At 34.9% G+C, this 72,089-nt stretch overlaps 3 protein-coding genes and 1 non-coding gene across 4 annotated transcripts; all 4 read left to right on the forward strand.

The window, feature by feature from the left end:
- The first annotated feature begins 7,301 nt into the window (after nt 1-7,301).
- LOC139895095 (small nucleolar RNA R71) lies at nt 7,302-7,408 on the forward strand. The gene has a single exon (XR_011775562.1). It is a non-coding gene; the product is annotated as a small nucleolar RNA R71 (small nucleolar RNA).
- Nucleotides 7,409-17,001: 9,593 nt separating this feature from the next.
- LOC139887867 (uncharacterized) lies at nt 17,002-17,463 on the forward strand. Its single transcript, XM_071870917.1, has one exon. The coding sequence runs from the start codon at nt 17,002-17,004 to the stop codon at nt 17,461-17,463; it is 462 nt and encodes a 153-aa protein (XP_071727018.1).
- Nucleotides 17,464-26,786: 9,323 nt separating this feature from the next.
- LOC139887868 (uncharacterized) lies at nt 26,787-27,248 on the forward strand. The gene has a single exon (XM_071870918.1). The coding sequence runs from the start codon at nt 26,787-26,789 to the stop codon at nt 27,246-27,248; it is 462 nt and encodes a 153-aa protein (XP_071727019.1).
- Nucleotides 27,249-35,788: 8,540 nt separating this feature from the next.
- LOC139890868 (bifunctional riboflavin biosynthesis protein RIBA 1, chloroplastic-like) lies at nt 35,789-47,394 on the forward strand. The gene is made up of 7 exons (XM_071873795.1): nt 35,789-35,841; nt 44,604-44,913; nt 45,002-45,217; nt 45,639-45,961; nt 46,346-46,475; nt 46,623-46,919; nt 47,029-47,394. Exons 1-7 carry the CDS (start codon nt 35,789-35,791, stop codon nt 47,278-47,280), a joined length of 1,581 nt encoding a protein of 526 aa, XP_071729896.1. The 3' UTR covers nt 47,281-47,394.
- Nucleotides 47,395-72,089: the final 24,695 nt, after the last annotated feature.

Consider the following 72,089-nt stretch of genomic DNA (forward strand, 5'->3'; position numbering starts at 1 on the left):
GAAAACTTCCATGTATTCTTCTATCATTTCGTGAAAAATCGCCATCATACACCTTTGAAAGGTTGCAGGGGCGTTACAAAGTCCAAATGGCATGCGTTTGTAAGCAAAAGTACCATAAGGGCACGTGAATGTGGTTTTCTCTTGATCTTCGGGTGCTATTGGAATTTGAAAATATCCGGAAAATCCATCTAGAAAACAATAGTAACTATTTTCGGCTAATCTTTCCAACATTTGATCAATGAAAGGTAAGGGAAAGTGATCTTTTCTGGTGGCATCATTTAATTTTCTATAATCAATACACACACGTCATCCTGTTACAGTTCTAGTAGGAATAAGCTCATTTTTCTCATTTGTAATGACAGTCATGCCACCCTTCTTAGGCACGCATTGAACTGGGCTTACCCATGGACTATCAGAGATTGGATAAATTAAACCTGCATCTAGCAGTTTAATAATCTCTTTCTTAACTACATCTTGCATATTAGGATTTAGTCTTCGTTGGCGTTGCACATACGTTTTATGACCTTCTTCCATAAGGATTTTATGTGTGCAATACGAAGGACTTATTCCTTTAATATCATGAATCTTCCATGCAATGGCTGGTTTATGAGCTTTCAACACAGAAATGAGTTGTGATTTCTCATTTTCAGTAAGAGAAGACGATATTATTACAGGTAATTCAGATTCACCATGTAAATAAGCGTATTCCAAATGGTTTGGAAGTGGCTTTAACTCTAATTTCGGAGGTTCTTCTATCGATGATTTGTATCGATATCTGTCTTCTTCTTTTAGCATTTGAATTTCTTCTGTTGTTGGTTCATATCCATTAGCTATAAGTGTAGCTAACATTTCAGCTTCATCAATTGGTTCATTACCTTCTCCTAAAGAGCATTCTCCTGTTCCTTGTAATTCTGGAAATTCTTCTAATAATTCTGCATGTGCATCTATAGTTTGAATATAATAAAATGTATCATCTGCAGATTGTGGTTGTTGCATTGCTCTATCAACTAAAAAGGTAACACTCTCATCCTCTATACTTAGGGTCAGTTTCTTACCGAACACGTCTATCATTGCTTTAGCCGTGTTTAAGAATGGTCTTCCTAATATGAGATGAACTTGAGAATCTTCTTCCATGTCCAGAACAACAAAATCTACTGGAAATACTAAAGTACAAACTTTAACTAGCATGTTCTCCATTATCCCTCTAGGATATTTTATTGATCTATCGGCTAGTTGTATGCTTATTCTGGTTGGTTTCAATTCTCCAAGGTCTAGTTTAGTGTATAGTGAATATGGCATTAGATTTATACTAGCACCTAAGTCTGCCAATGCTTCTATTGAACTAAGACTACCCAGAAAACATGGAATTGTGAAACTTCCTGGATCAGATAATTTTTCTGGTATCTTATTCAACAGCACTGCTGAACAATTAGCATTCATAGTAATAGCCGAGAGTTCTTCCATTTTCTTTCTATTTGAGATTAGATCTTTCAAGAATTTAGCATATCTAGGCATTCCTGAAATCACATCAATGAAAGGAAGATTTACATTTATCTGTTTAAACATATCCAAGAATTTGGATTGCTCGGCTTCAAGTTTTTCTTTCTTCATTTTACTCGAATAAGGAAGTGGTGGTTGATATGGTTTAACATAAGGTTTATCCTTAGCTGTGTTATCTTCATTAATCTTTTCAACTACCGGTTCTTTTTCCTTATCTTGATCAGGTTGTGGTTCTTGTGGAGTAGGAATAGCTTCATCAGAAGTTACAGGTATTTCAGGTGGTTTAAGTGTTGTACCACTTCTTGTGGTAATAGCTTTAGCTGTTTCATTCCGGGGGTTAGCATTTGTATCACTAGGTAGACTTCCCGGTTTTCTTTCACCTATTAACCTTGCTAGGTTACTTACTTCTTGTTCCAGATTTTGAATAGAAGCTTGTTGATTTCTAAATGCTTGAGCATTTTGTTCATTGGTTTGTTTCTGAGAGGTGAAAAACTGCGTTTGAGTTTCAACTAGCTTCGTCATCATATCTTCTAAATTCGGCATTTTATCATCGGTTTGTTGTGGTGGTTTGTTTTGAAAATTTGGTCTTTGCTGATTGTAATTATTATTGGATACTTGTTGATTGCTAGGACCTTGTTGGTTGTTGTATGGAATATTTCGGTTATAATTCTGGTTTTGATTGTAAATCGGTCTTGGCGGCTGATAATTATTCTGATAATTATTTCCAGGCCTTTGGTTTATGTATGAAATATTCTCTCTTTGTTCCATTGTTAATTCAATACTGAGACAATCTTTTGTCAAATGTGGTCCTCCACACTGCTCACAACTAATTCGTATTGAGTGAATATCTTTAGTCATCTTTTCCATTCGTCTCTCCACAGCATCTATCTTTGCGGAAATGGAATCTAAGTCATGGCTAGAATCGGCTCTAGCTGCTTTAGATGATCTAATGATATCTTTTTCTTGGTGCCACTCATGTGAGTGGGAAGCAGTGTTATCAATAATTTTGTAAGCATCAGTTTCGGTTTTCTTCATAATAGAACCACCAGCTGCTATATCTATGTCTTTCCTTGTAGTGATGTCGCATCCTTGGTAGAATATTTGTACTATTTGACAGGTGTCTAAACCATGTTGCGGACATCCTCTTAACAACTTTCCATATCTTGTCCACGCCTCATATAGAGTTTCATTTGGTTTCTGTGTAAACGTAACAATTTCTGCTTGAAGTCTTACGGCTTTAGATGCAGGAAAGAATTGTTTAAGAAATTTGTCAACTAAAACATCCCATGTATCAATCGCCCCTTCAGGTAACGATTCCAATCAATCTTTGGCTTCTCCCTTTAAAGTCCAAGGAAATAACATGAGATATATCTGTTCATCCTCCACTTCTCGGATTTTAAATAGTGTGCAGATCCTATTAAAGGTACGTAGATGTTCATTTGGATCTTCCTTCGGCGCACCACTAAATTGGCATTGATTAGTCACCATGTGTAGAATTTGTCCTTTGATTTCATAATCTGGCGCATTAATGTCTGGATGAGTAATTGCGTGACCTTGGCCAGTGCGTTTAGCTCTCATTCGGTCTTCCATACTTAAAGGTTCCAGATTCTCCATAATTGAATTTGTTGAATCGGTATCACTAGATGATTCTGATTTAATGGTTCGTTCCTCAACAATCTCTGTTTGAATGATTGGTGGTTCCGGAGGAAAGTTTAGTGGTTCAGGATCTACGAACCGTTCCTGAATATTCTCCGGATTCTCAATTGTGAGGTTGGGTTCAAAAAATGGATTATCGGAAATTTGAACTGAAGTACTTGGTTGACTGGATGACGATTCTAAAGAAAAATCAACGGCGGTTATATTTGCTAAATGTCTTGATCTAGTTACAGGTGGTGAACGTACAAAAGGTGGTGATCGTCTTGCTCGGTGCATTCACTGAATATCCTATTAGTTTTAAAAAGGAAAGAAAAATTATAATAAGTTATCCAACCAATAGACTTTTCTGATTTTGCCCACGTTTCGAATAGCCAAAAGATGCAGCAGAGGGGCAGGATTCGTTTGGTCTCAATATAATTGAGGACTGTTTGGCTCCAATAACCCGGTCCACGTACAAATCCAACTATTACTACGAACCAGAAAATTTTGATGTCTATCAATTTAACCACTTAAAATAAATTTTTGTAATTTTAAGAAATTTAGATAAGAAGTAGAATAAAAATCTATGTCCTAAAACTAGAATAGCGAGAAATAAGAAAGAAAAAGAGTTCGTCGAAAAAGAAAAATCGAAAAAGAAAAATGGTTGAAAAATAAAAGGTGACTGAAAAATAAAAGAAACTTATAAAACTTAAAAATACTTGACTAACCTAACCTTATTACTACAACTAACTTAAAATTATAATCGCAAATTGAGATTACTAATTGGAATGATAATTGGTACATAGTAAAAGTCGTCTAAAAATATTAAAGCTTACAAGAAAAACTAAATCCCAAATGGAAATAACTTAAAAAAAGAAACTAAAACTTAAAAAGGCGTCGCAAAATTCTAAAGTACCTAAATCTTAGTCTAAAGAAAAAGCACTTAAGGAATTCTACGGCAAAGCCTAAAAATCTAGAAGTAAAAATAACTATGGCAAAAACTAAGTTTATAACTAAATATGAGCTAAAAATACAAAAGTTACGCTAAAACAATTAAAAAGGGACAAAATATAAAAATATACAAAAAGTTGTAAAAATTACAATTTTTATAAAAATATTAATTTTATATTATTTATTTATTAAAACTATTAATTTAATATTTTAATTAAACTAATTAAACAAAATAATAATAAAAACTAAAATTAATAATTAATTAAAAACTAATTAGGGTTTTATATTAATAATTATAATATAGTCCGTAATTAATGTGAAATTAGGGTTCTGTCAGCGTGTCAGAGCAGCTCCGCGAGTCGCGGTAATTAATGCAGAAAACCCCGCGAGTCGCGGGGTTCAGAAATTCAGATGACAGCTTATTAAATTCGACGCGTTTTTCTTTATTTATTTTTTTTTTATTTTCTGTTTTTAAATAAATAAAAGATATTTAAATAAAACTTATATTTTTATAAACTAAAATAAAAATAAAGAAACTTATAAAACTTAAATATTTAACAAAATCTTAAAAATACTTATATTTTTGTTTTTCTTTTTATATTTTTGAATAATTAAAACGTATTTTTACAAAAACGAATTTTAATAAAAGTTAACTAAAAATCTCTTTTTTTTTTTTTTAAATATTAGCGTTGCGCTTCCGGCGTTTAAGAGGATCCCCGGCAGCGGCGCCAAAAATACTTGATGTCAAAGCTAAGGTATACGAAATAGTATTATTTTTAGTGCGAAAATACTATTAAATACGATACAATTTTACACAAGATATTTATTTATTTATAGAATGGATATACTTAAACCTTGCTACAACACTTATAGGCAGTGTACCTAATCGTACAGTAGTGTAGTTTTTAGTAAGTCCGGTTCGTTCCACAGGGAATCTTTTTTTTAAACAAAGCTCAACGCTATATTAGTTTACTTTTATAAAAATACAAATATATATATAAGTAATATTATTATTATAAAGGGGGGTTTTTACCGTTTAATGACCGGTTTGTCGATTTTAAAACTTTAGTCGCAGTTAAAACCAAATGTAAAATATTAAATAAATAAAAGACTTAATTTAAAGCGTGAAGTAAATAACGATAAATGAAATTGCGAATAATAAAAGTGCGATAAAATAAACTTGCGATAATTAAAAAGTACGATAATTAAAAGTGCGATTAAATACAATAACAATAAAAATGCGATAATTAGAAGTGCAATTAAATATAAAATAAAGGAAATTAAATATGAAATAAAAGAATTATGCTTATTTAAACTTCCGTAATCATGATGTTTGACGTGTTGATTTTAGTTTTATGCCCATGGGTTAATTGTCCTTTGTCCTGGATTATTTAATATGTCCGTCTGGTTTTTGTCCATAACAGTCCATCAGTCATAAATATAAAGTGCGAGTGTCCTCGTCAAATTATCCTTATACCCGAAGTTAAATATTCCAACTAATTGGGGATTCGAATTGTAACAAGGTTTTAATACTTTGTTTAATGAATACACCAGGTTATCAACTGCGTGTAAACCAAGGTTTTACTACTTTGTTAGCAATTACACCAATTACCCTTGAATGTAATTTCACCCCTGTTTTAATTATTCTAGTGGCTATTAATCCATTCCCGTGTCCGGTTAAATGAACGATTATTCGTACATATAAATACCCCGCCCATCGTGTCCGATCGAGTGTATATGGTAATTTATAGGGACGCCCAATTGTAAATCTTTATATTAACATTAACAAACTTTCATTTAGTTAAACAAATATAAAGCCCATTAATAGCCCATAGTCTAATTTCCACAAGTGTCGTTCTTTTGTCCAAACCCCAATTATGGTACAAAGCCCAATTACCCAATTTTAGTAATTAGCCCAACATCATGATTACTTCGTTTTAAATAAGCATAATAATAACTTAGCTACGAGACATTAATGTAAAAAGGTTGAACATAACTTACAATGATTAAAAATAGCGTAGCGTTACACGGACAGAATTTCGACTTACACCCTTACAATATTCGCTAACATACCCTTATTATTAAAATTATAATTAAAATATAAATATAAATTATAAATATATATATATAATTTACGTATGATAAGAAGAAGAAAAAGATTGATATTTGCGATCAGAATTCGGTTGGCTTTATAGGCAGTTTTTCATTTTGGGGCTCCGTGACTCGCGGCCAATTTTGCCTTCAAACTCCGCGAGTCGCGGAGGTTACTTTTACAGCTCAGAGGAGTTTGGCTCTTTGTTTACCGACGGTTTATAATATATATATAATATATATATAATTAATATAATTAATTATATATTATATTATATTTATATACATAGTTAACTTGTAATTTTTAGTCCGTTGCGTCGAGCGTTAAGAGTTGACTCTGGTCCCGGTTTCGGATTTTCGAACGTCCTTGCGTACAATTTTATATTTTGTACTTTGCGTTTTGAATCTTGTACTCTTGTAATTTTGAGACGTTTCTTATCAATAATTGGAACCTCTTTGATTGTCTTTTGTTCTTTTGAGCTTTTTGGTCGTTTGCGTCTTCAATTCGTCGAATCTGTCTTTTGTCTTCACCTTTTATTATTTAAACGAATATCACTTGTAAATAGAACAATTGCAACTAAAAGCTTGTCTTTCTTGAGGAATAATGCTATGAAATATATGTTCGTTTTTAGCATTATCAGTTGTTGTATGGAACATTTCGGTTATAGTTCTGATTTTGATTGTAGATCGGTCTTGGCGGTTGATAATTATTCTGATAATTATTTCCAGGCATTTGGTTTATGTATGAAACATTCTCTCTTTGTTCCATTGTTAGTTCAATACAGAGACACTCTTTTGTTAAATGTGGTCCTCCACACTGCTCACAACTAATTCGTATTGAGTGGATATCTTTAGTCGTCTTTTCCATTCGTCTCTCGACAGCATCTATCTTTGCAGAAATGGAATGGAAGTCATGGCTAGAATCGGCTGTAGCTGCTTTAGATGATCTAACGATATCTTTTTCTTGGTGACACTCATGTGAGTGGGAAGCCGTGTTATCAATAATTTTGTAAGCGTCAGTTGCGGTTTTCTTCATAATGGAACCACCAGCTGCTATATCGATGTCTTTTCTTGTAGTGATGTCGCATCCTTGGTAGAATATTTGTACTATTTGACAAGTGTCTAAACCATGTTGCGGACATCCTCTCAATAACTTTCCAAATCTTGTCCATGCTTCATATAAAGTTTCATTTGGCTTTTGTGTGAACGTAACTATTTCTCCTTGAAGTCTCACGGCTTTAGATGCCGGAAAGAATTGTTTAAGAAATTTTTCAACTAAAACGTCCCATGTATCAATCGCCCCTTCAGGTAATGATTCTAACCAATCTTTGGCTTCTCCCTTTAAAGTCCAGGGAAATAACATGAGATATATCTGTTCATCCTCAACTTCTCGGATTTTAAATAAAGTACAGATCCTATTAAATGTACGAAGATGTTCGTTTGGATCTTCCTTCTGTGCACCACTAAATTGGCATTGATTAGTTACCATGTGTAGGATTTGTCCTTTGATTTCATAATCTGGCGCATTAATGTCTGGTTGAGTAATTGCGTGACCTTGGCCAGTGCGTTTAGCTCGCATTACGTCTTCCATACTAAGAGGTTCCAGATTTTCCATGATTGAATTTGTTGAATCTAAATCACTATAGGATTCTGATTTAATGGGTTGTTCCTCAACAATCTCTGTTTGAATGATTGGTGGTTCTTGAGGAAAGATTAGTGGTTCAGGATCTCTGAATTGTCCCTGAATATCCTCCGGATTCTCAATTGTGAGGTCGGGTTCAAAAAATGGATTATCGGAAATTTGAATTGGAGTACTTGGTCGACTAGATGACGATTCTAAAGAAAAATCAACGGCGACAATATTGGCTAGATGTCTTAATCTGGTTACAGGTGGTGAACGTACAAAAGGTGGTGAACGTTTTGCTCGGTGTATTCACTGAATATCCTATTAGTTATAAAGATAAAAATTATATAAGTTATCACAATAATAGACTTTTCTGCTTTTGCCCACGTTTTGAATAGCCAAAAGATGTAGCAGGGAGCCAGAACCCTTTAAATCGGAAGCTCACAACTCAGCCACTAACAAATCCAACTATTACTACGAAGCAGAAAATTTGGATGTCTATCAATTCAACCACTTAAAATAATTTTTCTTTGAAATTTAAAAAAATTAGAGAGAAGAAATAGAAAATTCTATGTCCTAAAAACTAGAGTGGCGAAAAAAATAAGAAAGAAAAAGTGCGCGTCGAAAAACGTTGAAAAATAAAAGATCGAAAAATAATAGGCGTCGAAAAATAAAAATAAGAAAGTAGCGCGTCGAAACTTAAAAGTCTAAAAACTAAAAATTAAAACTTACGTCTAAAGATATTAAAGCTTAAAAAAAATTCTATATCCTAAAACAGCAATAAATTAAAAAAGTACTAAAATATAAAAACGGCGTCGCCAAATTCTAAAGCACCTAAATCTTAGTCTAAAGAAAAAGTACTTAAGGGATTTTACGGCAAAGCCTAAAAATCTAGAAATAAAAATAACTATGGCAAAAACTATGACTTAAAACTAAATACGAGCGAAAAAATATAAAAATTACGCTAAAAACAAATAAAAAGAAACTAATTTTTATAAAAATATTATTTTTATATTATTTATTTTATAAAGTATTAAATTTATATATTAATTAAAACTAATTAAACTAAAAATACAAATTAAATAAATAAAACTAAACTAAATATTAAAATACACTAACCCTAATTAGGGTTTTAATTAAATAATAATAATAATAATTAACCCTAATTTCGTACAGCTAAGGTATCAGGCGAGTCAAATCACTCCATATGATCGCATGGAGTGTATGTTATATATTCATGCGATCGCATGAAGTAGGAAATCGGGCCAGATGGGTTGAGCTGCTACAGTACCAGGCCGAGTAATTTTATATTTTTTTTCTGTTTTCTGTTTTAGAATAAATAAAACATAAATAACTTAAATAAAAATTTAATTTTAAAAACTAAAATAAAAATACTTTTATAAATTTTTAACAACTCTTAACAACAAATATATAGATTTTTTTTTATATATAGCGTATCGCTTCCGGCGTTTAACTGTTCCCCGGTAGCGGCGACAAAAATACTTGATGTGTGCGAGGCGTACTAGGAAATAGTTATATTTTGGCTACAAAATACTATTACATACGATATAATTTTACACAAGTGATTTATTTATTTATAGAGTGGATATACCTAAACCTTGCTACAACACTTATAGGCAGTGTACCTAATCGTACAGTAGTGTAGTTTTTAGTAAGTCCGGTTCGTTCCACAGGGAGACTTAGCCAAGTTTAACGCTATATAAAAAATACAAATATATATATATATATATAAGTAGTATTATTATAATAAAAGGGGGGTTTTACCGTTTAATGACCGGTTTGTCGATTTTAAAACTTAAGTCGCAGTTAAAACCTAATGTAAAATATTAAAAATAAATACAACTTAATTTAAAGCGTAAAGTAAATAATGATAATGGAATTGCGATAAATAAAATGACATTAAATAAAGTGCGATAATTAGAAAGTACGATAATTAAAAGTGCAATTAAATACAATGACAGTAAATAAAAGTGCGATAATTAAAAGTGCAATTAAATATGAAATATATAAATTATGCTTATTTAAACTTTCGTAATCATGATGTTCGATGTGTTGTTTTTAGTTTAGTACCATGGGTTAATTTTCCTTTTTCCTGGATTATTCGATATGTCCATACGGATTTGTCCATAATAGTCCATCAGTCATAATCATAAAGTGCGAGAGTCTTCGTCAAATTATTCTTATTCCCGAAGTCAAATATTCCAACTAATTGGGGATTCGAATTGTAACAAGGTCTTAATACTTTGTTTAATGAATACACCAGGTTATCGACTGCGTGTAATCCAAGGTTTTACTACTTTGTTAACAATTCCACCAATTACCCTTGAATGTAATCCACCCCTGTTTCAACAAGTCTATTGATTATTAATCCATCCCCGTGTCCGGTTAAATGAACAATTATTGGTATTTATAGATATCCCGCCCACCGTACTCAGTCAAGCGTATGTGGTTATATATAAATACGTCAAATTATAAGTCTATATATTAAATTAACGAGGTATCGTTTAGTTATTATAAAGCCCATTAATAGCCCATAGTCTAATTTTCACAAGTGTCGTTCTTTTGTCCAAACCCCAATTATGGTACAAAAGCCCAATTACCCCGTCTTAATATTTTAGCCCAACATCATGATTACTTCGATTTAAATAAGCATAATAATAACTTAGCTACGAGACATTAATTTAACAATAAAATTAAACATAACTTATAGTGGATATTAATAGCGTAGTGGTACACGGACAGAGTTTCAACTTGCAAAACCTTAAGACATTCGACTAACCTAACCTTATTATTATCACTAACTTAAAATTAAAATTACAAATTGAGATTAATATTTGGAGTGATATTTGATACATAGGATAAGAGAAAAGAAAAAGATATATATTTTTTTTATCAACCAAAACTGCGAATTTATAGCAATGTGGCCTGCTACCTACTGCCATGCGATCGCATGGAAAATGCACCTCCAGGCCATGCGATCGCATGGCCATCTGGGACAGCTCAGATTGCTTTGTTTTCTTGCTTGTCGACGTAATTTTTAAATATATATAATATATAAATAATTTATATAATTATTTAAATATTATATTATATTCTTGTGCATAGTTGACTCATAATTTTTAGTCCGTTGCGTCGAGCGTTGAGAGTTGACTCTGGTCCCGGTTCCGGATTTTTGAACGTCCTTGCGTACAATTTAATATCTTGTATTTTGCGTTTTGCGGCTTGTACTCTTGTAATTTTGAGACGTTTCTCACCAATAATTTGAACCTCTTTGATTGTACTTTGTACTTTTGAGCTTTTTGGTCGTTTACGTCTTTAATTCATCGAATCTGTCTTTTGTCTTCACCTTTTATTATTTAAACGAATATTGCTTGTAAATAGAACAATTTCAACTAAAAGCTTGTCTTTCTTGAGGGATAATGCTATGAAATATATGTTCGTTTTTAGCATTATCAAAAACTTTTGACATGCAGACACGGTCGAAGTCCAGACTCACTAATGCATCCTAACAACTATCAGTTAGACACTCTAATGCAAGACCTGGTTCGCTAAGACCACCGCTCTGATACCACCTGTAACGACCCGTTCTAATCCATCTGGACGAATACATTACATTTGGCTACATCGCGAGGTACTTGACCTCTATATGATACATTTTACAAATATTGCATTCGTTTTTAAAAGACAAACTTTCATTACAATGAAAGTTGACGGCATGCATACCATTTCATAATACATCCAACTATAATTGACTTAATAATAATCTTGATGAACTCAACGACTCGAATGCAACGTCTTTTGAAATATGTCATGAATGACTCCAAGTAATATCTCTAAAATGAGCAAATGCACAGCGGAAGATTTCTTTCATACCTGAGAATAAACATGCTTTAAAGTGTCAACCAAAAGGTTGGTGAGTTCATAAGTTTATCGTAAACAATAAAATTCATCATTTTGATAGACCACAAGATTCAAATACAGTACACCTATCTCGTGTATGAAACCATTTTTCATAATGCTTAGCAGAGTAGGTTCGTATCATTTTCTCCCCCGTAGGTTGCCTCGCGATTTTTTAATAATCGTGCACATATCTCGTGCACAAAACTAATACATATAACCTGTGTATAAAAATCATTCTCTCGATACATAACATTCATTTCGATTTCATTTCTCAACATGGTAACCGACCTTAACATATAATGCGAATCAATAATATCCCCAAAGCAGAACATCTCGTCGGTATAATATATAAACTTCGAAGTACTAAACACCACGCCCACTAGCTCTTCCGTCTAGTGAACATTCTGGGTGGGGGTGTTAAACCCGGTAGCTACCTTTAGGATTCGTGTGAATTAGGGCCATACCCGTTTCTAATTCTTAGGTTACCAAGCAACAATAATCAGGGGAAATATTCACAACAATTAGTGGCAATTATAACGTCCAACTAATTCAATAATAATCTACAGAACTTCTGTCTGCATAATAATTCATTCGAGGAATGTTTTGCTTGTGTCTATCTCGTCAAACATTTATAAAAGCATTTCATGTATTCGCAGTTCAAAATATATTTCAAAAGCATTTAATAAAGCAGTTATAAAAATAGCGCATGTATTCTCAGTCCCAAAAATATAAAGAGTAAAAGGGAGCAAATGAACTCAATATACGATATTTTGTAGTAAAAATATGCATACGACGGAACTGAACAATGCAAGGTTGGCCACGGATTCACGAACCTATATCATTTATATATATATTAACGTACATAATTGTAATCGAACAAATTTATATATATATAAATTTATTAGTTATATCATTTTTATTAATAACTTATATGTTTTCTATATTCATTTTATATATTAATGATTCTATTAATGATAATAACAATGATAGTTTTAATAATAAAGATAATCTTTTAAAAATGTAGATTTTAATGAAAATGATAATTTTTATACTTTTAATTTTAATAATAAGAATGATAATAGTAATAGTAATAATAATAATGACTATAATATCTATAATAATAATGTTTTCACTAATAATGATATTAATAGTAATAATACTTATTTTAATAGTAAAAATGATCTTAATGATAATAATACTAAAACTAATAATACTTATAATAATAATAACAATTATAATACTAGTAATAACAATAATAATAATAATAATAATAATAATAATAATAATAATAATAATAATAATAATAATAATAATAATAATAATAATAATAATAATAATAATAATAATAATAATAATAATAATAATAATAATCATCATAATAATAACTAAGAATAATAATGATAGAAATAAAAATAAGAGTGTATACCCCTTTAAAAGCTTTTTCTAAAAAGAAATGCCCTAAACCGGGCTCGAACCCGTGACCACCCGCTCCCCGACAACAAACCCAACCATTCCTCCATTCCGTGTTTCCTGAATTAATTCATGTTTTAATTATATAAAACCCATATTTTCTTGTTTCCATTTTCTTTTTATTCTTCAACATTGTTATTTGGCCCAAGTAGTTTCACAAACCCAATTAGCCAATTCATTTATTTCAATAAGCCCAACAAGAACTCGGCCCAAGGATGTTTTTATAACTCGTAATACTTAAACGAATCAGTGGAAAGAAGGAAAAAAAATAACAAATAGCAGGTGTATCCCAAATGGGTTTTGATGGGTTGTGTGGTCTGCGAAACTAATACAGTAGCAGCAGGCAAGCAGTTCGTGGGTTTTGTTTAATGAGGATGTTGGTGGTTGGTTGCTCGAATGTAACCAGAAACAGGAAAAAAAAACGAGCTACAGTAGCGGTTGTTCATGGTGAATATTTTTGTTTCACGACAGAAGACTGGAAAGAAGCATAGTAGCAGCAAGATAATGGTAGTGTTGGTGGTTTATGACAGTTGAAACAGATACAGAAGAAATCAAGCTGTAGTAGTTCGTCGAAGGTCTTTGGTGATGTTTTAGTTTGTTGAATAACGGAAATAAACAGAAAGATGTATAGCTGAAAACAGGATCAGGTTACGATGGTGAATAGTGGTGGTATGGTGTCGATGGTAAAGTGGGTTTCGTGTATATATATATATATATATATATATATATATATATATATATATATATATATATATATCCCTATGTGCATATATAATGTATATGTATATATAACTTTAGAGAGAGAGAAAAGAGATGAAGGTTCATGGATGGTGGTGGTGAAAAGGGGTTGCAGGGGTGGTGGTTCGTTGTGGTAGGAGAGGTTGTGATTGCGAGTTAGAAACACAAACTAAGAAGTGGCTGGGTGTTTGGTTTTAAGGTGGTGGTTGTTGGTTTTGGAGTGGTGGTTCAACAGAGATGGTGTTGGAGTTGGTGGTTTACGGCCGAGGTCCGGTTTTTGGCTACTGAGGATTTTGAGCTTACAAATGATGGAGATAGTAGACACTAGTGGTGGTGTGTGATTGTTATCATGCTATGATCATATACATAGCATTGTATATGTATATTTTATTTGTTAAAGGTCGAGGGCAGAACTGCGCGAACTATAATGCAAGGTTATGGAGTGTTTGCTGAAAATAAGTATAGCAGTTATCTTTTCGCACTAGCAAATGACTGCGGTTTAATCCGCTGAGGTTTCACACATGGTTAAGTAACTCGCATACCGTGGATATCTTGAATACTATAAATAGGTAGCATGGCCTCTCATTTAGGGGTGGTTGATTCTCTGCCATTTTGGCCAGGCCTTTGTAATTTCCACTTATGATCTTGCCCAAGGGATTTTTACATTGCGCAAAGGTGAATTATGCTAATTAACAATCAAGACTGGGTCGGGGTGGTTGATCACTTGATAGTTAAAGTGAAAGACGATCATCGGGGCCCAAAATAATCATCAAACATTCCATCCTCCATTATAATCTTATTGCACTCAATCCGTAATTAAGTAACATCGCTAATTAAGGATTGATCAATTGGCGCCATCCGTGGGACACGTTTTACAAATTAAACTGAAAATTTTTTGTTTCGTCCCATCAAACAATTAATGCGTCGGTTTAATTTCAATCGTGTTTTTGTTGTGATGATTTGCAGGTGCATACATCTAAAATCAGCGGTGAATTGCTTGATTGCTTAGAATAATGAGTAATATTGGAAATGATAGTGATATAGTGGTCGCTGTGCGAGCGAATGCCCAAAAAAGAGGAAAAAAGCGAAAGTCCGCTAAAATGTATCATAATTGGCAATTTGCGCCAATTAGTTTCCTGAAAATGCAGAGCGATGATTTCTCTGAAATGCCGATAGTGGTATCGTGCAAAATCGCGAAAGCTGACATTACAGTCATGAAAGTTCATGTGGATAACGGCAGTAGCGTCGATATTATTTACGAACAATGTTTAGCTCAACTGCCAGAAAGTATTAAAACGCACCTGCAAACAACCGCGGTTTCGTTAACCAGCTTTGCAGGAGAATCCTCATTACCTATAGGTGTTTTGCCATTAAAAGTCGAGCTGGCTGATGTAAATGATGAGGCTTTGGTGCGACAAGCGCGGTTAGATATTTATGTTATGCGAGCCTCATCTCGTTATAACATACTTCTGGGAAGAACCGCTATAAGTAAATTTGGAATTGTCCCGTCCACAATTCATGGCATGATTAAGTTTCCAACATATAAAGGGGTTGCCACAATATGTTCAATGAGCATTATGCCTATTTGTGCGGCTGTTAACGTAAAAACCGCAGGGCAGGACCCTGTTGACGATGCGGATACTATGGAAATAATTAATCCCACATATCCAGAGCAGAAAATCAAAGTAGGACGCAATGTTAGTGCGGATATTAGGAAACAAATCGTGCAATTACTTGTTCAATATATGGATGTTTTTGCTTGGTGCGAAAACGATATGACTGGTGTTACGTGTCATATTGCGGAACACAGGCTCAATGTAAATCCAGCTCTAAAGCCTGTAGTGCCAAAGCGAAGGGGCATGGCCCCAGATCGTGTAAAATGGCTATGCGAAGAAGTAACAAAATTGGTAAGAGCTGGAATTCTGCGCGAAGTTCAATATCAATCATGGATTGCAAATCCAGTGTTGGTGAAAAAACCCGATGGTTCCTGGAGAATGTGTATTGATTACAAAGATTTGAATAAAGCGTGCCCCAAGGATAACTATCCGCTTCCAGAAATTGATTTAAAAGTGGAATCTTTACATGCTTTTCCATATAAATGTTTTCTGGACGCGGCAAGAGGTTATCATCAGATTCCTATGGCGCAAGAAGACGCAGATAAAACCGCATTTCATACAGGCAAAGGCATATATTGCTATATAATGATGCCTTTCGGTTTAATCAATGCGGGTGTGACATATTAACGGTTGATTGATACCGCGTTTAATAAACAAATAGGGCGTAATCTTGAAGCTTATGTAGATGATTTAGTCATCAAAAGCATGACGCAAGAGCGAATCATTGAAGATATGCGCGAAACATTTGACGAACTGCGAAAAATAAACATGAAGCTTAATCCTCTAAAATGTAGCTTTGGCGAAACTGAAGGAAAATTTTTGGGATATCCTGTTACAGAACAAGGTATTCAAGCTAATCCAAAAAAGCTCGCGGCTCTAGAAAATATGACTGCGCCAAAAACGGTTAAAGAAGTGCAAAGTTTGACGGGAAAACTAGCCGCATTAACGCGTTTCTTGTCTAAAGCTGCCAAAAGGCAGTTGCCATTTTTCAAAACTCTAAAAGGGTGCTTGAAGCAAAAGAATTTTGTTTGGTCCAGTGAAGCAGAAACCGCATTTCAAAAGATGAAAAAGTTGTTGAAAACTTTGCCAACACTAACAGCGCCAGTTCAGGGCGAAATTCTTTATCTTTATATCTCAGTGGCGAAAGAAGCTTTCGGTTCAGTTTTGATCGCGAAAAGGAACAAAATACAAAAGCCGGTGTATTTTGTTAGTAAAGCTCTTACGGGAAGTGAAATAAACTATAGGCCGATTGAAAAGTTTGTGTATGCGCTTATTTTAACAACGCGAAGGCTACGAAAGTATTTTCAAGGGCATCCAGTGCATGTATTAACTAATATGCCAATCAAGCAAGTCTTAACCAAACCAGAGATATCTGGTAGACTCGCATTGTGGGCAGTAGAATTAGGTGCTTATCAAATATCTTACCTTCCGCGTAGTGCTGAAAAAGGTCAGGTTATGGCGGATTATCTCACTGAACTGTCTGATGAGTTAGAGGTGATTAATGAGCGAACCGCGCTAAAACCATTACTCGGTGAAACTTGGGATTTGTTTACTGATGGCGCTTCGTGCGCAGAAGGTGCAGGCGCGGGTTTGGTTTTGGCAAGCCCATGTGGTGAGGAGCATACATATGCATTGCGGTTTAATTTTGATGTGACAAATAATGAGGCCGAATATGAAGCATTGCTCGCAGGCTTAAATATTGCGCAAAAAATGAATATTGTAAAGCTGCGTGTCTTTACAGATTCGCAGTTAGTAGCGAATCAGTTTAATGGATCTTTTGAAGCACACGATCCCTCTATGCAGAAATACTTGCAGCTATTGAAAGAAATGGCAGCGCGATTTGAGCGTTTCGAACTCGCACAAGTGCCAAGAAACCAAAACAAAAAGGCGGATGTGTTGACAAATTGGCTGCTTTAACGTTCTCGCACTTTCAAAAATAAGTATGGGTTGAGGAATTACCAAGTAAATCAATAGATAGTGACTTAATGGTCGCATTTGTTACAGAAGAACAGCCAAACTGAATGCACCCAATTCTACAATATATCCGCAGTGATATTCTGCCAGATGATAGTCGCGAAGCTTGTTTAGTAAGAGAGCGAGCACCGATGTATATCATTCAAGATGATATCTTATATCGCAAATCCTATTGCGGACCAATGATGCGTTGTGTTGGCCCAATCGAGGCATAAATGATTATAGAAGAAGTGCATAATGGTACCTGTGCACTGCATTCAGGCTACAAAACTATCACCACAAAAATTATGCGAATGAGATACTTTTGGCCATCCCTATACCGCGATGTAGCAAAAATTGTTAAACGCTGTAAAAATTGCCAAAGGCATGCTCCGCAGAATAGAATGCCGCGGCATGATATGATTCCTGTTAGTTCACCATGGCCGTTTAATAAATGGGCTATTGACATTGTAGGGCCATTTCCTGCAGGGCCTGGCAATGTTAAATTCGTGATTGTCGCAATCGATTACTTTATCAAATGGGTTGAAGCTAAGGCGGTTTGCACTATTACTGGTGTACAAGTGCGAAATTTTGTATGGGAATACATTGTTTGCCGATTTGGCATTCCGCGAGAATTGGTTAGCGATAATGGTGCTCAAATAGCGAAAGATCCTTTTAAGACATGGTGCACTGATTTAAATATCATACAAAAGTTTACATCAGTGGCACATCCACAAGCTAATGATTTATGCGAAGTAACCAACCGCGATATAGTAAGCGGTATTAAAAAGAGGTTGTGCGAAAAGCGAACTGGCTGGGTAGATGAATTACCCAATGTGTTATGGGCACATCGCACAACATTTAAGAAAAGCACGGGGGAAACACCTTTTAGTTTGGTATATGGTTCTGAGGCAGTAGTTCCCGCAGAAATTCTGGTACCAACGCATAGAATAGTTAACTTTGAAGAAGAAGCGAATGATGTTGTGTTGAGCGAAAACCTGAATTTCATTGAGGAGCGGAGGTTAATGGATGCTATCAGAGAAGAGAATAATAAGCAGCAAATTGCTAAGTATTACAATAAAAGAGTGCGTGCTTTGTCTTTCGCTATAGGTGAATGGGTGCTGCGAAGTAATGAAGCAAGCAGAGCAGAAAAGCTTGGAAAATTGGGTCCTAATTGGGAAGGCCCTTATCAAATTGTGGCAATTAATGCCGCAGGTTCATATAAGCTCGCGGATATGGAAGGGCGAATTTTACCTAATGCGTGGCATGCCGTTTTGTTAAAGTGATATTACGTGTAGCTTTGCAAAAAACTATCAAGGATATATGAACAAAGTGCGAAATTGGATTTAAGGCATATGGCTGATATACTTATTAGGTGTTTTTGTTTTTAATTTTTTGCAAGTCTTGATCACGCTTGTAGGAATTTTTAAAAATAAACACTTGTAAAAGTACGTGGAAAGTTTATTTGTGAAATGCGAATTATTATGAAATGTTTTACAGTTTGTTTCATAATGTTATAGTATTTCGCAGTGTTTAAATAGCAAAGTGACAAAATTGCCCACTTTTGCATGCGAATTATTGCGAAAGGAATTTTATATCCTAAGTATTTGATTTTGCCAATGCTTAGATGCTTCGCAATGCTGATTAATTGCCTAAGGATCATTTCGACGGACTTAGAAGATTCATAACGTATAAGCATATACGCATACAGATTGTTTCGCAAAGGTACGCATTTATTATGTGCACAATAATATATGTTGGAAATTGCAAAGGACAAGTTTGTGTTATGAATATTGTTGATAAAAGCACTATATAAATAAAGAGTTCTCGCGAATAAATATGAAAAAATAAAGTTTCATTGATAATGGCGCAGAGATAGCTGCGCGCTAATTTCTACAATATTTTATTCTAGCTTAGATAAGTCAAGCTCAAAGATGTCTTTTAAAGTGGCATCATCTTGTTGACTTATTGCAGTAACTTTGTCGATTGGAATATCCGCTAAGCTTGCTTGTACAGTAGCAGCTGCTTCACGTGCCTCTGCAAGTGAACAAACGCGATCTCCAATGGCGGGAGGCAGAGGATCTGGTATGGAGCAATGTGGAGCAATTTCATCCAGAAACTCTACTCTCTAGCGTAGTCGTAAGGTTGCTGCATAAGTGGAAAACAAAACATTCACGGGACGTGAATTGAGAACCTTTTTAGCAAACTCCGGTAGGTGTTGGCGGAGTTGCGTGAACTCAAGCTTCGTGGAAGCTGCTGCGGCCACAGCGGTGTCTCTCTATGCAGTAAGCCTTGAAACCTCCTCTTGCAATGAAGAGATTGTGGTTTCAAATTTTTTTTGTTTGTCAGCTGTAGTAGATACCTGTTGCTTCAATTCATCCACCGCGGTTTTAGCCGCGGTGAGCTCATAGGAGAGATCAACACATCGTTTCTCGCTGTTCTCAGCCTTGATTCTCTCAGCATTGTACTTCTGCTATTCAGCTCCAAGCACATTGAAAAATTTTTCTTGCCGGCATATCATATCGTACGCCGAGTTGAAGCACATGTAGAAGTTTTGAATAAAACTGTTGTGCGCATCAAGCGCAGAAAGTTTGGAGAATTCGCGGCGAAGCTCGCCGGGGATTGCTAACTTCATTTGTTGGCGCTGATCCAGAGCAGCGCCAGCTGATGCATAAGTATATCCTGATAGGCCAGCAATCTGCACCCCATAATAGTCAGGGGGAGTGCGGAACAGTTCCGTGATTTGTCCCGCGGAATCAGGGCTAGGAAAAACTGGATTGAAAGGCGAGCCTCCTGCAAAACAATGTGATTATTATAATAGCAACAATAAATATTACAAAAACTGGCATGAATCAAAGATGATTGCGTTATACCAGTTTGTTGATCTCCTTCACAATCCGATGTGATCGGATTATCGTATGAAGGAGTGCTTTGTTTGAGTTTCTTGCTCTGTGATGTTGGTGGTGTTTGCACCGGTCATTTTGTGGAACTTGGTTGCGATGTCGGTGATTTCGAGGTTAAATCAACGATGGGAATAGCCTGTTTCTCCTGTTTGATTTGATGCTCGGTAGATGCTGACGATTTAGCCTCCGGGCTCGTTAACAACTTTATAATTAAAGCTTTAGGATCCACCTTACGATCGACTTCGTCAATTTTCATTTTTGACTAAAGTGGAAAAGCTGTGTTTGAAGAACTTGTAAAGGTTAATAGCGAATGTATACAAGTGCGAATTGTGGTAGAGAAAGCAAGTAGAAAATTAGTGATTGAGAATCACGATATATATAGGGGAAATAAGGGTGGTAAACGTTTGTATTAATTATCCGTTGTGATAACTCAAACGGTAACATGTCATAACCCGTCCTAAACCATAAGGACAAATATAATAACATATAATTTCATCGCGAGGTATTGACCTCTATATGTGACATTTTTCAAAGAAAACTGCATTCGTTTTTACAATACAAAGCATAACTTTTATTAAAAATACAAAGTTTAAACAACATAATAATGATTATCATTTAGTAATAATCTTAGCCTTACAAACTTTACATGTGATGATAACAACACGATTTCCAACGTATTTTACATTACAACTTCTCCGATATGCAGTTTTATTTTTGACACAAATATACATACTCAAGATCTTGCTTAAATTCAACATGTTGCAGCGGAAGCTTTTAGTTATCACCTGAGAATAAACATGCTTAAAACGTCAACATAAAGTTGGTGAGATATAGGTTGAATGCCGACAGCGTTATAAATATAGACCACAATATTTCATATATAAACGTTTTAATAAAAATATTCTAAGTTGTTGAGCACTTGATAACCATACTTAACATTTAATCAACGTCGCATATTCCCTTTATTATGAAATCTTACTACACCGTACCAAGTGTAGTCACCGAAACGAAGTACTGTGCAATCGTTGAATACTGGTCGTCCAGTCCGGTTGGGGTTGTCAGGCCCGATAGATCTATCAACAGGATTCGCATTTACAATACCTCATGTAAATAGTAGTTACCAAGTTATAGGGAAGTATGCCAGTGGTACAACTCAACGTAGAATATATATTTTTAATCACTTGTGTCCATAACGTAAATCATAAAATGCATGTATTCTCATCCCGAAATATTTAGAGTTTAAAAGTGGTACTATATATTCACTTTTGCCTTGAAGGTATTTAACATAACTTGGTCTCCGATAGATATCACGAACCTAACCATATATATAATATATCAACATATTTTCTTTTCAAGTAATCGTTATATATATATATATATATATATATATATATATATATATATATATATATATATATATATATATATATATATATATATATATATATACTTATAATACTTTTAATATTTTCTTAGTCCGTAGTTAGCAGTCTGTTGTTAATGGTCCACAATTAGTTGCTCAATAAAATAAATAAAGACCCCATCGTATTCGTATTGATCAGAATTAATCTCGACCCATGGTACCCAGTGGCGGTACCAGGAATTTTTTTCACCGGGGGCAAAAAAAATTTCAAAACCGTAGCAAATTTTTTGGGCCAAAAATGGAGGTCTTGGGGCAAATAATGGAGGTTTTTAGCTAAATTATGGAAGTTTGGGGCAAAATTTGAAGGTTTGGGGGCAAAATTTGGAGATTTTTGGGTAAAATTTGAAGGTTTTGGGGCAAAATATGTAGGTTTTGGGGCAAAAAAAATCCACCAAGGGCAAAGTCGAAAAATTCAAAATTTTTACACTATCAATTGCAAATCCACTGGGGGTGGACGCCCCCGCTTGTCCCTTCATAAAATCGCCCCTGATGGTACCATGTTGTCAAATGACGTGTTGCGTACATAAAGTACCGTGTTGTCAAATGACGTGTTGCGTACAATCATGAGGTCTTATGATTAATCTTCTCGTGTTGTTTACGGGTGGTCCTGAAATATATAAAATCAAATCATAAGTAAATATATGTAAAATATCATATTAATTAGCAAAAATATGATTAGTTTAGTTTTACTCCAATTAATTTCGTAGCTAAACTAGCTTCGGATACCCGATTTTGTTTTAAGGTGTTCTTTGTAAAAACAAGTTGTATGTTGTTAAGTTAGCATATCATTATGATATATTACAGGTCTTGAAGTATTTTAAAAGTCAAGTTAGAAGGATCTATTTAGTTTGCGAACAAGTTTGAAATCATTCAAACTATGTTCTTGTTGTTATAATTTATAACTCAAAATAAGATAGCTATATAAATATGAATCGAATAAGATTATGAATAAGGTTACTACCTCAGGTTACTTGGATAAAGCTACTGGAAAAGATAAGAAAAATCTTGGAATCAAAAGAGTGGTGGAATGGGATTGAAAGATTGGAAGTAATCTCCTTGAAATCGGATGACTATATTGATACGTTCTTGAGTAGGTACATGAAGAGAGATTAGGGAGTGAATTAACTTGAAAGAAAATTGGAAATGAAATTGTATGTGTGTGTGTGCAAAATGATGTGATTATGGGATGGATATATAGGAGATTTAGTTTGTTTTCTAGCATATAAGTCATACATGAGGTTAAATGGTTAGTTCCCACATGTAACATCATGTCTAGTGGCTGATCATTGGAGTTTATTGTTGGTATATACTAATAGTAAATACATATAGAAGTTGGGTATGATACGGTTACATATACCCTAGATATACTTGTAGAAATTTTGAGGAAACGGAACGAGAATTCAAATATGGACGGGTTTATAACTGTAAAAGAGGCTCAAAACCGGGCTTTTATTTTGGGTCAAACCGGGCCAAAATAAAATTTTAAGACATTTTTAATAAAGCAATGCTAGCCCCAAAAAAAAATTTCCAAGCTGACCTAGCAGCTCGACCCCAGCCAGGGGCTCTGCCCCTTGGACCCCGCTATCGGGGGCGCTGCCCCCGAACCCCCGTCATGATCAAGATAAGTTCAAACAAGTGTGCACTCCACACTTTCTCAAACTTGTTCGCTATTTATCAAGACTATTTTGGTTAACAAATTAATCCCATTACACTTAAATCATATTGGTGACATAAATCACCAACACATTATAGATTATAAGTATATATGTCAAAGAATGTTACATATAGTTATCGTTTTGAAAACTTAAGTTAGTGTTCTCAAAATATACCTATAACTCATTGTTGTTAGTACACAATGAGATGTTAAACCATCCTTAAATCATGTTAAATATGTATAGATATGTATATATACATAATCGTATAATTATCGTGTGTTATATAGTTCGTGATATCATCGGTCAAATTGGACGGTCAAACGTTGTGTAAAACTCTTTTCAAAAACATAAGTCTCAACAATTTGGATTGCTTATCATGTTGGTAAGGTTTAATTTATGTAAATATTAATCTCATAAGTATAAAACGATCGGAAAAATCCGGGTCGTTACAGTAACTTTTGTCTTGCAACGGTAACTAAGTAAATGAAAAAATGACTAAGCGCGGATGATGGTTGCAAAAACTGCGCATTTTTAGAGTTTATCATGATACATCTGCTTTGCGATATGTATCATAATAAACTGGGGGGACTTGATCATATACATAGCATTGTATATGTATATTTTATTTGTTAAAGGCCGAGGGCAGAACTGCGCGAACTATAATGCAAGGTTATGGAGTGTTCGCTGAAAATAAGTATAGCAGTTATCTTTTCGCACTAGCAAATGACTGCGGTTTAATCCGCTGAGGTTTCGCACACGGTTAAGTAACTCGCATACCGCGGATATCTTGAATACTATAAATAGGGAGCATGGCCTCTCATTTAGGGGTGGTTGATTCTCTGCCATTTTGCCCAGGCCTTTGTAATTTTCACTTGTGATCTTGCCCAAGGGATTTTTACATCATGCAAAGATGAATTATGCTAATTAACAATCAAGACCGGGTCGGGGTGGTTGATCACTTGATAGTTAAAGTGAAAGACGATCATCGGGGCCCAAAATAATCATCAAACATTCCATCCTCCATTATAATCTTATTGCACTCAATCCGTAATTAAGTAACATCGCTAATTAAGGATTGATCAATTGGCGCCATCCGTGGGACACGTTTTACAAATTAAACTGAAAATTTTTTGTTTCGTCCCATCAAACAATTAATGCGTCGGTTTAATTTCAATCGTGTTTTTGTTGTGATGATTTGCAGGTGCATACATCTAAAATCAGCGGTGAATTGCTTGATTGCTTAGAATAATGAGTAATATTGGAAATGATAGTGATATAGTGGTCGCTGTGCGAGCGAATGCCCAAAAAAGAGGAAAAAAGCGAAAGTCCGCTAAAATGTATCATAATTGGCAATTTGCGCCAATTAGTTTCCTGAAAATGCAGAGCGATGATTTCTCTGAAATGCCGATAGTGGTATCGTGCAAAATCGCGAAAGCTGACATTACAGTCATGAAAGTTCATGTGGATAACGGCAGTAGCGTCGATATTATTTACGAACAATGTTTAGCTCAACTGCCAGAAAGTATTAAAACGCACCTGCAAACAACCGCGGTTTTGTTAACCAGCTTTGCAGGAGAATCCTCATTACCTATAGGTGTTTTGCCATTAAAAGTCGAGCTGGCTGATGTAAATGATGAGGCTTTGGTGCGACAAGCGCGGTTAGATATTTATGTTATGCGAGCCTCATCTCGTTATAACATACTGCTGGGAAGAACCGCTATAAGTAAATTTGGAATTGTCCCGTCCACAATTCATGGCATGATTAAGTTTCCAACATATAAAGGGGTTGCCACAATATGTTCAATGAGCATTATGCCTATTTGTGCGGCTGTTAACGTAAAAACCGCAGGGCAGGACCCTGTTGACGATGCGGATACTATGGAAATAATTAATCCCGCATATCCAGAGCAGAAAATCAAAGTAGGACGCAATGTTAGTGCGGATATTAGGAAACAAATCGTGCAATTACTTGTTCAATATATGGATGTTTTTGCTTGGTGCGAAAACGATATGACTGGTGTTACGTGTCATATTGCGGAACACAGGCTCAATGTAAATCCAGCTCTAAAGCCTGTAGTGCCAAAGCGAAGGGGCATGGCCCCAGATCGTGTAAAATGGCTATGCGAAGAAGTAACAAAATTGGTAAGAGCTGGAATTCTGCGCGAAGTTCAATATCAATCATGGATTGCAAATCCAGTGTTGGTGAAAAAACCCGATGGTTCCTGGAGAATGTGTATTGATTACAAAGATTTGAATAAAGCGTGCCCCAAGGATAACTATCCGCTTCCAGAAATTGATTTAAAAGTGGAATCTTTACATGCTTTTCCATATAAATGTTTTCTGGACGCGGCAAGAGGTTATCATCAGATTCCTATGGCGCAAGAAGACGCAGATAAAACCGCATTTCATACAGGCAAAGGCATATATTGCTATATAATGATGCCTTTCGGTTTAATCAATGCGGGTGTGACATATTAACGGTTGATTGATACCGCGTTTAATAAACAAATAGGGCGTAATCTTGAAGCTTATGTAGATGATTTAGTCATCAAAAGCATGACGCAAGAGCGAATCATTGAAGATATGCGCGAAACATTTGACGAACTGCGAAAAATAAACATGAAGCTTAATCCTCTAAAATGTAGCTTTGGCGAAACTGAAGGAAAATTTTTGGGATATCCTGTTACAGAACAAGGTATTCAAGCTAATCTAAAAAAGCTCGCGGCTCTAGAAAATATGACTGCGCCAAAAACGGTTAAAGAAGTGCAAAGTTTGACGGGAAAACTAGCCGCATTAACGCGTTTCTTGTCTAAAGCTGCCAAAAGGCAGTTGCCATTTTTCAAAACTCTAAAAGGGTGCTTGAAGCAAAAGAATTTTGTTTGGTCCAGTGAAGCAGAAACCGCATTTCAAAAGATGAAAAAGTTGTTGAAAACTTTGCCAACACTAACAGCGCCAGTTCAGGGCGAAATTCTTTATCTTTATATCTCAGTGGCGAAAGAAGCTTTCGGTTCAGTTTTGATCGCGAAAAGGAACAAAATACAAAAGCCGGTGTATTTTGTTAGTAAAGCTCTTACGGGAAGTGAAATAAACTATAGGCCGATTGAAAAGTTTGTGTATGCGCTTATTTTAACAACGCGAAGGCTACGAAAGTATTTTCAAGGGCATCCAGTGCATGTATTAACTAATATGCCAATCAAACAAGTCTTAACCAAACCAGAGATATCTGGTAGACTCGCATTGTGGGCAGTAGAATTAGGTGCTTATCAAATATCTTACCTTCCGCGTAGTGCTGAAAAAGGTCAGGTTATGGCGGATTATCTCACTGAACTGTCTGATGAGTTAGAGGTGATTAATGAGCGAACCGCGCTAAAACCATTACTCGGTGAAACTTGGGATTTGTTTACTGATGGCGCTTCGTGCGCAGAAGGTGCAGGCGCGGGTTTGGTTTTGGCAAGCCCATGTGGTGAGGAGCATACATATGCATTGCGGTTTAATTTTGATGTGACAAATAATGAGGCCGAATATGAAGCATTGCTCGCAGGCTTAAATATTGCGCAAAAAATGAATATTGTAAAGCTGCGTGTCTTTACAGATTCGCAGTTAGTAGCGAATCAGTTTAATGGATCTTTTGAAGCACACGATCCCTCTATGCAGAAATACTTGCAGCTATTGAAAGAAATGGCAGCGCGATTTGAGCGTTTCGAACTCGCACAAGTGCCAAGAAACCAAAACAAAAAGGCGGATGTGTTGACAAATTGGCTGCTTTAACGTTCTCGCACTTTCAAAAATAAGTATGGGTTGAGGAATTACCAAGTAAATCAATAGATAGTGACTTAATGGTCGCATTTGTTACAGAAGAACAGCCAAACTGAATGCACCCAATTCTACAATATATCCGCAGTGATATTCTGCCAGATGATAGTCGCGAAGCTTGTTTAGTAAGAGAGCGAGCACCGATGTATATCATTCAAGATGATATCTTATATCGCAAATCCTATTGCGGACCAATGATGCGTTGTGTTGGCCCAATCGAGGCATAAATGATTATAGAAGAAGTGCATAATGGTACCTGTGCACTGCATTCAGGCTACAAAACTATCACCACAAAAATTATGCGAATGAGATACTTTTGGCCATCCCTATACCGCGATGTAGCAAAAATTGTTAAACGCTGTAAAAATTGCCAAAGGCATGCTCCGCAGAATAGAATGCCGCGGCATGATATGATTCCTGTTAGTTCACCATGGCCGTTTAATAAATGGGCTATTGACATTGTAGGGCCATTTCCTGCAGGGCCTGGCAATGTTAAATTCGTGATTGTCGCAATCGATTACTGTATCAAATGGGTTGAAGCTAAGGCGGTTTGCACTATTACTGGTGTACAAGTGCGAAATTTTGTATGGGAATACATTGTTTGCCGATTTGGCATTCCGCGAGAATTGGTTAGCGATAATGGTGCTCAAATAGCGAAAGATCCTTTTAAGACATGGTGCACTGATTTAAATATCATACAAAAGTTTACGTCAGTGGCACATCCACAAGCTAATGATTTATGCGAAGTAACCAACCGCGATATAGTAAGCGGTATTAAAAAGAGGTTGTGCGAAAAGCGAACTGGCTGGGTAGATGAATTACCCAATGTGTTATGGGCACATCGCACAACATTTAAGAAAAGCACGGGGGAAACACCTTTTAGTTTGGTATATGGTTCTGAGGCAGTAGTTCCCGCAGAAATTCTGGTACCAACGCATAGAATAGTTAACTTTGAAGAAGAAGCGAATGATGTTGTGTTGAGCGAAAACCTGAATTTCATTGAGGAGCGGAGGTTAATGGATGCTATCAGAGAAGAGAATAATAAGCAGCAAATTGCTAAGTATTACAATAAAAGAGTGCGTGCTTTGTCTTTCGCTATAGGTGAATGGGTGCTGCGAAGTAATGAAGCAAGCAGAGCAGAAAAGCTTGGAAAATTGGGTCCTAATTGGGAAGGCCCTTATCAAATTGTGGCAATTAATGCCGCAGGTTCATATAAGCTCGCGGATATGGAAGGGCGAATTTTACCTAATGCGTGGCATGCCGTTTTGTTAAAGTGATATTACGTGTAGCTTTGCGAAAAACTATCAAGGATATATGAACAAAGTGCGAAATTGGATTTAAGGCATATGGCTGATATACTTATTAGGTGTTTTTGTTTTTAATTTTTTGCAAGTCTTGATCACGCTTGTAGGAATTTTTAAAAATAAACACTTGTAAAAGTACGTGGAAAGTTTATTTGTGAAATGCGAATTATTATGAAATGTTTTACAGTTTGTTTCATAATGTTATAGTATTTCGCAGTGTTTAAATAGCAAAGTGACAAAATTGCCCACTTTTGCATGCGAATTATTGCGAAAGGAATTTTATATCCTAAGTATTTGATTTTGCCAATGCTTAGATGCTTCGCAATGCTGATTAATTGCCTAAGGATCATTTCGACGGACTTAGAAGATTCATAACGTATAAGCATATACGCATACAGATTGTTTCGCAAAGGTACGCATTTATTATGTGCACAATAATATATGTTGGAAATTGCAAAGGACAAGTTTGTGTTATGAATATTGTTGATAAAAGCACTATATAAATAAAGAGTTCTCGCGAATAAATATGAAAAAATAAAGTTTCATTGATAATGGCGCAGAGATAGCTGCGCGCTAATTTCTACAATATTTTATTCTAGCTTAGATAAGTCAAGCTCAAAGATGTCTTTTAAAGTGGCATCATCTTGTTGACTTATTGCAGTAACTTTGTCGATTGGAATATCCGCTAAGCTTGCTTGTGCAGTAGCAGCTGCTTCACGTGCCTCTGCAAGTGAACAAACGCGATCTCCAATGGCGGGAGGCAGAGGATCTGGTATGGAGCAATGTGGAGCAATTTCATCCAGAAACTCTACTCTCTCGCGTAGTCGTAAGGTTGCTGCATAAGTGGAAAACAAAACATTCACGGGACGTGAATTGAGAACCTTTTTAGCAAACTCCGGTAGGTGTTGGCGGAGTTGCGTGAACTCAAGCTTCGTGGAAGCTGCTGCGGCCACAGCGGTGTCTCTCTATGCAGTAAGCCTTGAAACCTCCTCTTGCAATGAAGAGATTGTGGTTTCAAATTTTTTTTTTTTGTCAGCTGTAGTAGATACCTGTTGCTTCAATTCATCCACCGCGGTTTTAGCCGCGGTGAGCTCATAGGAGAGATCAACACATCGTTTCTCGCTGTTCTCAGCCTTGATTCTCTCAGCATTGTACTTCTGCTATTCAGCTCCAAGCACATTGAAAAATTGTTCTTGCCGGCATATCATATCGTACGCCGAGTTGAAGCACATGTAGAAGTTTTGAATAAAACTGTTGTGCGCATCAAGCGCAGAAAGTTTGGAGAATTCGCGGCGAAGCTCGCCGGGGATTGCTAACTTCATTTGTTGGCGCTGATCCAGAGCAGCGCCAGCTGATGCATAAGTATATCCTGATAGGCCAGCAATCCGCACCCCATAATAGTCAGGGGGAGTGCGGAACAGTTCCGTGATTTGTCCCGCGGAATCAGGGCTAGGAAAAACTGGATTGAAAGGCGAGCCTCCTGCAAAACAATGTGATTATTATAATAGCAACAATAAATATTACAAAAACTGGCATGAATCAAAGATGATTGCGTTATACCAGTTTGTTGATCTCCTTCACAATCCGATGTGATCGGATTATCGTATGAAGGAGTGCTTTGTTTGAGTTTCTTGCTCTGTGATGTTGGTGGTGTTTGCACCGGTCATTTTGTGGAACTTGGTTGCGATGTCGGTGATTTCGAGGTTAAATCAACGATGGGAATAGCCTGTTTCTCCTGTTTGATTTGATGCTCGGTAGATGCTGACGATTTAGCCTCCGGGCTCGTTAACAACTTTATAATTAATGCTTTAGGATCCACCTTACGATCGACTTCGTCAATTTTCATTTTTGACTAAAGTGGAAAAGCTGTGTTTGAAGAACTTGTAAAGGTTAATAGCGAATGTATACAAGTGCGAATTGTGGTAGAGAAAGCAAGTAGAAAATTAGTGATTGAGAATCACGATATATATAGGGGAAATAAGGGTGGTAAACGTTTGTATTAATTATCCGTTGTGATAACTCAAACGGTAACATGTCATAACCCGTCCTAAACCATAAGGACAAATATAATAACATATAATTTCATCGCGAGGTATTGACCTCTATATGTGACATTTTTCAAAGAAAACTGCATTCGTTTTTACAATACAAAGCATAACTTTTATTAAAAATACAAAGTTTAAACAACATAATAATGATTATCATTTAGTAATAATCTTAGCCTTACAAACTTTACATGTGATGATAACAACACGATTTCCAACGTATTTTACATTACAACTTCTCCGATATGCAGTTTTATTTTTGACACAAATATACATACTCAAGATCTTGCTTAAATTCAACATGTTGCAGCGGAAGCTTTTAGTTATCACCTGAGAATAAACATGCTTAAAACGTCAACATAAAGTTGGTGAGATATAGGTTGAATGCCGACAGCGTTATAAATATAGACCACAATATTTCATATATAAACGTTTTAATAAAAATATTCTAAGTTGTTGAGCACTTGATAACCATACTTAACATTTAATCAACGTCGCATATTCCCTTTATTATGAAATCTTACTACACCGTACCAAGTGTAGTCACCGAAACGAAGTACTGTGCAATCGTTGAATACTGGTCGTCCAGTCCGGTTGGGGTTGTCAGGCCCGATAGATCTATCAACAGGATTCGCATTTACAATACCTCATGTAAATAGTAGTTACCAAGTTATAGGGAAGTATGCCAGTGGTACAACTCAACGTAGAATATATATTTTTAATCACTTGTGTCCATAACGTAAATCATAAAATGCATGTATTCTCATCCCGAAATATTTAGAGTTTAAAAGTGGTACTATATATTCACTTTTGCCTTGAAGGTATTTAACATAACTTGGTCTCCGATAGATATCACGAACCTAACCATATATATAATATATCAACATATTTTCTTTTCAAGTAATCGTTATATATATATATATATATATATATATATATATATATATATATATATATATATATATATATATATATATATATATATATATATATATATATATATATATACTTATAATACTTTTAATATTTTCTTAGTCCGTAGTTAGCAGTCTGTTGTTAATGGTCCACAATTAGTTGCTCAATAAAATAAATAAAGACCCCATCGTATTCGTATTGATCAGAATTAATCTCGACCCATGGTACCCAGTGGCGGTACCAGGAATTTTTTTCACCGGGGGCAAAAAAAATTTCAAAACCGTAGCAAATTTTTTGGGCCAAAAATGGAGGTCTTGGGGCAAATAATTTAGGTTTTTAGCTAAATTATGGAAGTTTGGGGCAAAATTTGAAGGTTTGGGGGCAAAATTTGGAGATTTTTGGGTAAAATTTGAAGGTTTTGGGGCAAAATATGTAGGTTTTGGGGCAAAAAAAATCCACCAAGGGCAAAGTCGAAAAATTCAAAATTTTTACACTATCAATTGCAAATCCACTGGGGGCGGACGCCCCCGCTTGTCCCTTCATAAAATCGCCCCTGATGGTACCATGTTGTCAAATGACGTGTTGCGTACATAAAGTACCGTGTTGTCAAATGACGTGTTGCGTACAATCATGAGGTCTTATGATTAATCTTCTCGTGTTGTTTACGGGTGGTCCTGAAATATATAAAATCAAATCATAAGTAAATATATGTAAAATATCATATTAATTAGCAAAAATATGATTAGTTTAGTTTTACTCCAATTAATTTCGTAGCTAAACTAGCTTCGGATACCCGATTTTGTTTTAAGGTGTTCTTTGTAAAAACAAGTTGTATGTTGTTAAGTTAGCATATCATTATGATATATTACAGGTCTTGAAGTATTTTAAAAATCAAGTTAGAAGGATCTATTTAGTTTGCGAACAAGTTTGAAATCATTCAAACTATGTTCTTGTTGTTATAATTTATAACTCAAAATAAGATAGCTATATAAATATGAATCGAATAAGATTATGAATAAGGTTACTACCTCAAGTTACTTGGATAAAGCTACTGGAAAAGATAAGAAAAATCTTGGAATCAAAAGAGTGGTGGAATGGGATTGAAAGATTGGAAGTAATCTCCTTGAAATCGGATGACTATATTGATACGTTCTTGAGTAGGTACATGAAGAGAGATTAGGGAGTGAATTAACTTGAAAGAAAATTGGAAATGAAATTGTATGTGTGTGTGTGTGCAAAATGATGTGATTATGGGATGGATATATAGGAGATTTAGTTTGTTTTCTAGCATATAAGTCATACATGAGGTTAAATGGTTAGTTCCCACATGTAACATCATGTCTAGTGGCTGATCATTGGAGTTTATTGTTGGTATATACTAATAGTAAATACGTATAGAAGTTGGGTATGATACGGTTACATATACCCTAGATATACTTGTAGAAATTTTGAGGAAACGGAACGAGAATTCAAATATGGACGGGTTTATAACTGTAAAAGAGGCTCAAAACCGGGCTTTTATTTTGGGTCAAACCGGGCCAAAATAAAATTTTAAGACATTTTTAATAAAGCAATGCTAGCCCCAAAAAAAAAATTCCAAGCTGACCTAGCAGCTCGACCCCAGCCAGGGGCTCTGCCCCTTGGACCCCGCTATCGGGGGCGCTGCCCCCGAACCCCCGTCATGATCAAGATAAGTTCAAACAAGTGTGCACTCCACACTTTCTCAAACTTGTTCGCTATTTATCAAGACTATTTTGGTTAACAAATTAATCCCATTACACTTAAATCATATTGGTGACATAAATCACCAACACATTATAGATTATAAGTATATATGTCAAAGAATGTTACATATAGTTATCGTTTTGAAAACTTAAGTTAGTGTTCTCAAAATATACCTATAACTCATTGTTGTTAGTACACAATGAGATGTTAAACCATCCTTAAATCATGTTAAATATGTATAGATATGTATATATACATAATCGTATAATTATCGTGTGTTATATAGTTCGTGATATCATCGGTCAAATTGGACGGTCAAACGTTGTGTAAAACTCTTTTCAAAAACATAAGTCTCAACAATTTGGATTGCTTATCATGTTGGTAAGGTTTAATTTATGTAAATATTAATCTCATAAGTATAAAACGATCGGAAAAATCCGGGTCGTTACAGTAACTTTTGTCTTGCAACGGTAACTAAGTAAATGAAAAAATGACTAAGCGCGGATGATGGTTGCAAAAACTGCGCATTTTTAGAGTTTATCATGATACATCTGCTTTGCGATATGTATCATAATAAACTGGGGGGACTTGATCATATACATAGCATTGTATATGTATATTTTATTTGTTAAAGGCCGAGGGCAGAACTGCGCGAACTATAATGCAAGGTTATGGAGTGTTCGCTGAAAATAAGTATAGCAGTTATCTTTTCGCACTAGCAAATGACTGCGGTTTAATCCGCTGAGGTTTCGCACACGGTTAAGTAACTCGCATACCGCGGATATCTTGAATACTATAAATAGGGAGCATGGCCTCTCATTTAGGGGTGGTTGATTCTCTGCCATTTTGCCCAGGCCTTTGTAATTTTCACTTGTGATCTTGCCCAAGGGATTTTTACATCATGCAAAGATGAATTATGCTAATTAACAATCAAGACCGGGTCGGGGTGGTTGATCACTTGATAGTTAAAGTGAAAGACGATCATCGGGGCCCAAAATAATCATCAAACATTCCATCCTCCATTATAATCTTATTGCACTCAATCCGTAATTAAGTAACATCGCTAATTAAGGATTGATCATGCTACTTGCATGAATGTAACATATATATATATATATATATATATATATATATATATATATATATATATATATATATATATATATATATATATATATATATATATATATATATATATATATATATATATATATTTAATAAAACAATATAATACATATAATTTAAAGAAAGAAAAACATGTGAAAAGGTTACAAGAAAGGCATCTGTGAAGTTATTTTAAATTTTTGTGCCGACGGTTTTCTACGGAATGATACATCGTACTCCGTTGTTAATTAGTGGAGGATAAAATTCTTCGAAAAAATCCCAAATTTTTAGATTAACTATATTTATTTATTTTGACCATTATGGTATAAAATTCGATCATTAATTTATTAAATAAAAATTACATCAACTGTCCCTCTCATTTATGGGTGAAATATAAAAAGTGTTCAAACTTATCAAATAGTTCCTAAATACATTTTTAATAAGCCTAAAATTTATAGAACTCATTTTCGTATCACCGTTTATTTTAAAATTACATAAATTTGAATTTATCTTGCTTAATATCAATCGAAACATCAAACGAGTATTACAATCATTTAATATTTATTTTTAATATACTTTATTTATATATAGAGATATATTTTAAATAATAATTATTATAATATCTTATTTTTATTTTATTAATTTTACTAACAACAACATATAATACTTCAAATTATATTTCGAATTATTATTTATATATATATACACACATAGTTATTTACAATTAATTGTTCGTGAATCGTCGGTAATGGTCGAAGGTAATGGAATACATGAACATAGTTTCAAAATTTTTCGAGACTCAATGTTATAGATTTTGCTTATCGTGTCAAAATCATATAAAGATTAAGTTTAAATTTGGTCGAAAATTTCCGGATCGTCACAACATGAGCCAACTTCTCCGTGCCAGGTTGATGCACGCCACGAACACACAAGCCAACACACCCCATTACCATGTGCTGGGTGGCGTGTTGGGTCAACACATGCTGCAGCACGCTTGCGTTAAATGTGGTCTAACATAATAATATATTAACATAATAACCTTCTGTTCAAATGGTAGTAGCCGACTCTCTTGTTAGAGGTCAGGAGTTCGATTTTCGGAAACTACAACATTGAACATAATGTTATTTTCTGATCTTGAAATCCATCCAAGGTCGCATTTCACACATTGCATTGCGGGGTACTGAGAGGGGAGGTTTTACCGGCCATGTCATCGGACGGGTTATATTATATTATATTATATTAACATAATATAATATAATATATACTCCATATTGAAATTAATAATGGAGTAATAAAATAATAATAATGATTGTTTTTCTGTATAAATAAAGTTGTCAGAAATCTCTTATGGAGATTTACAAGTAGTCAGCCAAAACTACCTGCTTTCAGTCGAAACACAATAATGGCTTTCATTAACATGGCTTCTTCATCTTCCACACTTCTAGTACGATCAAAGTAAACATTCCTTCTCCTTTTTATTCTCTTTAGTTAAATTATGTCTTAATGTTTTTAATTAGTAATGTTATTGAGGAAAAAAAAACTAGGGCCCTTTCTATCAAGTTAATACATTCATGTTTTTTTTGGATTCACACTTATCTTTCTGATTAGTTTGAATTTACTATAACTCTGTTTGAAGCACATATATGGATTCTTTTATATTTTCATTTTTATCTGTTTTCAAAACAAGTTCTTTATTGCTTCGATCATTTCAATATATAATGTAATCCTCTATTGCAGGTTGTTGAATGATAAAAACCCGTAAGATATATTGTATTATTGGTTCGCTTTTCATAGAGATTACGCAATGAAACTTTAACTTCAACATACCCTATACTCTAATACTCCCTCTTAGTCGGAAACACGAAATCGTGAAAATTTAGTCCGAAAGAAAACGCTAAATAGTAAATAGATAAATAACAAGTAAACTTTTTTCATTCTTTTATTTTTCGCACGGAGCTGGTGATATTCCGCAACATAGTTGCGTATTGGTTGACGTCTCCTTTTTTTCGTAACATTCTTTAGGTCGTGACTTGTTTTAACTAAAGAGTGTACAGCTATTTGGTAGACAACTACTGATGACACAACAACAAAAGTTGATTGGAATTAAAGATAATAACATAAATAGTAAATAGATTTTTTTAATAGTAAATAGATTGTTTTGCCTAAAAAGAACATATGTAAATTGTAATTGTAAATATACTCGTATTAAAAAAAGGAACGATTGTGAAACTTTGGAAGTTTAGATCGAATTAAAGTATGCGATTGTGATAGGGGATTTTGATATTGTTACAACATTAATGTAAGAATTAATAATGAAATAATTAATAATTAAAGAAAATATGGAGTAGATTTGGAAAGGATCTAACAGAAAGGGACATTAAACATTTAGAAAGAGAATGAGAAAACTTTTAATTTCCTTAAGAACCTAATGCACATGTCTTTTTCTTTCTTTATGAAGATTGAGAAGTGACGGTAAAAAAAAGAGATTTGGTGTAAAGTAGGGACTCGGTAGACAAGGAAAAAAAAAAAACAAATAAAGTCGGTCTCGTGATTATATAGAAAAAATGTGTTTAGTCATTTACATTTATTATTTATGTGAAATAGTTCTTTACTTTGAAATTTTCATTTTGGTTAGTCCATTACATAACAAGATTTAATTGTTCGTTAATTCTTGTTACACGGTTAGTCCTTTTTCATTTAACCGTACTCTCATATTTTTTTTTGAAAGGCAACCGTACTCTCATATACCCTTTAAATTAAATTTAGATACAATAACTAAACGTTAAATGTTATTTTGTCTATATGAAAATAGATCAAAATCATATTGTAGGTTCTGGTGACCATATCGTCACAAAAATAATCTTTACTGAGTAGTACTACTATTTATGAACTGAGCGTATGTAGATTTGCAAAGTTATGTTGATATTGGAGACCGTTAGCAACATCTAAAGCAATACGAATCCTATTGTTCCAAGTTTAACTTTTTTGTGTATTCTTATTTAATAACAAATCTTTTAAAGAACCATTCTCCAAAAGTTCATAAATACGATAGCAAGCTCAGCTCTATCATGTTTATACACTCCATAAAGACATAAGATTGAGATAATTGAGTTTCTTTGAGACTTTTAACTTCTTTAGGTGAATTTGTACGCATCTGTTTGATCACCACTATAAACCGAAGCACTCCCTTTAAACTCCATTTATAAATCGAAACCAAAATTAGGACCATTCAAAATCAAAAGTAAAAAAGCTAGTTTCACCTTTTAACTTATGTTTCAATAATTTCAAACTCCTATTATAATTCACATTTAAAGAATATTAAAAAAAAAAATTACAAATATAAAGCACAACCACATCACCAAAAACCTACAATATTAATTTTTATTTATTTTCATACAGACAAAATAACTTTTAAATTTTAATTATTTCCGCCGTTTAGAAAAAGAAAAATAATATATTTTATTTTACTTTTATTAAAAGGTTTAAATGAGAGAGTTACATGAAAAAGGACTAACCGTGGAATAAGAATAATGGAATAATTAAACTCTATTATGTAATGTACTAACCAAGATCAAAATTACAAAATAAAGGACTATTCACGTAAAGAAAAAATATATAGGGCTGAACACAATTTTTCTATATAATCACAAGGACCAACTAGATAGTTATCTTTTATTCTTTTTCCAAAAAAACAACATAACTATATAATATAACTACCCAATAAAACTTCATCAAAAAGATAAAACCCTAAAGTACAAACACGAAACCAACTAAACTTAACAAATAACCTAAACATGAGCACGCACCATTAAAACAAAAAACCAAATAAACATACCAACTACAAATGAAAAGCTAAAAAGCAAAGACATGGCACAAAGGAGGGTGCCCAAACTAATATAACCGCAGAAGAAAGGAATTAAACAACATTAATATTTAGTTTTGTTGTAATGATACAATATTAAATAATATCAATGATGGCTGCGAATATGTTTCGAAAAAAACGTAATAACATTATAAGGAATTCGAAGATCAACAAGTACAACTGATATACGGAATTCAAAATGAGCTCTAGCCAAACTAAACAAATCTAAAAAAAAACGACCTCACCAACAAAGAATCTGTCTAACAATCCATCATCTTTAGTCCTACATTTTCTTCCCTATGTTATCTTAACAAAATAGTAAGTAGATACAAAAACTAACTATAACCAAAGCTATTCAAACTCTAAGATTATAACATTATATATTTCAACAATTATCATATATTCATTCGGCATTCGATTCATAAATCAAGATCATGAAATAAAACTTAAGAATAAATCAACACATAAATTATCAACAGTCCATGTTAAATTAACATATGAGTCATGTTGAACATAAAGTGTGATGATTTTCATATTATAGCATGCAAACTATACATAATAAATAATTAAGACCTAAATTTGTCATAATTTTTAAAAGATTGATCACGACTTTCAGATTTTCATATAAATAATTCGGATTTTAATATATATATATATATATATATATATATATATATATATATATATATATATATATATATATATATATATATATATATATATATATACCAGTTTTTTGAGCCATTGCATTGCACGGGTGTATAAAAAACTGTGCAAAAAATATTTTACAGTTCATATTGGTATGTAAATAGCGTACTAAAAAATAGAAAAAGTATAAGAATTTAAAAGCCCGTGTTGTTGATAAATTTTAAAACGTCTATAATTTTTTTTATTTCTCGCTATTAATATCTTTTTAATTATATGTAACATGTTGATCATAGTTATCTTTAATAAAATAATGATTATAAAAACAAATATTATCATTAAACTTAATACAGATTAACCATTAAACACATTTAGAATACACTTGTAATACTACCTTAATGTACATGCATTTTAACTAAAGCTTTGTGCTATTCGACTGATTAATATTTATTACTTAAAATTAAAATTTTAAAGGCATTTATATAAAAATATATGAGTTTCAATTTCAGTGTTTAGAGTAAGTGGTCAGTGAGTTATTCAAGTAGATGCATGCTATTCTATATGAAAAAGATAAAATAAAATTGGAATAAATTAATAAATTAGGTTGTTTACATCCGTGGAAAAACTTAAACGATTTTACTATGGAATATATTTGCGCCACATTTTTTAAGAGGTTAACTAAAATTATGCACATATTCTTTTGTTTATATATATCCACGTATAAATGGAACAAATATATATATATATATATATATATATATATATATATATATATATATATATATATATATATATATATATATATATATATATATATATATATATATATACGAGATAATGTTATAATTTACATAATCTATATATATATAAATCTATATCTATAGGTATATATTAAACTATAATTAGCAATTAATTCAAAATAATAAGAAAATGACACCTGAACAAAAACTTTTTTGATTTATATATATGTATACTTGTATAGATAGATAAGTTGTTGTTATGTGGTGGTGTTGATTTTAGTGAACTGAAATATTATTGATTTTTATTGTTAGATAATATGTTAGGCTCACGTCAAATATGTGGGCTTGAGTCCGTTAGGGTTATTAGGATTCTAGGGTTTGTAATCCCTATATATATCGTATGAATAATAAAGTAATATTCACGGGGTTTGCATCATTCCTTAACATGGTATCAAGAGTAGGTTGATCCCGAGACCTGTGACCCCGTCAATTATCAAACCCTAAAAAAAAAAAAAAAAAAAAAAAAAACACATCATCTTGTAGCCGTAGTCTTCTTTCTCCCAATTCCAACTTGTAGCCGTAGTCTTCTTTGTACATTTTTACGGCATCTAAATCACCGAGTTACTCCTTCAATTAATCTATTGGTGCATAGGATCTATATTTTCTTCTTTGTATAATTCACTTTTAGCCTTCAATCAATAGTAATTTTCTTTTCTTTCTTGTTTTTCTTTATCAGCCGCTCTTGCACAAGATCTATATATACATATATATTTTAATCCATTTCTCATAAAATCATCTTATTCCACCGATCCATTATTTATCTCATAGCCTTATTGCACGGGTGTATATTCACTTTTGAAGTCACCACCTAATTCAGCAGCACCACTTATTAATATTACGCATTTTTTTTTTCCTTTTATGTTATTTTTATTCTAGCCAACTCTTATAATAAAATCGGCGTGGGGCTGAGCCGCCTAGCTTGACTAGGTTTTAAACCCCGAAAAAAAGAGAATATAGCCAAAAAGTTTTGTTTGCATCGTTGAAGATGACTGTTATCGTCGACAAAAGTTCTATGTCCAAGTTCTGCTCAATCCTTAGGCTAAGTAAAGCAAGCCACAACATAACAGGAAAAAAGCGCTACGGAAAAGGAAACACAGTCAAGCAATGCAACCAAATCAGCGAATATCATTCTATTCAATGCAACAAACAAAGAAAAAATTGTCACTTTTGTTTATTTGTTAGTTTTTTTTTTTTAAACTCCAGTCCAAACTTTTGCGATTTTGCCGTTGGACTGCGGGGAGTGTTAGATAATATGTTAGGCCCAAGTCCAATATGTGGGCTTGGGTCCGTTAGGGTTATTAGGATTCTAGGGTTTGTAATCCCTATATATATATATATATATATATATATATATATATATATATATATATATATATATATATATATATATATATATATATCGTATGAATGATAAAGTAATATTCACGAGGTTTACATCATTCCTTAACAGTTAGGAGTATGTGTTATTGTTGATTTTATAAGGTGAGACACAATCCTCTATATGAAAGGCCATAGGTTTATTTATATCATCAAAAATAATTACAAATACAACACAATGCACATCAGGTGCGTGACCACACAACTAATACAAACTACATCTCACAACTAATACAAAGCACACCAAGAGAACTACATAATGTCTCAATATTTTCTAATGTACATGGAATTCGAATGTTGACAAGAAGGCAACAAGCAGAATTAATCCCACCTAGATGAAAGTTTGAGGGTTGTGGAGTTAATTATGCCAATCGATTATCTTGTTCTTGCACCTCTTCGCGATCAACTCGAAACTTTTACCCGAATTTCGTTGATTGCCATTGGTACGTTCCAACTTTTATTTGAAAAAACGTTTTGGTTTCGATTCTTCCAAATAAAATAAGAACATGTCCAAACAACCGCTTTCCGTATAGATTTCTCCACAAAAGAGTTTGTTTGCCCCGAATCAAGAAAGAGATCCCCGATGTTAACGAAAGGAACCCCTCCCCGACCCCACCAATTGAATACTTTGCACCAAACCTCATAAGCATGCTTACACGAAATTAGAGAATGGTTAACCGATTCAATGTCGTCATCACAAAGTGGACAATGGACCGAGTGAAGATCAACCCCTCTTTTATCAAGTTCCACCAAAATTGGAAGGCGTAATTTTCTTGCTCTCCACACAAATACCTTAAATTTTTTTTGGCACAAGTTTGTTGCGTAGTGCCTCACAATATAAATCATTTGAAGGTAAAAGTCTTGTTAATCAAATCTGAAAGAACCTTTGTTGTGAAAGTTCCATTGCTACCCGGTGTCCACCTCCACGAGTCTTTCTTTTCCAGATTTAGTACGGCACCAAATATCATTTCGGATAAGCCTTGTAACTCCCCCGTGGCCCGCCCAGATGGTTCTCTTGCCCACGACTAATTACCCACGCCTTTTGACCCTTCCCAAGTAACATGATCTTTGACCGACATGTTAATGTCGATTTCTAATCTCGAAAGCCTTGTGAATTTGAGTTTTAGTGCCTCGTTTCCATTCCAAGAGTCGTTCCAAAAAGAAGTTGAGCCACCGTCACCTAATTCTTTGACAAAAGAGTTTCGAAAGGAAAGACCAATTTCATCAATATTAAAACCGGTTTTAATAATGTCATTCCATACCGATTTGTAAGAACCAATATGTAATGCATCATCATCAACCAAGAGACCGCCCAATGTTCCGTAAATACTCGAAATGACCTTGACCCACAAGGAGTTGGTTTCGGTTTTAAATCTCCACCACTACTTGCCAATCAAAGCCATGTTTTTGCTTTTTAAAGACCCCAAATTTAACCTGCCCTCCCCATAAGGTAAAAGTGTTTCATCCCATTTGACCCAAGAAATCTTTTTATTCCTCCGACCCGCCCAAAAAAATAGAACGCCTTTCACACTCGAGTTTCTTAATCACATATGGCGGGGCACGAAAGAGCGGGAAGTAGTACAACGTGAGACTATTCAACACCAATTTTACAATAGTCAAATGCCCACCAAATGACACCGATCTAGCTCTCCAATCCGAAAGTCGTTTCTCAAATTTATTAATGACCGGTTTCCAATTGTCTTATTTTCTCATATTACCACCAACGGGGAGGCCTAAGTAGATGAAATGAATTGTACCAACTTTGCGACAAAAGGATCTAGCCATGTTCTCGACATCTATTTTGTCTACACCAACTCCGATTACTTTACTCTTATGGTAGTTAACTTTAAGTCCGGAAGTAAGCTCAAAGCACTTTAAAAGTTTCGTAAGGTTTCGAATATTTCCTTCACTCCATGTCCCGAAAAAAATTGTGTCATCCGCATATTGAAGATGAGAGATTGAGATTTTTTCATGACCAATTTCTACACCCAAGAAGTTTTTGTTTTCCACCGCATTTTTGGTGAGAACATTTAAGCCCTCCGCCGCCAAAATAAAAAGAAACGGTGAAAGTTGGTCACCTTGTCTAACCCCACGTTCTAAATAAAATTCACTTGTGGTGACCCATTTACAAGAACCGAAATAGAAGCTGATTTGAGACATGATAAGATCCACCTTCTCCACTTTATTCCAAATCCCATAATCTCCATTACTTCTAACAAAACATCCCAATTTAAAGAATCAAATGCTTTCTCGAAATCAACCTTGAATATTAAACTCTTGAGGTTCTAAAAAAGAAAGAGTTTCGTTTGCAATAAGCGCACCATCTAAAATGTTTCTACCTTTTATAAACGCACTTTGTTCAAACCCGATTAAGTTAGGGACAACCTTTTTCGAACGATTAGCAAAAATTTCGCAATAACCTTGTAGTAACTCCCAATCAAGCTAATCGGGTGGAAGTCATTCAAACCTACCGGGTCTATCTTTTTCGGCACAAGAGTAATGAAAGACACATTACATCCTTTGGAGATTTCACCATTTTCCCAAAACATATTTAACGCTTCAATAAGATCGCCTTTAATAATGTTCCAGTATTTCTTATTGAAACCCATATTAAACTCATCCGGACCCGGTGCCTTTGAACTCCCACAATCTTTGATCGCCTCCCAAATTTCGGTCTCACTAAATGTGGTTTCCAATTCCAATGCTTCACTAACCAATAGTTTAGACATCCCACAATTTCCAGGCCCATTAGGAAGACCAGTGGGCCGGATGCCACCATTTAGGCCTACTGACCCAGCGTTAAAATCACCACTGTTACCGCCATTTGGACCTATTGACCCTGTAATGAAACCGCTACTGTTACCATTAAAATCTGGCCCATTCTGTACTATTGGGCCATTTATGAGATCACTAGCAGGCCCAAAATTGCAACTGTTACCGATAGAAGCTGGCCCAGTTGGCCCATCTGAGTTAGAAGGCTGAAAAACAAGGGAAGGACGGTTCATATTTTTCGACCCAAATAGTGTTCGAAAATGAACCAATACCGCCTCTTTTACAACCTTAGGATCCTCGTTCCAAGTCCCGTTTATATTTAGACCCCGAATATTGCATTTGTTTTACCGTCTACGAATTGAAGAATGGAAATATTTAGAGTTTTTGTTACCCTCCAATATCCACCGAATACGCGCTTTTTGTTTCAACATATTTGACTTTACTCTTTCTTTTTCAATCCAATTTTTACGGATCTCTAACCATTGACTTCGGTCACCATCACTAATTGCTCCGGTTTCGGCAAGTAGTTTTAAACGCGTAGCTTCATTTTTTAACACAATTATTTCATTATCCAAGGACCCAAATTCCTTTTTACTCCAACTTCTCAACTCATTTTTCACGTTTTTAAGCCGATCTCTACATACACAATCTTTTAAAATGAATTAATCAAGGATAGGATGTCATAGGGGTAACAAAATATACATATACAATTCTAAAAAAACATTCTGTACTTACTGATTTCTGTGTTTACCATGATGTAGGATGACCTTGAACTCGAGCTCTTTAAATCCTTTTTCATGCAATGAGCTTGCAACAGTGTCATTTCTTGGTACTAAATTGTGCTCCACGCGTAAATCTTATATTAGCGCAAGTTATGTGGGGAAAAATGTTGTTAGAGCGTCATCTGGGCGTGACCTACAACCTGATTCTGTAGTATTGGGGACACTTACAACAGAAATGGTTCCAAACATGAATTCATTTTCGGGTTCAGCTGATGATTATGACTTAGATCACCCAACCCCGGGTTTCTCATCTATTCCCGAGGCAATTGAGGATATTCGTCAAGGAAAGGTTGTATTTTTTGTCCAGATTTTGCAATTGTAATTAAAAAAATTCATCCAAAATTGACTATTTGATGTTAGTTTGGTTTGTGGTGCAGATGGTGGTGGTTGTAGATGATGAAGACAGAGAAAATGAAGGAGATCTAATAATGGCAGCATCATGTGTTACACCTGAAGCTATGGCTTTCATTGTTAAGCATGGAACTGGGATTGTTTGTGTAAGCATGGAAAAAGAAGATCTTGAGAGATTGCAACTTCCTCTAATGGTGACTCGTAACGAAGATCAGTCTTGTACAGCATTCACCGTATCAGTGGTATGTACTTTTATTCAAATATGCAAGTCCTTTTGTTTTATGATGATTTATACCAAATATTCAGCTCTATCATATGTAAAAAGGGTGAATTTGGGTGGGTTGCGCAATAGGTCAAGGCAGGTTTGGGTTGATATGGGTCAAAATGGGTCACATCAGGTTGGCCTGACTACCAAACACTCTTTGTTAACCTTTTTATCTTTATAATTAGTTAAGACAGTAGGCACAAACACAAAGCAATATTTTTACATATATATTTTAAATCATTTAATTATTTATTTGACCAGAAAATATTCAAAACTGATTTTGTGTGTCTGTGTGTGTGTGTGTGCAAATAACTGAAAATGTCTTAAGTAACTGATTATAATTTCTAATTAGTTTAATGCAACAACTGCTATATGGTTTAATGGACAAAACATTATAGGATGCAAAACATGGTACAACAACAGGGGTGTCGGCTCGTGATAGGGCAACAACTATAAAAGCTTTATCTTCGAAAGAGTCAAAGCCTGAGGATTTTATTCGCCCAGGCCATATATTTCCACTGAAATATATGGAGGGAGGTGTTCTAAAAAGAGCTGGTCATACCGAAGCATCGGTTGACCTAGTCATGCTAGCAGGGTTTGACCCTGTAGCTGTATCATGCGAAGTCGTCGATGATGATGGTTCCATGGCTAGATTACCGAAACTTAAGCAATTTGTCAAGAGGGAAAACCTAAAGATCATTTCTATTGCTGATCTTATCAGGTTTGTAATGCAGTTTTGATCATCTTGGAAATTAGAGATAGCAAAATGGGGCTAATGGGTCAAAACAGCTAAATAGTTTGTGGGTTGAAATGGGCCGGGTCAGGCTGACCCAAAACATTTTTCTGTCCAAAAAGTTCATTTTTTTTCTGTTACAGACAAGTAGTGTGACAAGTTGAGGTACAAAGTTATGTTTTTTTTAATGATACTCTAAATCTAATTATTGTCCAAAACATTGGATGCTTATCAACATGTTTGACCCATTTTACTCATTCCACATATTTCCTTTTTAGCTCATTCTTTTGTCTACCCATTAGACCTGGAATTATTTGAAATTGTATGATAGAAAAGTGTTCTTTTGACATTATAACCTATATATATCACCAGGTATAGGAGAAAAACCGATAAATTAGTCGAACAGTCTTCTGCTGCAAGGATACCTACTACATGGGGACCATTTGTTGCTTATTGTTATAGATCGATCTTGGATGGGATCGAGCATATCGCTATGGTCAAGGTGACATTTAGCATCAACAATTTTTATTCATATTATATATAGCTTTCTACTCCGTATTATTTTATATTATTACTGTATAAAAGATGTATATTATATAATAATATGCTGTTGGGAAGAAGTTTTTTCTTGACTTTAAAAGTCAAACAGGGTGAAATCAAGGAGGGGAAGGATGTTCTTGTGAGGGTACACTCAGAGTGCCTAACTGGAGATATATTTGGGTCCGCAAGATGCGATTGCGGCAACCAGCTCGCACTTTCGATGAAACTAATCGAAGACGAAGGTAGGGGAATATTGGTATACCTTAGAGGTCATGAAGGTCGAGGTATCGGATTAGGTCACAAGCTTCGTGCGTATAACCTGCAAGATGATGGTCGTGATACCGTTGAAGCCAATGAAGAATTAGGGTTACCAGTTGATTCAAGAGAGTATGGCATTGGTGCACAGGTTGGTTCACAGTTTTTAAAAGTAAATAAAATTATTAAACTTTACTAAGCTATAGTTTTGTCCACTTACACACAAATACCGATTGGATTATAATCTTAATCATTTGCAGATTTTAAGGGACCTTGGAGTTCGAACCATGAAGCTAATGACAAATAACCCTGCCAAATACATCGGGCTCAAGGGTTATGGTTTGGATGTTGTAGGCAGAGTTCCCCTTCTTACACCCATCACAAAGCACAATAAGAGATATCTTGAGACCAAGCGAACTAAGATGGGTCATGTTTACGGTTCAGGATCAGATGGGTTGCCGAGCTTCATTAATCAAATCAGCCAAATGAACAATGAGAACCCGACTGGTTAACAAGTTTTGAAGTGTTTCATATTATAAAGTTGTATCAGGCACGGAGTATTATATTTTCAGAATTATAAAACTAAATCCATTTGTTTGTGACAGATTGTTGCAAGGACTTGATGTGTAAACTATGATGTCACAATCTTGTTATAATCTTTTCATGTTTTTCTCCTCCGTACGAGTTCATGCTTCTATACTCTCTAATATCATATCAGTATCTTGCTCTAATTCTTGCATGATTTTCTCAGATTGTAAAGCCATATTTCAATTCCGTCACTAGGGCTGTAAATGAGTCGAGTCGAGCTCAAGCTCGGTTAGGCTCCAGCTCGGCTCATTTAGATTTCATAAGGCTTGAGCTCGAGCTCGGCTCGGTTCGAGCCTCAAATCTAAAGTTCGAGCTCGGCTCATTTGATATTTTACAATCTCGAGCTCGGTTCGAGCTCGACTCCTTAATTATATAATCAAATTTTTTATTATATATCATATTTATTATTGTTTTTGTAACTTTTATCGACATATAATAAAATTTACTATTACTATATAATACGGAGTAGTAATTATTATATAATTATATAATACTATCTTAAGACCCGCGAAATCGAAAGTTTCGTTCAATAAAATTTTGAAATATTGTATAAATTATGTGTTAGTTCAAGTAAATATTTGCCACAAATGTTGTATAACAAGATAGAAAGGGGCGCGCTTCGCTGCTGAAAATTGCTAGTGATCTCGTCGCTTGCTATTGATTACACAAATAATTTACATAGAACATCGTTTCGAGGTTACAAACTTTCTAGGCGGCAGAGTTAGTAGCAAAACTCTATAAAGACGTTCTAGCAAAAACTAAACATTCAAACGGGTGTTGGTAGTGTATGTAGCTAGTCCCGTATTATTTATTATCCATTAATGTAATAACAACTTTGAAATGCTATATGCCATAGGAGATAAGCCGTTAAATTCACTTACCATTGCTCCCGTAACCAATATGTATAGATGAAACAACCCAACCCGTATTTCATACGATAAATTTTTTTTTTTTATACACATTTACGCGCCAATTAAATATGTAAACCATTCCACAAGTTCCATTTAAAACGTACCACAATTTAAATGTTTACAAGGCACGAAGGCCATTAATTAAGTTTAATACAAGTTCGACCCACTACAAATGATAATTTATAATCCAAACGACACTTCGAGCATGGCTTGGGACTAAACTATCCAAAACGTTAGGCCAACTTCCAAAAGCTCCAACGAAACATCATCAAAGGACACCTAGTGCTCAACAACCCCTTTTCCCCTATCCGCACCTGCATCTAAAAGGATAAACAACGAGAGGGTAAGCTAAAGCTTAGTGATTGCAATAATTATACACATACATATATAATATACCTACTTGCAAACACTCGAATACACATACCGAAATACATGCTAGCAACACAATTAGCTTATCATCCATACGAGGCTACCAACCTCCAATACCACAAGCTAGCATAACAATCGAATAAATATATATATAACTCGAACAATATAATAAGCCTTCGCTTACAACACAAATAACCATGATTAACCAATCGTACAAGGGAATGGTGCCCACGAAAGACCATCGGAGTTCACAACATCCATTAGTGTACTTAACACCTCGTATCACTAACCCCCGGGTGGCATCTTAACACCTCGATACTTCACCCCGAGTGGCATCTTAACACCTCGATGCTTCACCCGTCAATTACTTAGAGTGGCATCTTAACACCTCGATGCTTCACTCCGAGTGGCGTCTTAACACCTCGACACTTCACTCGTCACGTGAAACGTGGTGTCTTAACACCTCGACACTTCACATCTCACGCTACAACAATTAGATACATTATATACCTACGCATAAAATTATTTCACTCACCTTAATGATTCGGTGATGATTTAATGCTTCCGTATGCTTCGAGCAAAGTACCTAGTACATAAGTACACATGTAACGACCCTGGTTTTTCCTACGTTATTTATTAATAATTATTATTATTAATACGCTTGATTAAACGAATGTATGTTATTACATTTACATGTTGCTTTAATTGCCCGTACTTGAACTTTAAATGCCCGAAACGTCTTTGTGACACCCGGAACTTGCACGAATAATATTTTAAGATATTATTTACATTCATGATTAATTTTATTAATCATTTTAATTAACTAAAGCTATTAGTTAGTTACTTGGGCTTAAGTTGGACTTTTAGTGGACTTACATGTTACTTGCATACAACTTGGGCTTTATACATGTACATGGACTTATGAGAGCCCACCCTACTTATTAGTTGGACTTAATTAGCCCATTAAGACTTGCAAGTATCAAACTTAAGTGTAACTAGTTAGTTACATCCATTTAGAATCTTGTTAACACTTGATCCCCATGTAAACACCTCTTTTACCCAACTTTTGTCATCTTTACATGCTAGTAACCACAAGACTCCTCCCACCCTCCATTTTTCTGCAGAAAAAACGTGGCCTTAGAGCCATTTGATGGGATTTTTGGTTTTCAAATTTCACTACTTACTTCATTCACATTTACTCTTTCATTTTACACACACATTACTTGCATACTTTTCTCTCTTTTCTCTCTCATTTTTCTCTAAAGATTGTAAGTATTATGAACAACTTTTCTTCTCTTTTCTTTGTCCCAAAACTGAATTTAAACATCACATAATCATCATCATCTTTTGTTGTTTGTTACTTAATCTTGTTGTAGTTTAATTACTTGTAGATTATTAAGTTGTTTACTCACTTACTTACTTGTTATTCTTTACTAGTTACAAGATCAAACTTTCTAGTTTTGATTCTTCATAATATCTTGTATTTATCAAGAACATCCAAGAACATAATCTATCTAGTTATGTTCTACATATTTTGTTTCAAAAGATTTAAAGTTTATAATCTTTAATTTTTGTTACTTGTGTTCTTGTTTGATGTATGTTACTAGAATACCACCTTCATGGTTGGTTTAGGCTTATCATTCATTTTCTTTATTTCTTATTGTTAGTTGCTTACTACACATTTGAACAAGGACATGAAACCAACAAGAGCTTACACTTTGGTGCAAGTATCATGGATCCAACACTTGGTTGTGATCTTTCTTAGTGTTCATGAACTTGTTCATAAACTTACATGGAACCTTGGTTCATCAAACACTTACAACACTTGCACTTGAGTTATGATGGACAAACCTTGGTCAAAATGATGTTAACACATCAACGAGTTGTACACTTGAAGCTATACGCATCAAGGATGAGAACCGTGATGAACATCAAGCACCGAGACAACCGGAACTCTCCAAAACCCACTGTTCTGTCCAAAACCTACTGACCTGATGCTTCTGGAACAGACCATTAGACCTGGGCTGTTCTAACCTTTATTTTTAGATAGAACTTTTCGAGTAGATAACTTTTCATATAGGACTCGTCTTAATCCGAGTTACGGTTTAGGATTTATGGCCCTCCGATCGTTACCATGTCCTTTAACGTTGTGCAGAAATTTCTGACCTACTCGCACTTAGACCGTCGCCACGGTCAAACCAAGACGAGTTTGCTTCTGTAAATTTTACCACACTTAAGGGACTCATAGACGGAGCCATGACCACTGGTCTCACCTTAATTCAGTAAGGGTAGAGGCCGTGGTGACTGACCGAAGTCAGCCTTTGTTTTAAACGACTTTCATAAACGAGTCTTACTTGTTACCTTTTGTTTAATGATGATTGATGATGACCCTTATGACCTTAATTACGTACTTATAAACCTTTTGAGATGACTTATTGACTTAGTGCTATTTGACTTAGGTTGAGGACGTTTGGACCGTTACTTGCACACCACTTTCCGACTACTACCTTACCATTACTACTAATCATTGTGAGTTATAGCATTCCCTTTTTACTTTAACTTATTTTGGGAACTGAGAATACATGCGGATTTTATGTTTTACATACTAGGCACGAGTACTTAAACTTTACATATGTGTGGGTTATATAACGGCAGAAACATTCCCTTTAGCTCGGTAACGTTTAATCATTGGTTTTTGAACCGTGAACGCGAATCTTAGATATGGATCCATAGGGTTTGACATCCCCACTCGGGCTAGTAGCGCTAGCATTTAACGAGTGTTTAATACTTCGAGGTTATACGCACTTGCCAAGTGCACTTTAAGGGGGTACATTAAACGTTAAGTTAGTTACCGGGTGCCCACGGTTAAGCATATACTTTTACATACTTTTGAAACGCTCGTTGTAGCACTGAAATCTCGTGGCCTACTTACATTACTGTTATACTTAAACTATAGCTCACCAACCTTTGTGTTGACCTTTTTAAGCATGTATTTTCTCAGGTGCTTGAAGTCGCTTCCGCTATCTTACTAGTCGTGCTGTAGAACCCGCTGCCTAGAGTTGTTATCGCATGACTACTAATGTTGCATTCAAACTTTTTACTTATGAACTTATGTTATGTAACGACCATTATGGTCACGTACACTTATTTAATGCTTCTACTTAGTGAAGCATACTTTGGATTTGTAAAACAATTGACGTATGTTATGACGTCACTTTTATTAATGAATGCAAACTCTGTTTTGAAAACGCATATAGTACTTAACCTTGTAATGATCCTGTTGATGATGGTCCGTACATGATGATTTAGTACGGGGCGTCACATTTGGTATCAGAGCATTGGTTGTAGGGAATTAGGATGCATTAGTGAGTCTAAGACCGACCCGAGTAGGATTCACTAATAGGGCTAATCTACAACTTGTTAGTTTACTTGTTTCCGCTGAACTTACTGCATGCTGCTGCTTACTGTTACTGCTATATGCCGTATGCTACTACATGATTTCACTACTGCATGCTATTACTTGCTTTCGATTGCATGCTAGTTTCGTACGATTACTGATATTGCCATGCTACTTATTGTCATACATGATTTAAACTGTTGGCCTATTATTTGCTTGCTTTATGACATACTGACATGGAAAATTTATTTTTCCTTGTTCAGATGTCGGACGTTCCACCTACTGACATCCCGAGCGGCTCAGGCCCCGTTGTTCCACCCACTGCTGCACCTGTTGCTGCTGCTGCTGCTGCCAACATTCCGGCCCCGACACCCACTGGCGACCCCGGCGCCTCTAGTTCTGGAGCTAGCTCTAGTGTGCCTATCCCGGCGTCTTCTTCCAGACCCCTGAGGCAACTGGCTCGCATTGGTGGCATGGAGATTCCCGCGGAGTTCGGGGAAGGACCCTTCCGTAATCACTGGCGCACACCTTGCCGACGCACTGCCGACGGCCGCTTAGCCGTGATTACGCCAGGCCGACACCGACAGATGTTGGCCTCTTTCGGATACGTTGAGCCACCCGCGCCACCACCGCATGATTCAGACGACGGTTCTTCCACCGATGCTTCTTCAGACGACACCTCATCTGACGACTCCAGTGATGAGGAGGATCCCGCTGACCGACCGATTCAGGCACCTTCTACCCCGCCGAAGAAGCGGTATCGCTTCGCTGGCATAATTCCTGGTCGTACTATCACTGACGCTTATGGTCGGCGTCGTAGGATCACTGCTCGTAAACGGCTGGTGCCGTACCCCGCCGACCCACTGATATTACCGTCTCCACCCAGAGCCGGACCATCCACTTCAGCACCACCGGCTCCACCTGCACCGCCAGCACCACCTGCCTCACCATCTTCCTCTAATGAGGAAATGAGGCGGGAGATTGAGATTCTCCAGACTCGAGTTACTGAGCTCGAGGAGCAGTTGGCTCATGTTTTGGACATCTTGTACCCACCATCGCCGTAGGACTTTGTACTAGATTCTGTATTGTAATCTCTTTTGTAATTTCATATTTCACTTATGTAATGTACGAACTTATTGTAATGTATGAACTTATTATCATTAATGAATGGAATTTGTGTTGTTACTTTGGGCGCAAGTGTTCTATTTACGTTATCATATCATGATTTTGTGGTACTTATATATGCTTGCATTACTTAATCAACATGTGTTGTGCTGTTTTCATGTTGGTTGTTATATACTATATTATTATTATTTGCATAATGGATTTTGACTTGAGTCAAAATGTTTGTATAGAACATCATGGCCAACGGGAGATCTATCCCCACCGCGGCACAAATTGAGGAAATGATTAACGAGCGAGTCGCTGCTGCACTAGCTGACAGACAACCCCAAGTTCCACCACCACCGCCTGTCAATCCACCTGTCGTCCGAGATGGGTGTACTTACAAGGAATTTCAAAACTGCAAGCCACACTACTTCAGTGGCACTGAGGGACCCGTCGGTCTCACCAGATGGTTCGAAAAGTTGGAATCGGTATTCAGGGTTAGCAATTGTTCTGAGGCTAACAAAACGAAATTTGCATCTTGCACGCTGTCTGATGGCGCGCTCACATGGTGGAATACCATGGCCCAAGCGAAAGGAATTGATGAGGCGTATGCTACGCCTTGGGAAGAATTTAAATGTGCTATGATCGAGGAATACTGTCCGAGAACCGAGATTCAAAAGATGGAAATCGAATTTATGCAATTGAAAACCGTAGGGAACGACCTTAACAGCTATAACCGTAGGTTTTTGGAATTGGCTCTTATGTGTCCAACCATGGTCACCCCCGAATTTAAGCGTTTGGAGAAATACTTCTCGGGACTTCCTAAGTCCATCAAGGGTAATGTTACCTCATCCAAGCCACCAAGTGTTCCCGAAGCAATGCGCATGGCGCATACTCTCTTGAATCAAATCATCCTTGACGAGCCGGAGAAGGCTAAGTTTGAAACTGTTAGTGGTGAAAAGAGGAAATGGGACAACAACCACAACAACAACAGGGGTAGGAACTATGATCAAAACCCGGCAAAACGACATGAAGGGTTCAGGCAAAACAACAACATGCACAACAACAACACCAACCCCAACAACAACAACCGCACCAATCCGAACTACAAAGGAACCTTACCACAATGCAATAGGTGCTACAAGCACCACGCTGGGTATTGCAATGTTATCTGTGAGAAGTGCCAACGATCTGGACATGTTGGCAAGGATTGCAAGGTTACCACTTTGAATGTGAAGCCAAACCACAACAACAATGGGCCTAAGAAGTGTTATGAATGTGGAAAGACGGGCCATTTCAGAAACGAGTGTCCTAACAAGCGTAAGGATGGCGGACCACCACGTGCTAGAGCCTTCAACGTTAATGCAAGGGACGCTCGCGACAACCCCGACTTGGTGACAGGTATATTCAAGATCAACAATCTTTTAGCTTCTGTCCTATTTGATACTGGTGCCGATAGGAGCTATGTGTGTAGACATTTTTGTGATAAGTTAGATTGGTCGTTAGTTCCTTTGAAGGAAGGTATGCTTGTCGAGGTCGCCAATGGAAAACTTGAAAAGGTTGACCATATTAGTCGTGGGGCTATTATCAACATAGCTGGTGCAGATTTCGAAATTGATTTGATACCTATCAAACTGGGAAGTTTTGACGTGATCGTCGGTATGGATTGGTTGAGTAAGATAAAGGCCGATGTTATCTGTGGAGATAAAGCACTTCTCATACCACAAGGAGATGGCGAACCACTGGTTATCTATGGAGAGAGATGTACCTCGAAGTTGAACCTCATTAGTTGCATGAAAGCGCAAAAGATTATGAAGAAGGGACGCTTTGCTGTCCTAGCACATGTGAAAGCGGTAGAAACTGAGATGAAGAACGTGAACGACGTTCGAATTGTGAACGAATTTTCTGATGTCTTCCCAGAGGAATTGCCTGGATTACCGCCGCAGAGAGCAGTAGAGTTTCAGATTGACTTAGTGCCAGGAGCTGCACCTGTAGCTCGCGCACCTTATAGACTCGCACCTTCCGAGATGCAAGAATTACAGAGTCAACTACAAGAGCTATTAGATCGAGGGTTTATCCAACCAAGCTTCTCACCTTGGGGCGCACCTGTGTTGTTTGTAAAGAAGAAGGATGGATCCTTCCGTATGTGTATCGACTACCGTGAACTCAACAAATTGACTATCAAGAATCGATATCCTCTTCCACGAATTGATGATCTTTTTGATCAACTACAAGGATCGAGCGTTTATTCAAAGATCGATTTGCGATCCGGATATCACCAGCTGAGGGTGAAGGAAAGTGACGTGATGAAAACTGCATTCAGGACCCGTTATGGTCATTATGAGTTCCTCGTGATGCCATTCGGTTTGACAAATGCACCTGCCGTGTTCATGGATCTCATGAATCGTGTCTGCAAGCCTTACTTGGATAAGTTTGTTATCGTCTTCATAGATGATATCCTCATCTACTCTAAGAGCGAAGAAGAACATGAGCAACACCTTCGGCTAGTGCTTGAACTCTTAAGACAAGAGCAACTTTACGCCAAATTCTCCAAGTGCGAATTTTGGTTGAAGGAAGTACAGTTTTTGGGTCATGTTGTGAGCGACCAGGGTATCAAAGTTGATCCCGCCAAGATTGAAGCCATCAGCAAGTGGGAGACCCCCACTACTCCAACGCATATTCGCCAGTTTCTAGGTCTCGCCGGTTATTATCGAAGGTTTATCGAAGGATTTTCTCTGATTGCGCGTCCTTTGACCGCACTGACTCACAAGGGCAAGAAGTTCATTTGGGAACCCACACACGAATCAGCATTCCAAACTTTGAAGAAGAAGTTAACCTCCGCACCTATCCTATCACTTCCTGAAGGCAGTGACGACTTTGTTGTTTATTGCGATGCATCGAAGAGTGGTTTTGGTTGTGTACTGATGCAACGATCAAAGGTTATTGCCTATGCCTCCCGCCAATTGAAGATTCACGAGCGGAACTACACTACGCATGATCTTGAACTTGGAGCCGTTGTCTTTGCACTCAAATTGTGGAGACATTATTTGTATGGAACTAAGAGCACTATCTTCACCGATCACAAGAGTCTCCAGCACATCTTCGATCAGAAACAATTGAATATGAGACAGCGTCGATGGATCGAGACGCTCAACGACTACGATTGTGAACTCCGTTATCACCCTGGCAAGGCCAATGTTGTAGCTGACGCTTTAAGCCGAAAGGAGAGGACGACACCTCTCCGTGTTAGGGCTCTGAACATCACCATCCATTCGAACCTCAACAACCAGATCAGAGTAGCCCAAGTTGAGGCTCTCAAGGAGGAGAACATATCTCACGAGCATTTGAACATACTTGTCTCTCGATTCGAGGTTAGAGAGTCTGGACTCCGATGTTATGCCGGAAGAATTTGGGTACCTTACTATGGAGATCTACGAAGCCTGATACTTGATGAAGCACACAAATCGAGATATTCGATTCACCCCGGTGCAGGTAAGATGTACCACGACCTTAAAGAACAGTATTGGTGGCCGAATCTTAAGAAGGACGTTGCAACTTATGTTGGGAAGTGTTTGACTTGTTCGAAAGTTAAGGCCGAACATCAGAGACCTTCTGGGTTACTTCAACAGCCGGAAATCCCACAATGGAAGTGGGAAAGGATCACAATGGATTTCATTACTAAGCTGCCGAAGACGGTGGGCGGATGCGATACTATTTGGGTTATTGTTGACCGCCTTACCAAATCTGCACACTTCCTAGCGATGAAGGAAACTGATACAATGGAAAGACTTGCTCAGCTGTACATCAAAGAGGTTGTATCTCGTCATGGTGTACCTTTATCAATCATCTCCGATCGCGATCCCCGTTTTGCTTCCAGATTTTGGCGTTCTTTGCAAGAAGCCATGGGAACTCGTCTTGACATGAGTACTGCTTATCATCCTCAGACTGACGGGCAAAGTGAACGAACGATTCAGACCTTGGAGGACATGCTGCGTGCATGTGTCATTGATTTTGGAAAGGCCTGGGAAAGGCATTTGCCACTCGCCGAATTCTCGTACAATAACAGTTATCACTCAAGTATTAATGCTGCACCTTTTGAAGCATTGTATGGTCGTAAGTGCCGATCTCCTATTTGTTGGGCCGAAGTAGGCGAAAAGCAAATCACCGGACCCGAGGTAGTTCACGAAACCACGGAGAAGATTGCTCAGATCCAAGCTAGACTTAAGACTGCCCGTGATCGCCAAAAGAGCTATGCCGATCTTAAACGGAAAGACTTTGAATTTAATGTTGGTGATCGTGTAATGTTGAAGGTTGCACCTTGGAAAGGTGTGATCCGTTTTGGAAAACGTGGAAAGTTGAACCCACGATACATTGGTCCTTTCGAGATCTTGGAACGTGTTGGACCAGTTGCATACCGTTTGGATCTACCAGCACAATTGAGCTCAGTTCATCCTACCTTCCATGTGTCAAACTTGAAGAAGTGCCTTGCTGCACCCGAACTCATCATACCATTGGAAGAACTTACTATTGATGACAAACTCCACTTTGTGGAGGAACCTGTTGAGATTATGGATCGTGAGATCAAAACTTTGAAACTCAACAAGATTCCGATTGTACGAGTACGATGGAATGCCAAACGAGGACCTGAGTTTACTTGGGAACGAGAGGATCAAATGATGCGAAAGTATCCTCACCTTTTCCCGACTCCTCCATCTACTTCAGCTTAAATTTCGGGACGAAATTTTCTTTAACAGGTGGGTAATGTAACGACCCTGGTTTTTCCTACGTTATTTATTAATAATTATTATTATTAATACGCTTGATTAAACGAATGTATGTTATTACATTTACATGTTGCTTTAATTGCCCGTACTTGAACTTTAAATGCCCGAAACGTCTTTGTGACACCCGGAACTTGCACGAATAATATTTTAAGATATTATTTACATTCATGATTAATTTTATTAATCATTTTAATTAACTAAAGCTATTAGTTAGTTACTTGGGCTTAAGTTGGACTTTTAGTGGACTTACATGTTACTTGCATACAACTTGGGCTTTATACATGTACATGGACTTATGAGAGCCCACCCTACTTATTAGTTGGACTTAATTAGCCCATTAAGACTTGCAAGTATCAAACTTAAGTGTAACTAGTTAGTTACATCCATTTAGAATCTTGTTAACACTTGATCCCCATGTAAACACCTCTTTTACCCAACTTTTGTCATCTTTACATGCTAGTAACCACAAGACTCCTCCCACCCTCCATTTTTCTGCAGAAAAAACGTGGCCTTAGAGCCATTTGATGGGATTTTTGGTTTTCAAATTTCACTACTTACTTCATTCACATTTACTCTTTCATTTTACACACACATTACTTGCATACTTTTCTCTCTTTTCTCTCTCATTTTTCTCTAAAGATTGTAAGTATTATGAACAACTTTTCTTCTCTTTTCTTTGTCCCAAAACTGAATTTAAACATCACATAATCATCATCATCTTTTGTTGTTTGTTACTTAATCTTGTTGTAGTTTAATTACTTGTAGATTATTAAGTTGTTTACTCACTTACTTACTTGTTATTCTTTACTAGTTACAAGATCAAACTTTCTAGTTTTGATTCTTCATAATATCTTGTATTTATCAAGAACATCCAAGAACATAATCTATCTAGTTATGTTCTACATATTTTGTTTCAAAAGATTTAAAGTTTATAATCTTTAATTTTTGTTACTTGTGTTCTTGTTTGATGTATGTTACTAGAATACCACCTTCATGGTTGGTTTAGGCTTATCATTCATTTTCTTTATTTCTTATTGTTAGTTGCTTACTACACATTTGAACAAGGACATGAAACCAACAAGAGCTTACACTTTGGTGCAAGTATCATGGATCCAACACTTGGTTGTGATCTTTCTTAGTGTTCATGAACTTGTTCATAAACTTACATGGAACCTTGGTTCATCAAACACTTACAACACTTGCACTTGAGTTATGATGGACAAACCTTGGTCAAAATGATGTTAACACATCAACGAGTTGTACACTTGAAGCTATACGCATCAAGGATGAGAACCGTGATGAACATCAAGCACCGAGACAACCGGAACTCTCCAAAACCCACTGTTCTGTCCAAAACCTACTGACCTGATGCTTCTGGAACAGACCATTAGACCTGGGCTGTTCTAACCTTTATTTTTAGATAGAACTTTTCGAGTAGATAACTTTTCATATAGGACTCGTCTTAATCCGAGTTACGGTTTAGGATTTATGGCCCTCCGATCGTTACCATGTCCTTTAACGTTGTGCAGAAATTTCTGACCTACTCGCACTTAGACCGTCGCCACGGTCAAACCAAGACGAGTTTGCTTCTGTAAATTTTACCACACTTAAGGGACTCATAGACGGAGCCATGACCACTGGTCTCACCTTAATTCAGTAAGGGTAGAGGCCGTGGTGACTGACCGAAGTCAGCCTTTGTTTTAAACGACTTTCATAAACGAGTCTTACTTGTTACCTTTTGTTTAATGATGATTGATGATGACCCTTATGACCTTAATTACGTACTTATAAACCTTTTGAGACGACTTATTGACTTAGTGCTATTTGACTTAGGTTGAGGACGTTTGGACCGTTACTTGCACACCACTTTCCGACTACTACCTTACCATTACTACTAATCATTGTGAGTTATAGCATTCCCTTTTTACTTTAACTTATTTTGGGAACTGAGAATACATGCGGATTTTATGTTTTACATACTAGGCACGAGTACTTAAACTTTACATATGTGTGGGTTATATAACGGCAGAAACATTCCCTTTAGCTCGGTAACGTTTAATCATTGGTTTTTGAACCGTGAACGCGAATCTTAGATATGGATCCATAGGGTTTGACATCCCCACTCGGGCTAGTAGCGCTAGCATTTAACGAGTGTTTAATACTTCGAGGTTATACGCACTTGCCAAGTGCACTTTAAGGGGGTACATTAAACGTTAAGTTAGTTACCGGGTGCCCACGGTTAAGCATATACTTTTACATACTTTTGAAACGCTCGTTGTAGCACTGAAATCTCGTGGCCTACTTACATTACTGTTATACTTAAACTATAGCTCACCAACCTTTGTGTTGACCTTTTTAAGCATGTATTTTCTCAGGTGCTTGAAGTCGCTTCCGCTATCTTACTAGTCGTGCTGTAGAACCCGCTGCCTAGAGTTGTTATCGCATGACTACTAATGTTGCATTCAAACTTTTTACTTATGAACTTATGTTATGTAACGACCATTATGGTCACGTACACTTATTTAATGCTTCTACTTAGTGAAGCATACTTTGGATTTGTAAAACAATTGACGTATGTTATGACGTCACTTTTATTAATGAATGCAAACTCTGTTTTGAAAACGCATATAGTACTTAACCTTGTAATGATCCTGTTGATGATGGTCCGTACATGATGATTTAGTACGGGGCGTCACAACACATTTAATACACAACAAGTGGAATTTACCACCTTACTCACTCTTGAGCATTTAATGACTCAATTTGCATTAAATGGCTCAACTACATCAAAACCGCCCATAAATGGCCAAGACTCAACTTTAATCACTAAAGCTAGTGAATTAAAGTCTATTAACTTTAACTAACGAAAACTTAGGGTAATTCATACTCATTTCGCCCAAACTAGGTCAACAATACTCTTTTGACCCATTTTAAATACTTAAACTTACAATTTTAGTCAAACATGACCCATTTACAATTCTTCCTTCAATTACAAGGGCATTAGTGACTAAAAACACTATTTAACACTTACAACCCCAAATCATAAGACCAAACCCTAGATTATGGCTATTTAGGGTTTCCTTTTATCACCTAACCCAAATCCACCCATATTACCCCCAAATGGGTCTTACAAGTTCCAAATGAACCAAACCCTAGCATAAACTAATTAAAACTTAAAATATGGAGTTAGGACTTACCAACACTATCCTCTTGTAGCTAAGAACAAGGAGAACGACTTTAATTCTTGCTCCAAGGTTTGATTCACCAATCTCCACTCTCAAATCTCACTTGAAATCAAATGGGTTTTTAAGTTTGGAGAGTAAATGGAGAAAGAAAAGGGAAATGGAAATGAATAAAATGGATAAGTGGTGGAGATTTAGTGCTCCAACCAGATCTAGATGTAAAATGATGATTTTGCTATTGAACCACTTATTTTAAAAACAAAATCCGGAACCAGTTCACCCAGTGGGTCGCGGCGCGGCCCCAATTGTCGCGGCGCGGCGTTTAACGTATTTTACGAGCTTTCTTAAATCATTCCTGACTCAGATTCTAGTTATTTGTCGCGATGCGACCTCATTCTCCGCGGCGCGACATATAAAGGAAAACTCGACCCTTCTTATCATGCCTCCTGACTCTGGTTTGAGTTCAATGTCGCGGCGTGACAAAGGCTTCCGCGGCGCGATAATTGCCTTCAACTGAGCCATTCGACAACTTACACAACTTAATGATTTATTCAACTTGTAAACTATGTTTACGCTTCCTATGCACGTCTAAACTTCATATTTTAGTCTCACAAGACTTATCATCAACAAAGACTCATGCATATACCTATACACGCATATATTCTAAACATATATACATATATATATATATATATATATATATATATATACACACATATATACATATTTGTATACATATATTTACACAATAACTAATACATAGGTCTTTTAATCATATAAATGAACAAGTTATAAGCGTACTAATAATTAAGTTTGCACCTTTAAGTATGTACGGGAAAAACGGGATGTTACAACTCTCCCCCACTTGAATCGGAGCGCGTCCTCGCGATCCAAGCCGCATGACAACCGGAAGATAAACCAACACGAATTCTTCGGGCTCCCAAGTAAACTCGGAACCTTTACTACGACGCCATTGAACTTTAAAAGTTCTTACTTCTTTATTTCTCAACCTTTTGACCTTCTCATCGAGTATGGCAATCGGCTCGTCAATATATTCTAACTTATTGTTTAGCTCAATCTCGTCTAATGGCACCCAAGATGAATCATCTGCAAGACACTTACGGAGATGGGAAACATGAAATGTATTATGGATCCCCGCAAGCTCTTCGGGTAATTCCAAACGATACGCAACTTCACCAACACGAGCTAGAATTTTAAAATGACCAATAAACCGAGGAGCTAACTTTCCCCGTTTTCGAAACCGAATAATACCTTTCCATGGCGAAACTTTAAGCATCACCATGTCACCTTCTTGAAATTCGATCATTCGTCTACGCTTGTCGGCATACGACTTTTGTCTATCTTGCGCCTTTTTCAAATGATCCCGAATCATATCAATCTTACTATTCATTTCTAAGACCAAATCGGTACTCCCGATTTCTTTTTGACCAATTTCACCCCAACAAATCGGAGTTCGGCACCTCCGCCCATAAAGCATCTCGTAAGGTGGCATCCCGATACTAGCATGATAACTATTATTGTACGAGAATTCCACCAAAGGTAAGTGCTCATCCCAACTACCACCGAAATCAATAATACACGCCCGTAACATATCCTCCAATGTTTGATTCGTACGTTCGGTTTGACCATCCGTTTGAGGATGATACGCCGTGCTCAATTTTAATTGTGTACCCATATCTTCGTGAAATGAATTGAAGTTGCTCTATACGCAGGGTTTTAGGTTCTAATTCAATGAATTGAAGTTGAATTTTAGAGTCAAAGGTGTGAAGTAAAAAGTCAAATGAATGAAGATTGATCGAATTCGTGCTGATTGTTGTGTTTTAAGGTATATAGATGATTTACGAGCGTTTAGTGGATGGTTTAATATATGTTTTATGAAACAATTTAAGCTTAAAAATGCATCAACGATCGATTTTAATTTTGGAGTTCTTTTAGAATATTACAGCACCTGTTTATATTTGATTTTGATATTAGCAAACTATATTAGAAGCAATTCTGTTCCAAATGATGATAGTCAATATCTTTGAGATTCAAAGGAACATATTCCAGGTTTCAATTGGAACGAATTAGGGTTTTTGGTTGATTTAAATTTCGAAGAAGAAGATAAGGGAAACAGAAATACTATCGGGTTAAATTGTTTAAGAGTTAGAAATAATCAGAAGAGCTGTAATGGATCAATGGTTTAGGGGGTTAGCGGGTGAGCGAGAGGTCTTGGGTTCGAGTCTTGCAGCAGCTTTTTTTTTAGAACATGCTTTATGAGGTAGTTTACTCTCCTTTGTTATTATTATTATTATTATTATTATTACTATTTTTGTTATTGTTATTGTTATTAATTATTATTGTTATTATAATTATCATAACTAATAAAGTAGCAATTATCATTATTATGATTTTAGTTACCATTATTGTTATTAGTATTATTGTTTTTAATATATGAAAATGATGATTGTTATCATATTTATTATCATTGTTATTGTTATTACCAATATAACTAATAGACAAAATTTGTCTTATTTGTTATGAATAGTACTATTCAATTTTTCACTTTTCACAAACCTAACCCCCTAACTTCTATTAAAATACAAATCGAACCCCACTTTATACCTATATTCTAACTTATTATTTATCCCATCACTAACACCAAAAATACTGAATAATAACACCCACCACGCTTTACCGATTTGTACACTGCGCTCAAACAGTAGGACCCACATAGGCCACTACTGCGCTACATTCTTTTTTGTCTCCAACGATAAAAGAAACAACTTTCTTAAAAGGAATAACCCTTTAATGCTACCAAAAGATGTCGAAAAACATTCTTTTTTACAAAATAGATCAACTAACTTTAACGCTAAAAGAAACAACTTTCACAAAAGGAACAACCCTTCAATGTTAGATGTCGAAAAAAAATATTCTTTTTTACAAAATAGATCAAGACTTTTTTTTAACTCGCATTCAAAACGGAGCCTCCAGCGCGAAGCGAGGGCTCCACAACTAGTTATTACTATTATTATTAGTTATTGTTATTTTTACAAGAATTATAATTGTTATTATTATTATTATCATAACTATAAGAATTATATTTATTATTATTATTATAAGTATTAATTAGGATATTACTATTAAATTTAAAACTTTAATCTTATTATTATGAATATGTTTATTAGTAGTATTATTATGAAAGTAATATAAATTATTATCATTTTCGTAGATATTAGTATTAGTATCTTTTATTAAATAATAGAATTGTTAATATTAACATAAGTATTATTATTTATATCACAAGTATTATTATCAGTATCATAACTATCATTAGCAACAAAATTAATATTTTACAAGTATTAATATTAATATCATTGTTATTATCATTAATAGTAAAATTAATATTTTCACAAGTATTATTGTTAATATCACTATTATTATCATTAATAGAGCTATTATTAACAATATTACCTTTACTAGTAATATTAAGTATTAACATTTTTTTTATTATTTTTTTTTGTCATTACTAGGATTATGATAGTATTACTATTATTACTAATTTTGACAAGCAAATAATAGATATATATATTTATAAGGATATATTTAATACCTAAAACATAACAAAGAAATTAATATCTTTATATACAAAATAAATATATGAAACATATATATATATATATATATATATATATATATATATATATATATATATATATATATATATATATATATATATAGCAATATAAAAAGGATATAATAAATAAATTGATATATATTTATTCAATTTCAATTATGTGTATTAATAAATATACAAATGATATAGGTTCGTGAATCCGAGGCCAACCCTGCATTGTTTAGTTGTTCAATGTCGTCATATGTATTTTTACTACAAAATACATTTGGTGAGTTTCATTTGCTCCCTTTTTAAAAGCTTTTGCAATATATATTTTTGGGACTGAGAATACATGCGCTGCTTTTATAAATGTTTTACGAAATAGACACAAGTGATCAAAAACTACATTATATGGTTGGATTATTAACCGAATATCGCCCATCAAGTCTGGTAACCTAAGAATTTAGGGAAATGGCCCCTGATTGACGCGAATCCTAAAGATAGATCTATGGACCTTGACAAGTCCCATTCGGGGTACGAATGCTTTAGTACTTCGAGATTATTATACAGACGAGAGGTTCTGTTTTGGGGATATTCTATGCATTAAGTTAACGTCGGTTACCAGGTGTTCACCATATGAATGATTATTTTTGTCTCTATGCATGAGACGTATATTTATGAGAACTGAAAATGAAATTCTTGTGGTCTATTAAATTGATGAAAATGATCGTTTATGATAAACTAATGAACTCACCAACCTTTTGGTTGACACTTTAAAGCATGTTTATTCTCATGTACGAAAGAAATCTTCCGCTGTGCACTAGCTCATTCTAGAGATATTACTTGGAGTCATTCATGACATATTTCAAAAGACGTTGCATTCGAGTCGTTGAGTTTATCAAGATTATTATTAAGTCGTTGATAGTTTGATATATTATGAAATGGAATGTATGCCTGTCAATTTTCGATGTAAGGAAAGTTTGTCTTTTAAAAACGAATGAAATGTTTGTAAAATGTATCATATAGAGGTCAAGTACCTCGCAATGTAATCAACTATTGTGAATCATTTATAATCGATATGGATTTCGTTCAGATGGATTAGGACGGGTCTCTACAGTTGGTATCAGAGCGGTGGTCTTAGCGAACCAGGTCTGCATTAGTGTGTCTAACTGATAAGTCGTTAGGATGCATTAGTGAGTCTGGACTTCGGCCGTGTCTGCATGTCAAAAGTTTTGCTTATTATTAGTGTCGAAAGTTATTTGCTTATCATCCTTAAAGTCTAGACACATCTTACTGCCTCTACTGCCTAGATAGTGTATAGACAAAACTCATATCTTAGCTTATCTGCTAATTCATATATTAACGTATCTGTTACTGTTACCTTTGCCTGACAGCTTCCGTAGATTCCTCCGTAACTTATGGGATTTTAGTATTATATATGCATATTTAAATTATGTATTGCAGGGTACTAATCTACGTCCTATAATCTAATTCTTATCGAAAATCCTTCATCTGATCGTACGAGATGAATCCCTCAACCAGTTCGAATTCCTCGGATTCCGACAGCTATTCCGATATGGAGTTACACCTATCAGTGTCACCAGAATGAATCAACCAATCAGTCATCCCCAATTCATCTGATGGGTTCGTAGTCGACTTAATCAATGGAGATGCGAAGAAGGCGATCCCTTCCACCAACCAAATTTACCTCTTGTCGATGAACCTGAAGCACTTATCGACGAACCTGTTCATAATACTATTTTCTCTCTCATTTCCTGAATATCTCGCCAAGATTATGTTCTATCTAAAAATTCTAAACCTTATTCATTCGCTCGTTCCTACCGAAAATCATCTCAGAGTAATAAGTCAACGAGCTTCGCACCCGAGTTGTAGCTTTGAAAAATATGGTGCAAAAATGTACCAGCTTCAGCAACATTACCGGCACCAACAGTACCATCAGTAACAGCAACCGTACCATCAATAACACACGCTTCAACATCTCATTCTGTACATCGATTATAATCATCAATCTACGTATCGTTCTACATTATTTATCTTCGTTCGACATGATGATTATGTAATCTCTAATGTTTTAGAGATTATGTACTCTAATTCTAACCGAAAAGCAAATGAGTTTAATGTTATATTAACTCATTAAATCCATAATTACATCTGAAGAAAATATATATGTATATATGTTTTCATAAAGATTGTAATTAAAAAAAAAATTCTTTTGTACAAACTGTTAATGGTGAAAATATTTTAACGGGTAGGTAATACCCGAGGAATATTTAGATTTCACATTAATAAGTTACACTGTACATTCTTCGAATTTGATTCAACGATCATTTACTATCCTATTTACAACCACCGATATACGTATCCGTTCACCAAAGAATAACTATTTTCATTCAAATTCAATTTCATATTTGGATTTTGATTTATCAGAATCCAACAAGTGGCATAATGAAGAAAACATTTGACAAAAAAATAAAATTTGTTAGAAACAAACAGATTAACTATGAGGAATTTTGTTAAGAATCCACGCTAACTGTTCCTAGCTAACTGTTCCTAGCTAACTGATTACATTTTATTTATCGCAATTTAATTATCGCAATTTTATTTATCGTCATTTAATTTCTGTTGTTTACTTTACGCATTTAATTTATCGTCATTTAATTTCTGTTATTTATTTTACGCACTTTAAATATCGGGACATGTATACAAGGTTTTGACATATCATATCGACGCATATATATATATATATATATATATATATATATATATATATATATATATATATATATATATATATATATATATATATATATATATATATATATATTATTTGGAATCACCATAGACACTCTATATGCTGTAATGTTAAAGTTCGCTATACAGGGTTGAGGTTGATTCTATAATAATATATATACTTTGAGTTGTGATCGAGTCTGAGACGAATACGGGTCACGATACGTATTAATTAATTCGAATATTATATATTAAACTATATATGAATTATTGAATTGCTAACTGTGGACTATCAACTGTGGACTACCAACATTGGACAATTAAAATGAATTAAAATATTGACTATAACATATGAAACTAAACATTTCTTCAAGTTTGCCACTTGATTTCATCTTAAACCTCATTTGTATCTTGACGATTACAATCTGCGTTCAAACCTTTCATAATTCTTGAAAACACCTCAATCGAGAGGATGAATAACCGCACTTCATCTACGGAAGGAAAGATTTATGCATATAGTATGCACCTGAAAAACACTCGGAACCTGAGCAAACGTCTAACACTTATATGTGCTAACTCCTTTGGGCATTGTTATTACCGAAAATAACTTTGCAATTCCTTTTCAAATTAGCCAAATTTGTCACAGCTCCAGCAACTCAACTTCGACTTTTCAGTCGAACTAGCCTTACTATAACCTTGATATATATATGCGTGCTCTTTTATTGTTACCGGGGAACCTTTTATATTCCACCATATTACCAACAGATGTACCAGCAACCTCGTCGCTCTTTGGTTAAAATCTCTCCGAAAAATCACTATATTTATCTATTGAAGTCTCATCATGTACTCATTCGCATTTTGTAACAAGAATTGCCATACCAATTACCGGGAATCAGCAAATCTGAATTGTGAGTCTCACAACGTTTCCACATCAATAGTTATATGTATCCATATAACATTTATCTCTTAGAACTATGATCTTCCATTCTGAAATTCTGAAAAGCACCCATGCTGCGAATTTATACTCTGAATTTTGAAAAGTTGAATGAAGCAAAAAAAAAAAAAAAAAAAAAAAAAAAAAACTGTAAACGACCTCAACAGCCGAAAGTTTGATGATAAAGAATGGAGTGTTGGGAACGCTCGATAGAAAAGTTGGTACTGAAAAACGGATTGAGCTAACCATGAAGGAGACCAAGGACAAATACAAGGACCAAACCCTATATTCAAAGAATCCAGATGATTCTGTATCCGATAAAATCTTTAGAAAATATCTTGCTTCGTACTCATGTTAAATCTTGTGGAAAAATCTCTCTTCATCAACCTTCAATCTTAGAAATTCCAAAAATATCATCATAAATATCTTCGATATTTCTGAGGATATTTTCATAACTATTCTTATCTGAAATCATTAATCTCTCCGTACTATCAGTGTTACATCATATAGAAACTGTTAGTTCTATATTCTGTAAACTTCGAGCTTAAAATATGAATGTTATTGAAGTAATGTTGAGAACTGATGCATGAGTTAGTATAATATAATGACACTTGATCAATGTGATTATATTACAGTAAGTCATGCTGAGTTTCTAAATGGAACATGATGATTCACAGATTATAACATCATCATGTGTCATGTTACATAACTCTTTCATTCTGATTAACTTCTGAACATATCAAGAAAATATATTCTTGATAGTTCTATTCTCAGTGATTCTGGTAATTTGACAAGTCAAATCGTGCTATTACGTCCTTTCTCGTTTAGAACATTAAGTTCATTCGAAACTCCATACTTATGAATTCTGGACCATTACTCGCTTTACTAGAGATCGAGAGGATAATAAAAAGACAAAGAGCTCCAAATATAAGAGAAAATATAAAGCCCAATAACAACCCGAAGGTTACAAACTACGGATATTAATATGAATAGCAATATAAATATACAGTATAATTAAGAATAGTATCATTCCAAGGTAATAGTATAAGTAAACAGATTTTTCTGGTGGAAGATTGAAAAGAAGGATGACAGAAAAGATAATTAGAAAATATTAAGGATTAGAACTGGATTAAGCATTTTCATAATCTTTTGGATGTATGAACTAAGAAAGAAAGTATAGGAATGGTGAGAATAATGGAACGGAAGAGCTTAATTTATAATGGAAAAATCAGACAGAGTAATCTAGGCAGATCATCGTATTTAATTATAGTGATCTTAATTTCCTTACTCGTCGAAGAATCAAATCTTTTAGATTTCGAAGATTTTCTTTAAATCCCTTGAATTCCGGAATTCAACAATGACTGCGTCAAAAGTTAAGACGAAACTTTATTTATTCATTTCACCCTTTTGTGATAGCTTCATTCGTACTCTTCAAATAATCGAATCGTTTCGTCGATATTACTCAATGATAACAAAACTTTATTTATCAACTCATATTCGTCATGAAAATATTTTAATTGTTAGCCATGACCACCTCACTCAAATTTCGGGACGAAATTTCTTTAACGGGTAGGTACTGTGACGACCCGGGAATTTCCGACCAAATTTAAACTTAATCTTTATATGTTTCCGACACGATGAGCAAAGTCTATCATGATGAAGTCTCAAAAACTTTGAAATGTGTTCATGTATACATCTGACCTTTGACTATGCCCGATGATTCACGAACAATTGTGTGTAAATAAATATGTAAATATATATAAATATAAATCTAAATATAAATATAAATATAAATATATGAGTATATATAATATTTGAGTAATCAAATACACATAAATTAATTGGAATTAAAAAGGAATAATAATAAATAAAATAGTTAAGTTACCATTAAAATAAATATATAAATATATATATGAATTATATTAATAATTATTTGTATATATATATATAAAATATATAAATATTAAATAAATGTTATTATATAATATAATATTACATAATTAATAAATTGTAATATTAATATATTACAAGTTTATTTATAGTTGTTATATTATTATTACTATTAGTATTTGTAGAATTAAATGTCGTAATATGAAATTTGTTATATGTAATTGTTATATTAATATTAATAATGATATCATTATATGGTTATTTTAATCTTATATATATAATTGATATATACTTAATTTGTTATATTATTATTATTATAAATAGTAGAAAAATTATAATTTTAATATTATTATGATTATTCATAATATTGTTACTAAAAATTAACATTTTTTTTATTTCATTAATATTAGTATTTTTAATATTAGTGTATTTATTATTAATTATTTATTAAAATTAAAAAAATAATATTTAATTTATATAGATATAATTGTACCGAAATGATATACATCCTTTTCACTTTTTTTTTCCTACTTCTCTTTCCTCTGATCTCTCCTCGTGATACTTGGTCAATCAATCTTCACTACACAACAATCTACAATAAATTCTTGTTTGCTATCTCAATTATTCGATTAATACAAACACCCTCTATATATCGTTGCTAACAGCTGAATAACCAAGCAGAGAGAGATAAAAAAAAAACAAATAAATATACCTCAGGTGCTGTTCACGACTTGATTAGCCAAAAATCTGAATTCGATTCAATCATCAAAATTAAGAATTACAGAGTTCATTAGATTCATTTTATGAATCTATACGCAGGGTTTTAGGTTCTAATTCAATGAATTGAAGTTGAATTTTAGAGTCAAAGGTGTGAAGTAAAAAAGTCAAATGAATGAAGATTGATCGAATTCGTGCTGATTGTTGTGTTTTAAGGTATATAGATGATTTACGAGCGTTTAGTGGATGGTTTAATATATGTTTTATGAAACAATTTAAGCTTAAAAACGCATCAACGATCGATTTTAATTTTGGAGTTCTATTAGAATATTACAGCACCTGTTTATATTTGATTTTGATATTAGCAAACTATATTAGAAGCAATTCTGTTCCAAATGATGATAGTCGATATCTTTGAGATTCAAAGGAACATATTCCAGGTTTCAATTGGAACGAATTAGGGTTTTTGGTTGATTTAAATTTCGAAGAAGAAGATAAGGGAAACAGAAATACTATCGGGTTAAATTGTTTAAGAGTTAGAAATAATCAGAAAAGCTGTAATGGATCAATGGTTTAGGGGGTTAGGGGTGAGCGAGAGGTCTTGGGTTCGAGTCTTGCAGCAGCTTTTTTTTTAGAACATGCTTTATGAGGTAGTTTACTCTCCTTTGTTATTATTATTATTATTATTATTACTATTATTATTATTGTTATTGTTATTAATTATTATTGTTATTATAATTATCATAACTAATAAAGTAGCAATTATCATTATTATGATTTTAGTTACCATTATTGTTATTAGTATTATTGTTTTTAATATATGAAAATGATGATTGTTATCATATTTAGTATCATTGTTATTGTTATTATTACTATTATTATTAGTTATTGTTATTTTTACAAGAATTATAATTGTTATTATTATTATTATTATTATTATCATAACTATAAGAATTATATTTATTATTATTATTATAAGTATTAATTAGGATATTACTATTAAATTTAAAACTTTAATCTTATTATTATGAATATGTTTATTAGTAGTATTATTATGAAAGTAATATAAATTATT

This window comes from Rutidosis leptorrhynchoides, chromosome 2 (genome assembly GCF_046630445.1).
Source record: "Rutidosis leptorrhynchoides isolate AG116_Rl617_1_P2 chromosome 2, CSIRO_AGI_Rlap_v1, whole genome shotgun sequence".
Taxonomy (NCBI): Eukaryota; Viridiplantae; Streptophyta; class Magnoliopsida; order Asterales; family Asteraceae; genus Rutidosis; species Rutidosis leptorrhynchoides.

Bases quoted from the DNA above. Each gene is read 5' to 3' on its own strand.
- LOC139887868 (XM_071870918.1), top strand. From the start codon at position 26,787: ATGGCGGATTATCTCACTGAACTGTCTGATGAGTTAGAGGTGATTAAT.
- LOC139887867 (XM_071870917.1), top strand. From the start codon at position 17,002: ATGGCGGATTATCTCACTGAACTGTCTGATGAGTTAGAGGTGATTAAT.
- LOC139890868 (XM_071873795.1), top strand. From the start codon at position 35,789: ATGGCTTTCATTAACATGGCTTCTTCATCTTCCACACTTCTAGTACGA. The intron at 44,914-45,001 runs GTTGTATTTTTT...TTTGTGGTGCAG, and splicing joins AGGATATTCGTCAAGGAAAG to ATGGTGGTGGTTGTAGATGA. The intron at 45,218-45,638 runs GTATGTACTTTT...AAAACATTATAG, and splicing joins CAGCATTCACCGTATCAGTG to GATGCAAAACATGGTACAAC.